The sequence below is a fragment of the Hesperophylax consimilis genome, chromosome 17, assembly GCF_061612785.1.
Source record: "Hesperophylax consimilis isolate HC1 chromosome 17, BYU_Hcon_1.0, whole genome shotgun sequence".
NCBI lineage: Eukaryota > Metazoa > Arthropoda > Insecta > Trichoptera > Limnephilidae > Hesperophylax > Hesperophylax consimilis.
Window position 1 is genome coordinate 22515904 of NC_142852.1, and position 72089 is coordinate 22587992.

The following is a 72089-nucleotide window of genomic DNA, read 5'->3' on the forward strand; positions in this document are numbered from 1 at the left end:
AGGCGTGGCCATGCTTGACGGAGAGGCTTGATGCGGGCTGTCAAGCCGCTAAGCATAGACAATAATAGACAACAATAGACAACAATAGACAAAAAAACTACGTGCTTGCGATCAAGCCGCTTGACCGTGTCCCAGTCCCTTAAGACGAGAGATTTTTTACAATCAAACTTAATGTTAATAACTTTTGTAAAACCTATGTAAAATAAAATTTAAAAAAAAACAAGTGAAAAAAATATTTGAAAAATTTAAAAAAAATGTTTATTCAAATACCTACCTATTTTGTACCTACTATGTCAACGCACTGCATTTGTATTTATTTATGTTTACGCACTCCGACGTATAATTTACAAATATGTATGTAACTACTTATTAGGAAGAAAGCTACAACCGAAAATTCAAACACAATAATTGTTATTTCATTGGAACCATGCTGTAGGTTTCGACCGCCTCGCGGAGTGTACTGCTGGCAGTGGAATGAATATGGTATTTCTGTCTCGTTCTAAAAAACGTCCGATTGCGAGACCGTCTTTTGACCAAATTCGAATTCTCGGTAGCTGGTTAATACGCCTCAAGAGAGTGTTTTTCAGCTTCCTTCTGATAAAACGCTGTCCTGGGAAAATGAGCTGTAAAGGAAGGTTAAACTTTAAAAGTCATTTCTGTCTTAGGACAGGGCTTTGTCAGATGGGACCTTGTCGTCTTGGGTGACATTTTACTTATGTTTTAGGCTAATTCGCTTCGGTAGGTTCCGAAGCAGAATTATATTGTCTATGGTTGCGCCTTTTTTAAAAATTTCTATCCTTTGTCGATGGTGTGGTGCGACGTCAGCGATGCGTGGTGTCTACAAATTTGCCAGATCTAAGGTTAAAACTTGACCAAACCAAACGTATGGAAAGAGGGCGGAGTTATCAATCTATTGATAGTTGATTTATGTGTCAAAATACAGGGAGCGTCGGCAGACGTCGATCTAAACCGAAACGTCGAGCTGTCAGTTCAAGTTTTCGATTAAGTTCGGGTTTACGACTTGCTAAAGAGTACCAAAATCAGTGAAACGGACGCTTGTGAGAGATACAGAGTCAGCCCCCAGGACCGATGATGAAGACTCTGGATGCAGGCGGTGAAGTGCTGGTCACGCGCGGGTCAGTGAGTCGACGTCGCTGCTGGTGACCGGACTCGTTGATGTATCAGGTACTGGTGAAGGCCGTGGGTCTTCCGGGGTCCGTCGTCGAATGATAGGTTATATGTTCTGGTATAGTGGGAGATTTTATTTGCATCTTAACATAATTCCATCTTTTTTTAACATTATTTTGTATATCTGATTCCAATCGAGCAATGTAGAAGTTATGAGTATGACTAGAAATTTTCTTTTGTATTTTGCTAAGTATTGAAAAAGATAGGTAATCTAGAGGATTCTTGTACCGTTTCCAGACACTAAAAACTTTAATTTTTCTTTAGTTATGTTAATTAAAGCCGCCGATTACAATGTTGGGAATTTGGTTGATTTGGTCGCTTTCTTTGGAACCAGATCATCTATCAGGGCATCAATAATACCATAAAAATGATGTACCGCAGCATCTACGTCCTGTTCATTAACGACAGAGGACCAATCACAGTTTCTGAGAGCATAATTAACTACCTCGTAGTTTACTTTATTGAACAGTTTTAGGATGGTAGCAGGGAGAGGAATATTTACTTCAACTATAATATATTTATGATGTGCATCTTCGATTACTAGTGGCGAGTCAGCCGCGGAGACAATGACTGTAGTACGAGCACGAGATCTAAAATTCGTCCTTGAGTATTATAAATTTCGTTATACTGTGTTAAATTGGAAAACGAAAGGCAGCTAGGGAGGGTAGAGGCACAGAGGTCAATACTACGTGGCTGTTACGTAGAGTTCCAGCTCACATTTGGCATATTATAATCGCCTATTACTAGAAAAATGTTATTTGGAAAGTCAGTAGTTAAGTCAGATATGGTAGTTGTATGACTATTGATAATAGAGAAACGCTGTGCATTAGACAACTTAGAATTAACTCCTGGTAAGTAAGAGCAACAAATATTAATATTTGAAACGCGATTTTTTTATGTCTTAGTAATAGTGAGATCCATATATCCTCGGCTTCTGATGTACATGACTTTTGAGATCGAACTTTAAAGTCTTTTTTATACCTATAACAACTCCACCTCCTTTAGTTTTACCCGTTCGATGAGTATCTCTGTCATTTCTATATACGTTATACCGGCAATCAAACAGCTCGTCATCGGATATGCTGTCAACTAACCACGTCTCGCTAGTTAATATTATGTCGAATTCGTTGATCAGGACGTTTTGATAGAATTCTTTCGTCTTGGATCGGAGGCCACGTGCGTTTTGATAAAAAAATTATAATGGTGTTATGCATCATGTAAAAGAGAAACTACTATCCAATTTTGATTCCAAGTAAATAGAATAATATGTATAAAAAAATACATATTGTTATGTTAACTCAGCACCCAAAAGTCCACTGAGGTGAGCATGGTTTTCGATTTGCGCAGATGTGAGTGTATTATGTTGTAGTGTTTTGAGTAAGTTGAGTAGTGTGTATATAGAATAGAGTTGAATACAAAAGTGGTATAAGTTGAAAGCAAAAATTATATAAAATCAAATTTAAATTAAGTTTAGAAGAAATCACTGAGTTAAGTTGTTCAATACGGTTTGACTAGTGACGAGGATAGTAGGAGAGGTAATATTCTTTCTTATATAAATTTTTGAGTTTCGTACCCATAAAAAATCATATTTGTTTATATTTTAAAATTCTTTAGCTGATCTCAGTATCAATTTGTTTTTTCTGGTGAGGTGATCATTTATAAAAATTTTACCTCCTGCAACACCTACGCTCTTGCAGTCGACCCCCTTCTTCTTTTTAATGGCCGCAAGCAGTTCGTCCTTCTTCCTTGTAATGTCACTAAATCCACTCAACTTCGTTAATTTTAAATTTGTTAAATTTCTTCCAAGCAAACAGAAAGCCACGTTGTGTGCAAAATGTTTACTATAACATAATATATTTAATTAACTTAGGGAGCAGAGTAAAACACAACTGTCACTTCATTGTGGAATTGTTATATGATATTAAATTTATTTACTTTACAAAAAATATAATTTTCAATATTGCACCCCAATGATGATAATATTATAAAGTATTTGAATGACAATATATAATCGATTTCGATTTTGAAGTAAATAGTCATCACAGTGATAATATTGCTGCCATCAATTTACCTATGAGTACCTACTACCTGCAACCAATGTAACAAGGCACTACAAACGTCTGACTGTATGAGGTGTATAAGTTGTAAAAACCAAATACATCTCAGCTGAACCTATATTAAACATTTATAAGTAAACCATAGACAAAATGCAAGAAATAATTAACTAAAAAATCTGCCTCAACACAGGTTCGCCTAGTGAGGCAGGTTATGCACAACTTCAAATACCTACAGTATATTATGCCATATCTATATAACACTCTTAAATACTTATTTACTTTTTTTATATTGGAAACTATTATTGTAACATTAGTTTTTCAACAATGTCATCGTTGAAAACTTAAATATAGGTATTTTACTTATCAATAATATATTCTGTAATTTTTTTTGTTGAAATAAATAAATTTAATTTAATTAAATATAATTTAATAATTTTAAAAAATTGTCCACGACTCTATTGTCTATGTATAACTTTTTTTAATTGTATTATGTAATTCACCTTAAAAAGAGTGCTTTGTCTATGTATAACTCACATATATTGTTCACACATGTGTTCTTTACCGTCCATTGTATCATCAGTCACTCGCGCAGTTAAATGTATAATTCCATACTTGTGATAGTTATTAAGTATAGTTACGATAGTTTATATTAGTTAGTTAGTGATAATTCTTATTTTTATTGCTATTCATTTTGGAAGCGACCACTGTTCTTATGACATGCTCAAATGTCTAAAACTTCCTAGTTTAACTTACGCCAATCGGTATCAAAAGCAGAACGGTAATACCGATTTATTTATAAATATAGAGTTATCTGACTATTGACGACGACTTTTTCAACCTTTTCAAATGTTTTAACTTCAAGGTTAAGGTACAAACATAATTATATCGTAATTTCCAATAATGGGTTATGTATACTATTTCACTGTTTTTACAGAATATTACAAGCGAAACCAAATGTTAAAAGCACATACAAAGTAGGGTTCCGTCACAACTATGTTCTGTTTCAGGTATATTTATTTGGCTAGAACCAATTACCAAACGCTACCACAGCAGTGCCATGGATCTACCAAATCAAGAGACTGTTTCCATTAAGACGGAACCAGGGCCCCAGGAAGAAGGCATAGATGAAATACCGTATACGGATATAGATTTCGACTTTCCTGATATAAAGAAGGAATGTTTGGAATATGCGGAGAGTACTCAGACAGACGGTTAGTTGCATTGCATACGTATAAAATGTAGAATGTTAAATTCAGATGTTCGGAATCCATGTCCGTTTCGAAATGTCGTGCAGGACAGGACGCATTTACTTTAAAATATATCTTTGTTAAATTTAAGCACTTTTTAAACTTTTGACAACAAAACCGTGTTCTGAAGGTAGTCAAGAGTAAATGGCTTTCCTTCTTGAAAGATCGGTCCTTGAAGTGACATCTGACATCTTTATATCTTAAATTAAGCTTAATGATAGAACGTCCAAACCCTTGTCCTGCCGGAAGGAGCTTCCGGAAGGACAATTCGACGAGTGTGCGTCCTGCCAGCAGTACGCAATTTTTTGCGGTTTTTGTATGAATATAAGAGGCTGTCCTTCTAGCAGTACTCGACTTTTATGCATGTTAAAAATAGGCAGAGGTGACAAACTTTCTGTATTTTATTTAATAAAATTAGATATGGGCGCTTATTAACATAACAGGGTAGAAAATAAACAAGAAAATGAATAAAAAAACGAAAGTGAAAATTGTATTTATTTTGAGAAAATTAAAAAAAGGTATAATAAAATAAGACATGGGCGCTTATTAATATAACAGGGTAGAAAATAAACAAGAAAATGAAGAAAAAAAAACGTAAGTGAAAATTGTATTTACTTTGAGAAAATTAAAAAAAGGATTATGCTGGAATTCCATTCGCGATATGGTAGGTGAAGCAGTTTCTTCCTGTCTGTGGAGAGCATAAAACACATCGCGGACCACATGTCTTGCAAAAAAAGCTCGCCTTCTGCTGTTTTTTGTTGACTCTGGAGCAAACTATACATTTGCGTTGAACTCTCTTTCTGTCATCTGATTTTGACAGGGCCTCAAGAATGTGTTCTCCGCTGTGAGCGATGTTCTCGTGTGGTGGCGGCTCATTCTCTTGTAGGTTATCATCGTCATTAATAGTTAGAGCTAATACCAGGTTGGTAGTAAACCACCTGTGAGACACCTGATCATGTTCGGAGCGAAAGAAATTATTAAAAACCAAATACGCATTCGTTTCTATAATGCCCAGAACTGAGGCATATATTCTATGTTCCCATTTTTGTGTGCCCCAAGCTTTCTCCAATGCCAATCCATCCTGCCTAATGTGATTGTGAATATCGATAGCCGCAGCCCCGTCAAAATATTGCTGGACTAATTTAGGCCGATCGACTTCTCGGTAAAATAAATTTCCTTCATCGTCCCACCTTCTTTTGCGTGATGGCAGGCCAGGCAGTGTCGTTTCGCAAGTGGCTACAAATGTATGAATCTTTTTGTCTCTCCAGGCACAGGCAGTGAGCTGCACAGAGTCTTTTTCTGCTGTACTCACAACAGATGCCCCCTTATGCGTAGGACACTGAGCTGCCATCTCAGACACAGGATAGAAACTATGTGCTGTCTTTACCAGTCCAATAAAATACAATCCAACTTTGAATAACTCCACAGCTGTTTTGACTGAAGCAAACCAAGAGTCACCAACTATAACTCTGCCAGAACCATACCATGGCTCTGTCAATCTCAAAGTAGTTGCAGTTCCTGCGCCAAATTCTCTTTGCCATTTCTTCGTACTCATTGCTTCTTTGCCCTCATTAATTTCCATTCTGATCATAATGTTTGTGTCACTATCACACGCTGTTTTTACTTCACAACCGACTCCTTTTGGTTTTCTTTTAATCTTCATAACTGCTGGCATTCCGTTTTTGAAGTACGCACCCCTTCCATACCAGGCGAACATGGATTCATCTACAGTTATTTTTGACCCAGGATGGATGGTATCTTTTAGTTTATCATTCACCATCGTTACTAATGTTCTAGTGTTACGCCATTTATCAGAAAAATCAAGGTCTGAGGATTGTGTGAAGCGCAATGCCATGAGAATGATCTCAAATCTTTGGCGGCTCATACCAAATCTTTGTCCAAAATTTGCAGGGGGATATATTCCATCAGAGGTGGTATTCCAATAGGATCGTCGATCTGGAAGTTCTTGAAGAGTCATAGCATATAATATGCCAAAAACAGTTAATAATTCCTTCTCGTTCAACAGTTTTTGTCTTGCTGGAAACGAATAGTTGGTGCAATGGACTATGTAACTAAGCTTCTCTCTCGGAAATATCATGAAAAATGCATCCTTGATACTTCGTGCGGGCCCCAATGGTACTAGCAAGGTAGCTTTGAAATAGCCTTGTTGTCGTTGATCGACACGTATTGCTTCATGAAAAGTCCAGGTAACACCCTTTGCAACTGTTGTATTTCGAGCAGAATTTACGTTGCTTGTACTTGAATTCGGATGTACTGAAATACTTGTCTCGTCATCTTCGCTCGAAGAAGAAGAACCCGATTCAGACGATGCTGAAAAAAAATCCATTATTAGTGATCAACAGACGCAAAGGGGTGTAGGTACTCAATATATTTAAACTTAAAATTATTTTCCAAATAAATATAAGCAATAATTATTAGCCAGAAACACCCATACAAATTGAAAAAATCTTCCGAGAAGAAATAATAACCGCCGACGCGTCGCGACGGTACTCACACCCTCCTGATTTCCGGTCAGGTGATCGATCCATTGAGCTACGCCGGCCTATCTCCTGTCCCGTCAAATTATTCAATATGTATTAGAAATATTTCGTTCAACAACTATTGCTTATTTTATTATTTCACCTAAGAACAACATACTTTATTATAGTAGGGAAGGCAATTTTACTTGCTAAATTCCCCACTAGATAGCGTCGCGACAAATTATGTCTACATTTTATTGGTGAATACTTAGAATTGTCAAATATTATTATTTTTCGTCGTCGGCAGTTATTATATCTTCTCGGAAGATTTTTTCAATTTGTATGGGTGTTTCTGGCTAATAATTATTGCTTATAATAATTTGTAATCCTTTGTGATATGCATAAAAACCTTGTCTTATAAACATTAATAAAGTTTATCAGTTAAAAAATAATAAAAATATTTTTAATACACACACACCCAGGCACAGACACACAGGCAAGCACGCGCCCACACACACAGACACGCAAATACATACGCATACATACCCATACAAGTCAAACTTAGCAAAGTTAATTTATGTTGTGCCTGTCAAAAAAAAATTGTCAATCACGTAAATAATGGAAACGAACAAGCAACCTCCAAGTACTATTTTTTCTATGGGAATATACTAGGCTTACTATAAACGTAAGCCTATGAATAAAATAAGAAAGTTTGTACTTACAATGTTCTTCATTTGTATTTGCTTCCACTAAATTGTCATTTTCGGTTTCAGCAATTAGAACTCCAACGGGCACGGTTGATATTTTTTTGTCAATTTCCCAATATACCCTTGCATAATTGTTTTCTAACTTTTTTACAGTGCCCCAACAATAACTAATGTCGTAATTATCACCAAAATGTTTGCGACTCCATGTGTTTAGGCCATCATTTTCGTCGAAATACGTGGCTTTGACGCGAACGCGGACCCCACGTCTTATACTCGCCGCCATTTTGGCCAGACTGATCGCAGAAATACGATTCAAAAACTCGCTGAATCAGAAAGAGACGCACTATGCAATGCAGTTAACGGCATCCTGCTAGCAGGCCTACAAAGCCGCATATAAACAAAAAACTTACGTCCTACCGGTAGTACGTAAAGTCCTGCTGGCAGGACGCTGGACGTTCTATCATTAAAGTCTGTTCACCTTTTTCTTGCTCCTGTGTGGTCAATCAATGTTATTTTTTGTCGAAAATATTTTATTTTAATTTGAAAATTTTAATTTTAATTAAAAACAAGTCTTTTTGTAAATTTACGGTTAATATACTTTCTTGTATTGTTTTTCAGGTTGCCTTAATATAGAGTCTGTTACCATTAAGGCGGAGCTTGGACCCCGAGAAAAAGATGAAGGGGGATTTAAATACACGAAAATTGACTTAGACCTGCCGGATGTTAAAAAGGAGTGCTTAGAACGCGTTGAAAGAACTGCCAAGACAGCAGGTAAAATGTTTTTCCTTCTTAGTAGTCCAGATAATCAAAACAAAAAAAACAGAATGCTGATTATTTTAAGGTCAACGAAAAAATACTTCAAAAATAATATATGCTGTTATTTTTATTACATTTCTAAGGCAGTAAGAAAATCTAAATGATCAAGTGTTTTGATTTGGTTGCTGCAGAAGCTCGCTAGTTCTGTAAAAAGAAAACCAACTCAGCATGTAGGGAGCAAGATGACGATTCAGCTACCTAATATTTTGTTTAAAACCTGTAATTTCGTAGTAAATTCTGACAGCTTACAATACAGAAATAAAGGGAAATAATAATAAACACTTGTCGCAATGATTTTCCGTATTTACATAAATTCAAAAAAAAAACAACCGTGCAGTATTGGAGTGTTCTATTATATGCCTCTGAAGTGGTATATTCTGCTGCAACACGTCTGAAAATACTGATGAGATATTTAAAGATGAATTTGAATGAATATTTTCTGTAACTATACTATAATCTATGAATCGTTTTTGTTAGAATTATAATTTTTATTTCTTTACATTACATTGAAAACACTATTTCTTAAATAATTGTTTTTACAAAGTAAATCCATATACAACTCGGCGTTTCAATTCAAAAATATAAATAAGTGCAAAGCACAAATTGGTCACCTGTTCCTTTGGGAACTTATTTTTTTTTACTTTTATGTGAATTTGGAATGCTTTTCTGCACTTAGTAACACACGAAAGTAATAAGTCACATGAAGCCAACTATCAATCCTTTTTTTTAATTATCGTCAGATCTGAAGATACAACCAGTGGAAACCACGGAGTGCTACTATTCATATTCTCAAAAGGGAAATTTGACGAGCCACGTGCTGACTCACAGTGGCGAAAAACCTTTTTCGTGTTCTGAGTGCAACAATTCATTTTCTCGAAAGAGCGATCTGACGCGCCACATGCTGACTCACACTGGAAAAAAACCTTTTTCATGTTTTTTGTGCAACAAATCATTTACTCAAAAAGGTCATCTGACGAGCCACATGCTGACTCACACTGGAGAAAAACCTTTTAAATGCTCTGAGTGCAACTATTCGTGTACTCTAAAGGGCAATTTTACGGTACACATGCGAACCCACAATGGAGAAAAACCTTTTTCATGTTCTTTGTGCAACAAATTATTTACTCATAAGAGCAGTCTGACGAGCCACATGCTGACTCACACTGGAGAAAAACCTTTTTCATGTTCTATGTGCAACAATTCATTTTCTCATAAGAGCAACCTGACGCAACACATGCTCACTCACACTGGAGAAAAACCTTTTTCTTGTTCTTTGTGCAACAAATTATTTTCTCATAAGATCAGTCTGACAATCCACATGCTGAATCACACTGGAGAAAAACCTTTTTCACGTTCTATGTGCAACAATTCATTTTCTCAAAAGAGCAACCTGACGAAACACATCCTCACTCACACTGGAGAAAAACCTTTTTCATGTTCTTTGTGCAACAATTCATTTTCTCAAAAAAGTATTCTGACGAATCACATTCTGAATCACTCTGGAGAGTAACCTTTGAGATATTCTGAGTGCAACTATCCATGGTCTCCAAAAGGAAGTTTGAAGAAATAAACGCTGAAGTATAGTGGAGAAAACTTTTTTCATATTCCGAGTGCAACTGTTCAAAAAAGCCAGCTGACGAACCATATGAAGACTCATATGAAACATAACCTTTCCAAACATCCATAGGGGATTGGACGGATGACTAAACTCCCGTATTACTTGAATTCTAATGAATCAATCGTACGAGGACGTACGTTATCAAGTTTTAGCATGCCTCTGTCCTACTATAACACACTAAATATATACATGGAATATCTTGGAATTGGAGCCAATGAAAGTCTACGGACCAATGAATAGAGACCTGCCTTGATCACTCACTTAGAGCTGCTCAACATAGCCCAAAAATAAGTTTACGCTTAAGACAATTCTAAACGTTCTGTTTAGAACTCCTACATATGAAATATATTTAAATTTTCAATCCATAAAAGCTTTATTTTAAAATATCTAAATATCCCCTACACATCCCCTAGACATTTAGATAATCATTTCAAAAACTACAACATGCCGCCTCAGAACAGCAAACCATAGTGAGGATGATCATAAATATACCACTCTCTAGATCGATATCTTCGGGCTTTTGTATGTAACGGAATTATACAGTACTTAACCACAGATATACAAGCATCATACAAGCAGTACCTACCGTGCGGAGCAGAGCAGTAGACAAGGTAGAGGAAACTCAAGGCGATTTTAAAAAAGATGCGACCATAGACAACATAATTGCTCTCAGCCTACTCTATTCATTCACTAGCCCAAAAAAACTATTATAAAAATAAAAATGTCCTTGAAGCAGAAAAATGTCGAAATGTTTTCCAAGGGCAAGGTTCATCTGACTAAGAAAATAAACTTTTACAGTGCATTTCCTTGAGATGAAACTTGTTAATCTGAGAAGAATAAACCCAAAATGACAAGAAATTTGCAAAAACACTGAAGAAAATTTCCAAAACATGATTGTCCGACAGTATGACGAAGAATTCCGACATTTTTCAGCCTCATGAACTCTTGGTTACATATGTTTAAAAATCTTTAATTTCACCAAAACAATAAGATAATACAGGATAACACTAATCAATAACATGAATAAGTTTATCGATATAATAAATAACATTTATACGTTGTGGAGGAAGACATATGCCAAGTATGAAGCATTGTTCAAAAAACCGAACGAATAACTGTCAATTCACTTTAAACTTGAACTTACGTAAGTAGGTTGAATATATGTTTGTAACTCGCTAACACTATACTGGCTTATATTGTATTTTTATCACGAACAACTTTAACACGCAATATTTTCGACGGAAATGTTAGTATTTCGGCAGCAAATGACAACCCGCGTGTATAAATAAACCACACTCATTTTGTTTGAATGATTTGAAACTGTCAAACGGCAAAATTCCGTCATCTCTTTCTGTTACACGAGTCATTATGGTAGAGAGCGAGAGATCAAACCAATCCTTCTGCTCTCACCAATGAGATCTGAGCTTATAGCCATATTATTCGTTTTCTACAAGAATTTTGAGGTGGGCGTGGCGGTTTCAAATGAGTTTCAAGGCCAAAGCTTAGTTAAATGCCCCTGAGGATGATTGTGGAAATCGCGATATTATTCTTATACATTTAATAATAATATATGTTTATTTTTTTATTTTTAAAAATGCTTAATGATGATACAATTGGTAAGGTGTATTAAATTATACTTGATATGAGAACCTATTATGTATCGATATTCAATGTCTTAGTAATTTCACCTAGAGTAAATTTTACTCATTTCACCTATATGAGTAAAACTATTTAAAAAGAGGAAAGTTTGTGGAGAGATGAGCAGAATTTTTTGATTCAGGGTTTATGTGTGCACGAATCATAATTGACTGCTTATAATTTTTTTTTTAAATTAAGTTTAAGTGCTTATAAAATAATATAATCACGCTAAAAAAATATGACTAGTAATTTTTCGTATTAGATATACGCGAGTGATTTGAAAGTTATTTGCTGAATTAGTGTTGTTGGCTTCTATTTAAAGAAGCGTCGTGCGCCTAGTCCAACTCGTTGGAAAATTTAAACCAATGACGGGTAGCAATTTCGAACCATCCATTTTATTATTTAGCATTGTAGAAACAATAACTACTTTGTTACTTTTTGTGTAAAGTTATTATGTTATTTTTAGTTTTGTTGTATTTCTTACGTAAAATTTTCAATTTTTTAATTTTATTAGATAATAATAAACTTTGCCTCCGTTTTTTTGTTTAGCGCCGTTTTTGTGCAAAATCACCTGAAGGGCGCTTTACTAATAAATCATACATTTCTACAATAATCTATGTTATTACGAACTATATATGGAGATAATATACAGAACAATCCTTACCTGGTAGGTCATTTGAGATTAAATCTACGTATATCTTATATTCTAAATCTACGTATATATTTTATTGTGAAAGCATTCTCCAGTTGACTTCTGACCAATATAGATAACATTTCTGTAGTCTTGGCACTTTTTGAATTATTACTTATTCTTAACAGGAAACCTAGCTTCTTGTAGGATTTTGAAATAATTTGCTGGATGTGCTTAGCAAAACTAATTTTCAGTCTAGATTGTGTTTACTCTTTACATGAAAATTTTCTTCGTTCCTACCGCAATGACATTTATTTAGTTCCCACCTCTCCGTTCACATTACCTTACTGGAAAACCCTTCGAATTATGAATTGAATTGAATGAATTGTGAATGATATATTATTGCTTTAATATTCTTTATTTATAATTTTCACAATATTTTTTTAATAGTTTAATAGTTTAATAATTTAATTTTTTACATAGTTTATATTATAAACTATGTAAAATGGCTGACCGATCGCTCTAGATTTAGCAGGCCACTACAACCAGTCAAACGCAGTATATTTGTTAACAATACTGACAATAATAATTATTTCGTTAGCTTTCTTACTCAAAGGCCTCATACACTATGTGTCGTATTGTATCATGTTACTGCTGCCACTACCTAGCATTTACATATAAACTTTACATTTCTTATTAACTAATTTAAGTCTGTATAACTAAGGAGTAGAAATATTCTTATTTTTGTACTATTTACTTGCTGTTATAATATGTCAAATGGATATGGCTAAATGTATTTTTACTATTACTTTTGTGAACTTGCAATCTTCAGAATATTATTTTTTTTATTAACTATGTATGTAAAAGCCCAATGGGCGTATAAATAAATAAATAAAAATCTCTTTTGAGATCACGAAAAACTGTAGTCGGAACACGAAAAAGGTTTTTTTCGACTGTGAGTTACTGTGGTACTGTGGTTTGTCAAATTTCCCTTTTGAGTACATGACTTGTTGCACTCGGAAAATTTAAAAGGTTTTTCGGTAACGTGAGAGAGCATGTAACTCGTCAAATGTCCCTTTCGAGTACACGAGTAGTTGCACTTCAAATATGAAAAGGCTTTTCTCCAGTGTGAGTCAGCATGTGGCTGGTCAGATGGCCTTTTTGAGAAAATTAACTGTTGCACAAAGAACATAAAAAAAGTTTTTCTCCAGTGTGAGTCAGCATGTGCCTAGTCAGATGACCTTTTTGAGTAAATGAATTGTGGCACAAAGAACATGCATAAAGTTTTTCTTTAGTGTGAGTCAACATGTGTCTCATCAGAGCGCACTTCCAATGAGATGAAAAGTTGCACTCAGAACATGAAAAAGGTTTTTCTCCCGAGTGAGTAAGCATGTGCCTGGTCAGATGACCTTTTTGAGTAAATGAATTGTGGCACAAAAAACATGCATAGGGTTTTTCTTTAGTGTGAGTTAACATGTGGCTCATCAGAGCGCCCTTCCAATGAGATGAATAGTTGAACTCAGAACATGAAATTTTTTTTTCTCCAGTGTGAGTCAGCATGTGGCTCCTCAGATGACCTTTTTGAGTATATGAATTGTTGCACAAAGAACATGAAAAAGGTTTTTCTCCAGTGTGAGTGAGCATGTGGCTCGTCAGATGAACTTTTTGAGTAAATGAATTGTTGCACTCAGAACACGAAAAAGGTTTTTCTCCAGTGTGAGTCAGCATGTGGCTCGTCAGATGAAGTTTTCGAGTAAATGATTTGTTGCACAAAGAACATGAAAAAGGTTTTTCTCCAGAGTGAGTCAGCATGTGGCTGGTCAGATGGCCTTTTTGAGAAAATTAACTGTTGCACAAAGAACATAAAAAAAGTTTTTCTCCAGTGTGAGTCAGCATGTGCCTAGTCAGATGACCTTTTTGAGTAAATGAATTGTGGCACAAAGAACATGCATAAAGTTTTTCTTAAGTGTGAGTCAACATGTGTCTCATCAGAGCGCACTTCCAATGAGATGAATAGTTGCACTCCGAACATGAAAAAGGTTTTTCTCCCGAGTGAGTAAGCATGTGCCTGGTCAGATGACCTTTTTGAGTAAATGAATTGTGGCACAAAAAACATGCAAAGGGTTTTTCTTTAGTGTGAGTTAACATGTGGCTCATCAGAGCGCCCTTCCAATGAGATGAATAGTTGAACTCAGAACATGACATTTTTTTTTCTCCAGTGTGAGTCAGCATGTGGCTCCTCAGATGACCTTTTTGAGTATATGAATTGTTGCACAAAGAACATGAAAAAGGTTTTTCTCCAGTGTGAGTGAGCATGTGGCTCGTCAGATGAACTTTTTGAGTAAATGAATTGTTGCACTCAGAACACGAAAAAGGTTTTTCTCCAGTGTGAGTCAGCATGTGGCTCGTCAGATGAAGTTTTCGAGTAAATGATTTGTTGCACAAAGAACATGAAAAAGGTTTTTCTCCAGAGTGAGTCAGCATGTGGCTGGTCAGATGGCCTTTTTGAGAAAATTAACTGTAGCACAAAGACCATAAAAAAAGTTTTTCTCCAGTGTGAGTCAGCATGTGCCTAGTCAGATGACCTTTTTGAGTAAATGAATTGTGGCACAAAGAACATGCATAAAGTTTTTCTTTAGTGTGAGTCAACATGTGTCTCATCAGAGCGCAGTTCCAATGAGATGAATAGTTGCACTCAGAACATGAAAAAGGTTTTTCTCGCGAGTGAGTAAGCATGTGCCTGGTCAGATGACCTTTTTGAGTAAATGAATTGTGGCACAAAAAACATGCATAGGGTTTTTCTTTAGTGTGAGTTAACATGTGGCTCATCAGAGCGCCCTTCCAATGAGATGAATAGTTGCACTCAGAACATGAATTTTTTTTTCTCCAGTGTGAGTCAGCATGTGGCTCGTCAGATGAACTTTTTGAGTAAATGAATTGTTGCACTCAGAACACGAAAAAGGTTTTTCTCCAGTGTGAGTCAGCATGCGGCTCGTCAGATGAAGTTTTCGAGTAAATGATTTGTTGCACAAAGAACATGAAAAAGGTTTTTCTCCAGAGTGAGTCAGCCTGTGGCTCGTCAAATAACCTTTCAAAGTAAATGATTTGTTGCACAAAGAACATGCATAAGGTTTTTCTTTAGTGTGAGTCAATATGTGACTCATCAGAGCGCCCTTCCAATGAGATGAATAGTTGCACTCAGAACATGAAAAAGATTTTTCTCCATTGTGAGTCAGCATGTGACTGGTCACACTGCTCTTTTGAATAAATGAATTGTTGCACAAAGAACATGGAAAAGGTTTTTCTCCAGTGTGAGTCAGCATGTGCCTGGTCAGACTGCCTTTTTGAGTAAATGAATTGTTGCACAAAGAACATGAATAAGGTTTTTCTCCAGTGTGAGTCAACATGTGGCTCATCAGAACGCCCTTCTGATAACATGAATAGTTGCACTCGGAACAAGAAAAAGGTTTTTTTCCATTGTGAGTCAGCATGTGACTGGTCAGACTGCTCTTTTGAGTAAATGATTTGTTGCACAAAGAACATGCATAAGGTTTTTCTTTAGTGTGAGTAAACATGTGGCTCATTAGAGCGCCCTTCAAATGAGATGAATAGTTGCACTCAGAACATGAAAACGGTTTTTCACCAGTATGAGTGCGAAATTGGGGTTCAAAATTTGACATAGGATGGCTGGAGATTTCCCCAGGATGCGTCTTAAGGTCTTGCGACAAATCTGAAAAAGAATACGAACTAAAAGGATTAAGTGTAACTTATTATCTCCACTTACATAAGTAAATTCATAAAAAAAGTAGAAAAACAGTAGAGCAGAAATATCTAAATTTATAAACATCGGTTGTACCTGGTGTCTGGGTAATTCTTTCAAAAACTTCTAAGCATTCCTTTTTAACACCCGGTAGGTCTTTGTTAAATTCCATGTAAGGATTTTTATTCCATGTAAGTGCAACTTTTGTAAAAATACTTCCCGTATTAGATACTATTCACTTGCGAAAATTCAGCATTTGCCTAATTTCCAGTTTGGGCCGTTTTTGTATAGATTCACTGAACTATTAAAAAAAAGATTTTACCTGCTCTCTGGTTTATTCTTTCAAAACGTTCTAGGCATTCCTTTTTAATATTCGGCAGGTCTATGTCAATTTCCGTTTAAATAAATCCCCCTCTTTTTTCTTCTCGGGGTCGAAGATCCGCCTTGCTGGTAACAGACTCCACTTTAAAGCAACCTGAAAAAATTAAATAAAGTTAATTAATCATCGATGTACAAAAAATGTTGAACAGAACTTGAAAGTGAACTTCGAAATTTGTTGAATTGTTCAATTTCTGTAACACAAACCATCCAAATAGACTAGGTTAATTTAAGAAATAGTAATGCTCCCAGATGTCAGCTTCAGTGATTTGAGTAACTAAAGTGCGGAGTTTTGTTCGGGAGTCAAAGGAGTGATAAGGTAAATACCAAATATACTTATACACAACAAGAGAGGAAGTAGTGAACACGCAGTTGCCCTGTTTGAACGACATTTCATAAAGTATATGGATTCTGAAAAATCCGACTTAAACATTTTGTAAATATACATTGCAACTAACTGGCTGTCTGCGTACTTTCCGCATATTGCAAACATTCCTTCTTTACATCTGGGAGGTCGACATCTATATCCGTATTTGAAATTTCACCTCCGCCTCCTTCCTGGGGTCCTAGTTCCGTCTTGATCGTAACAGTCTCTGGATTTAGTAGATCCATGGCACTGCTGTGGTAGCGTTTGGTAATTGGTTCAAGCCCAAACAAACATACCTGAAACAGAACATAGTTGTAATGTAACGGAACTTTATGAAAAAGCTTTGAACATTTGGTTTCACTTGGAATAATCTGTCAAACCAATGAAGTCGTATAGTCGTCAAAACACCTAATTCGAAATGAGGATATAATTGCGACTGTATCTTAGACTGAAGTTAAGAAGTTTGAAAACGGTTAAAAAAATGGTCTTCGATTGTCAGATAACTAGATAACTCAATAACTAAAGATAAAACCGTATTGTGGTTCTGGCTTTAACAAATATCGGTAATCTGCGATTATTTTTAGCCAATGCCCTTCGAATACTAGACTAAAAATAGAAAGTTTGACGTCTTGACGTTTTAGTTTAAACGTTCCTTACAAAACACACAAATAGATTACTTAAGTTAGGTGTACCGATTGGGTAAAGTAAAGCTAGGTCGCGTTAGATACAGCGCAATTATGTATTTAAGTATGCCATAGCACTAATTTAAAAACCGTGGTCGCTCAGTTTGATTGGTAATAACGACTGCTTTCAAATAGCGATGAATATTTGTTATTAGCACTAACGAAAATCTATCACAAGTATAAGATGATAAAATTAACAACGTGGGTTAAACAGAGTATGGAAAAAGGATAAACGAAAGCATGTGTTGACAAAATACTTTAGTTAAGTTATTCATAGACAGTAATGAAGTCAAAGTCAATTATAATAATTATCAGGAAACTGACCTTCTAGGTTAATGATGATTTCATTGCAATTGCGTCTTGTATAATATTATTAGGCAATTGGAAGGGACCCACTCTTTCAAAACGACTGTGTGAAGAAACTGATTTATTAACCTCCTTAGCCGCACACGTCAGGACTAGGAGATTCTTTGTCCCGATGACTGTGCGGCTGCAGCGACCTTGAGAAAAATGACAAAGAAATTTCACAGATAATTTATTTAATAGCTGTCAGAGAAGTTACACTAGTGATGGGCGGGATCGAAACATGTACAAGATCGAAATTTTTTAATCAAAACACCAAAACTATCGAATGATTATTCGATTTAATTGCTCCCAGTTCAGCAGGAGAGTGGGGGCGGACAAGGGAAGCGGTTTTGTCTCGTTGGAGGAGTGGGTTACGGCACATAGACAATTATTATACTCTTTTTTTTCCTCTTCTATAGAAGCTGGCGCTTGTGTCTAGAAGAGTTGTGAGTATCAAGATGAAGAATTTTTTTGTTTGTAATAATTATGAATATTAAAAATTATAATTAATTGCAAAGATACTTTCATCATTTTAGAATTTATGCTATAAGTAGTTTATTTTATTTTTTATCAGATATATCGGTAGTTTCTGTCTCGGAAAAAATTACTCGGTATTTGGTTTGACATGAAACTCAATTTTATAAAGCATATAGAAATTATATCCAACTAACCTTTGAAAATGTTGGGCTTTATATTAAGATTATTTAATGATTTTCACAAAATATACACTATCAAAACATTGTATATGTTACTAGTTAGTAGTCATATCGAGTATAATTCCACAGTTTAGTCTCCAAATTATGAAGTTCATTCACGTACCTTTGAAAGATTCCAAAATAAATTATTATGATATCTAAATTTTAGAAAAGTAAATCTTAAAGAATGCCAAAATAACGGCTACCTTCTTAATTGATTACATTTATTAAAATTATCCCAACGAATAATTATTTGCGATTTAATGTGTTTGTTTGAAATTATTAATTCGTCATTGAATACCCCTGAGTTTACTTTACATAATTTCATTCCATGTTCCTGGCGGGACAGTAACAAGACAGTTAAGTACCAACCATAAAATTGTAGCAATTCTTTTACAACTTCGCAGTATTACGCGCCTATGATACGAATCTAAAATTTGCGAAACATAAACTCCGATGTTGTAAATTTATTTTGCTCAACAATATTCCGATAGACGTTCGCTTAAATACATTTTATGACTTCAAATGGAACTGTTTCATTTGGTGAAATGTAAAACATTATAAATAAAAAAATAACATCGCATTTATATAGCGCAGTTTAGTGTAATTTCACTTCAAGTGCGCACTTAGACCAGCAGAGCTTAAACCCTGGTGGTGCAAAATGTAGTTGATCGATTAATTGTATCTAATTATCAAATAATGATGTTTATTTAATTTACTTAGGTATTACATTTCTGGGTTATATTAATTGTATTATGTCTGTAAAAGTCCTACGGCCGTTTAATAAATAAATAAGTTCGCTTAAGATTTTTAGTTTCTTGCATTACTTCGCTGCCCTAGTGCTTTTATGTTTAACAGACCATTTAGCGAATTTTACAGAAAACGTTTTTTTTTGTTTTTACATGCAAATTCTAAAAAATTCTCGATTTTTGTCAATTCGTTTTATACAAATGTGTAACAGAAAATGTTTAAAGATCATATTTCGAAGATTGAAGCTATAATATGCCCATATTATGACTTTAAAGGTGGACGTTGAACATGGCTTGAAAATGATTTAAATTTTATTAAAAAAAAATTTTTTTTTTTTTTTTAAAGAAAGACAAACATTCCCAGGTTACGAATAACCTGAAAATATTTGAAAATCTCCTACTACCACCTCAGTAAGCTGAAAATGTTGCTTGTGTTATGATGGAGGACTTAGCCAGCCGAGGAATTGAACACACTACGCCTGAGTGGGACCCAAGCGCGATGTCAACTCGGCCACCGACCGGTCAATGAATGATGAATGATTATTTTGGATATTGAACATATCGTCTGGAGTTTGAACAATTCGGCTCCCATAAGTTTTAGGTATTTTTTGTTCAATTAGCCAATTAGTGGTAAATTGATTAAACAGGGTGATTTTCAGATTTCGAACCTTTGATTTTATCTTAGGTAGTCGTTGACTCAAAGTACCTATTACTTTAAAATATACAAACAGCGTTTTTTATGTGATTTTTCACAAAAATTGCTACACATAAATCATCCAAATATTATTAAGTTTGAAAACAACGTACACGTACAAAGGTACCTACCGCAAATATACTACTATCAGCTGTCGGTGTATGCGTGATGTGAAATATTCTTACATCTTACGAAGTACGGCCTCCGTGGTCTAGGGGTGCTCTTGACTAGAGATTCGGAGGTCGCGGGTTCAATCCCCGGCTTGCGTAAGTAAATTTTATTTGATTAATTTATGTTATTTCACAAATTATTCATTTTAAATAGAGCAGTTGAGACTGTGTGCGGTATTCCATTAATCAAATCCCGAGTGATGCGTAAAACTATTGAAGTTCAATTTTCAGTTGAAGATGTCACTTAAAATCCAAAAATATGTGTTTTTGAGCTTCATAACCCATATTTCGCTGACGTTGCGAAAACGCAACAGTTTGGTTGCTGGGTCATATTTTGAGAACTTGATAAGGATTCACCATTATTCTTTCAGTTACTTATAGAAAAACTTTGACTTGACCGTAAGAACTTAACAGATAGAAACATATTTGCTTCAGCGACTAAGTAGACGCCCCCAAAGGCGGACAAAATACGACACTCAGATAAGCAATTTTTAAATAATTATTATCGTTGACATATGACCAAAATTCTTAATATATTTTAGCCTTTTTTAATAAATAATCGATTCCTATTTAATAATATGTACCTACACTTAAAAAAACAAAAAAATTTCCAGAGGTACTCATTTCACATAGATTATTTAAGTGATGCGTTAACGCAACGTCAGCGAAATACGGGGGTAAAGAATTTATAATTATTTTATTCATAATAACCAGCAACAATCGCTATAATTGTGTTTTTTCTTTTGAATAAGATGAATCCAAAAGACCCTTTTACCACACAAGAGGCTGCCGACTTTATCGCAGAGAATTGGAATATAGACGATGAAGATGACGAAGAAGATATTCCAGATGTGGTGGTTTTACCCCCTAAAGTCGCCGAAGTTACCGATAAAGAGGATTTTGATGACAATGACTTACACGAAGACGCTGCATTTAGCCATACGCTCGGGGATACGCAGTAGCGGCGTTAGGGTAGGGCGCGGTTGGGCGACCGCCCAGGGCGCCGGATTTAAAGGGGCGCCACAGGCGCCCGGCGCGCCCCTTTATATCCCTCGTTCTTTGAACGAGGCCTACTTAACTACTTACTCGTAAATTCCCTAAATATAAGGAAAAAATGTTATGGTTGCAACGCTAGAATCTAGAATGGAACCTTCGATTGCACCGCATGCAAATATATCACAACAAAAAATCAAGACCTGAATGTGGCATCTACATCTGGAATACAAACGAATTCATCGGTAGTGGAGCCTCTGTCTGACAAGTCAGATCAGATAGCTGCTGAAGAGATTGTGAACGAAGTTTCCCGAAGTGAGGGAACAAGTTGTGCTACAATTACAGATGCTGCTCAGGATGACTCCATTGGTGATGTACAACAAATACAAATGCTAGATGACGTTAGTACTGTTACCGAATATAGCGGATCCAGCCACTTGGCCACTCATTCGAAATAGCAAATTAATTGATCATATAATAACAAGTGGCCCAGTGCAAACTCACATTGATAATTATCCGAAGAACGATACAGGGCGACATTTCTCTAATTCTCATTTCATAAAACTAGCGAACAATGAAACAATTCAGCGTCGTTGGTTAAATTACTCCGTTTCTAAGGATCGAATTTATTGTTTTTGTTGCAAGCTATTGATAGTAGCTCAACGTCGAGTTTAGTATCTGAAGGATATAACAACTGGAAACACTTGTCTGAAATGTTAAAAAATCATGAGAATAGCACTTCACACAAGAAGTTTTACCTTTCATGGGTTGATACTGAACTACGATTAAAAACAGGAAAAACAATAGATTGCCAAGAGCAACATTTGATTAGAAAGGAAACTACCAGATGGAATAATGTTTTGTCTAGATTGATGCATATTACACTTTACTTAGCTGAAAACAATATGGCGTTCAGAGGTACTTCTGACAAACTATATACGCCAAATAACGGAAAGTTCTTGGGCTTAGTACAACTACTAGCCAAATTTGATCCAGTTATGCAGGAGCACTTGCGATTAGCTATGAAGGGTGATGTTTCAGACCACTACTGCGGAAAAGACATTCAAAATGAATTAATAGAGTTGATCGGTGAAAAAATAAAGTCAGAAATCATATCTCGCGCAAAGAAATCAAAATATTATTCTATTATAGCTGACTGTACTCCGGACATTGATCATGTAGAACAACTTTCACTGACAATACGATTTGTTGATTTATCATCAGATGACGATAAAGTATCAGTAAAAGAGCATTTCATAGAATTTATACCTGTAAATGAGTCGACTGGTGAAAAACTGACTGAAGTTATTATTGATGTTTTAAATAAACACGGACTGGAATTGAACGACTGTAGGGGTCAGGGTTATGACAACGGAGCGAATATGAAAGGGAAAAATATTGGGGTTCAAAGGAGGATTCTGGACATAAATCCCTTAGCTGTTTATGTACCTTGTGGTTGTCATAGCTACAATCTCGTACTATGCGATGCCGCTAAGTCATCCGTAAAATCAGTCACTTTGTTTGGGGTACTTCAGAGGTTGTTCACATTGTTTTCAGCTTCTGTTCATCGATGGAAAATTCTAACCGATAATTTGGGATTATATACTATAAAAAAGCTCAGTGACACACGTTGGGAAGCAAGAATAAACAGTGTTAAAGCAGTCCGTTATCAAATTAGTGCCATCCATGACGCTTTAATTACTTTGGCTATTGAAACTCAGAAAACTGATGTTCAAGTCTCTCATGAGGCTACTACTCTAGCCGAACAGTTAAAAGATTTCAGCTTCATAGTTTCGTTGGTTGTTTGGTATGACATACTTTTTCAAATTAATGTCGTTAGTAAATCTCTACAATCAACAAATATGGATATCAGTAAATGTACAGAAATGTTGAAAATTTGCTGCACTTTCTTGGAAGAATATAGAAATACTGGCTTTAAAAGCGCCATTTTAACTGCGAAGGGATTGGCTGAACAACTAGAAATTGAACCTGTGTTTAGAGCCACAACAAGAATTCGGTTTGTTAAGCGTCAAGCTGGTGAAACTGCCCACGACGAGCCTATAACAGATTCCGGAAAAAACCGACCTTGTCAAACTCTGTGGTAATATCCAATTGAAATTAACTGTAGACTCTAAATCTGATATAGATGGTTGTATGTTGTGTGATGAACTCGTAAGCCTGAAATCTTTTTTGCCTAATCAGAATGTGGTTACCCCTGCTTATGTTTTAAATTTTATCAAAGATCGCAACCTACAAGAACTGTATCCAAATGTGTGGATAGTATTGCGTATATTATTGACTATACCTGTAACGGTTGCTAGTGGGGAGAGGAGTTTTTCTAAGCTTAAGCTGATTAAAACCTATCTGCGATCGACAATATCACAATCTAGATTGACAAACTTGGCAACTTTGTCAATCGAAAATGAAATTGCTGAAAATATCGATTTTGATAACCTTATAAAAGAGTTCGCCAATAGAAAGGCTAGAAAAGTGAAGTTTTTTAAAATAAATAGTTTTTTTTTTTAATAAACGGTTATTCCATTATACCCATTGCCTTTTTTCGTATGGAATTGAATTGCAGTTAGGGGGCGCCGTAAAAATCTCACCCAGGGCGCTGATAGTACTAAAACCGGCCCTGGGGATACGGCAGGAACTTTGGAAGTCCACTCCAAGAGGCTGATGAGTGAACCTTCAACAACTCCATCCCAACCCCAACCATCAACATCTTCATCGTCAGTACCAAGGGAAATGCGTTGGAAGTAATCGAAACCTAGTTATTCGCGAGTGCCAAATAACGTTGAGAACAGAATAGTTGAATATGTGAAAAAAAAATTGTGGATAAATCTTATTCCGAGTTCTTTGAACTATTTTTTAATAGTGATCTCATTAACTTGATTGTACAACAATCAGCCATCGTTCTCTCCGTACTCGGATGATCGGCATCCTGGTGATGATGGCTCACCAGGAGTCGTGTATAGGCGTGATCACCGTCCACTATAATGGATGTCCACACTTCTTGGGACACTTCACTGAGGGCTCGTAAAAGTGAGTCCATCCTCAGTAGACCGTCGGGTCCAAGGAAGGGGTTCAAAGCTTTGAGCCGACTGTCACTTGGTAATGTAGCTCCTTTCTGGAGCTTATTTATCTCGATGGCAAATATTTCATTTTGATATATATTCACCCATCGGGCCTCTTCTTCTTATCTCATCGTTTCTTATGTGTTTATCAGGTTGTTCATGGGTTTGGCCACGACACCTTTTGATAAAACGATTAACCCAGCTGGTAGTCCGGGTTGGGCGACGCCATGACGAAAATGGTTTGATTTCGGGCCGTGTCTCTGCCATAGTTGTAGTGAGACCAACGTGTTGGGGCCTTATTTCTGATGTGCTGTCATCAGGATTTATTCATTAAAAAACAAAATAAACACACCATTGACTTTCAATAACATAAATAAAATTTACAGAATTTTTATTGTACACTGGATATCATAGGTTACCTCGTAAGGAAATGTAATGGTCTTTAGATGAGGACATTGCAAATCTTTTTGTGAGGTCATGCATGACCGGACAAACCTATCGTGATGTCAAGAGCAATTTACATTTGGATTACAATTAAAATATCGATTCTACCGACAAACTTTATAAAGTTAGACCGTGACCACCTTGTTAAACAACATTTTTAAACAGCTCTGAACTATACGGCATGCGCTGTCAATATACGAACCAATGATCCCTTATAGAGGAAAGCATTCGTGTAAAATGTATATTCATGGCAAGCCTATCAAATTTGGATATAAGTCTTGGATTAGTCATAGATTTGCGACAGCATTGTCAAGTAAAACAGGGAGTAGTTATTTTCAAAATAAAGGAGAAAATAGAAATAGATGTCGTATATATATTATTCACAAACATATTATATGTGTTCAGAGTGTAATGTGGCATTGCACCATAAATGTAGCAAAATTTACCATACCGGAAAATAATGTTTATTGTAATATTTGTGTATGCTAATTTCTAATTATGTCTTTTGGAAAGGTGCACTTTCTTATTTATTCCTACAATATCTTAAATTTTAGTTACTGTAAGTAATATGATTTATAAATGATTACAAAGAAATCCACTTTAAAAATAAAAACTTATTTTGTTTCATACATTTACTTTTAACCCCCCTATTTCACTGACGTTGCGAAAACGCAACATCTCATATTTTTGTAAGTTTATGTATTTACATTTTTTAATTTTTTTTATTTTCTTAATTAGGTGTTTATATGCAACATATCCAAATTTCATCAAAATCTGACTACGGGAAGTGATAGCGGCGAAATATGGGTTAACACAAACATAACTGAACTTCTAAAATTTTGTCCAATACAAGCTACACATATAAACATAAATGTTAACTTTAATAACAATCATATCGAACCTTCCCAAACTTGTTCACTGCTGGGAATACAGCTAGATGCAAATATAAACTAGAAAGAGCGTGTATCTAAAGTTATAGCAAAAATCAGCTTTTCCTTAACAAGGAAAAGCTGATTTTTGCTATAATCGTGTAGAGTCGTGTAATTTCTATACCCGCTATATCAACTTTCATTGATTTGGAGAAAACCGCAAAAAAACTGTCACATCTCTAGCGTACATAACTAATTGCATTACAATTTTTTATATAATGAATTGGAGTAATAAAATTTCGAAAATCATTTATTTTTCTATATATGTCTAGCAATAATTAAGTAATTTCGATAAATAAAATGGATAAAGCGGATTTTGATACTCACTTCGTGATATAGAGGCTTTTGAAAGTCAACTGAGACGACATGGTGGGTTTAGAAACGAGTCAGAGCGGCGGCTATATTGTATTTTGGCAAAAAAACTGCTTGTGATTGGTTGAATCCGATATAGCGCGTTTTGATAGTAACTTTCTGTATGATATAGCGGATTTGGTTTATAACTCACAGTTTTAACATGGTGTTTGGTCGTGATATGGAGGGTTTTGAAACTCAATTTTAGGCTCCTCTTGTTGCTCGCAAAAATGTGAACAAGATGTCATACTCAGATCATTTTGTCAAAAAATCGGATATAGCGGGTATAGAAATTATAGGATTCCTTTGTTCTAGGCATCCTTAAAAATATCTTAAACATCGAGTCAGTAATCACCGCATTCTATGCATACGTATAGGTACTCAATTATAAAATAAGGAATAGGCCAACGATGTTTTTATCATCTAAAAGAGGTGCATACGAAAAATTACAAACTCTGATCACCTGGATTCATGTAAAAGATTTTTTTTTAAAATCTCAAACTTCTGACAGTGACGGACATATATATAATGGAGTTATGCCTGTTAGTTCGATCATCTACAGAAAATATCCCACAAAAAAAACTCAACACATAAACAAGGTTAAAAAAAAACACGCTACTAGGTTAACAGAAAACTTATTAATCCCAAAATCAAATAAAACTATATTTCAAAAAGGACCACACTACATGGCCAGTACAGTATAACAACCTTCCAAGTAGGAACAAACAAATAACCGACATACTCAAATTTAAATCATCACTGAACACCTTTATTTTAAACAAATGTCACGACACTTTAAATATACCTTACATAAATTATTATTATATTTTTTTTTAAGCGGAGACAGTTAACACGTAGTTACCGTGAAAACTTAGGCCATAGGCCCGTTGTGCTATCTCCCATTTTACGTCAATCCTTTAACAACAACCCAGTCCCTTTAATAAAAATCACCAGGGTTGTCATTAGGTATGTGCGTCAAGTTCCCACCAGGGCATGACATACGTACCATAGGTGAATTGGAGTCTCTTCATCCTCTTCACATTTCCTGCATCTATTGGTGTTTTATACTACCAATATCTGCATGTCTCTCCTGAGATGGCAGTGTCCCGTTAGTTGTCCTAGCAGTTCCCTCAGCGAGTTTCTTTCCATATCGAGTAGTTTCATGGATCGTCAAGGGTCTGGTCCTTTTATGAGTACTTTGGATTGTCTCATTCCAGGTGCCCTCTCCCATTCTATGCAGTGCTGGGGGTTGACCCACCTATCAATACGTAATTTTGTGTAACAAGCTGCTACTCCTACGGCCGGCTCGGATCCTACAAGTGGTGCTTTCGCCCCTTTCCTTGCTAGTTCGTCAGCCCGCTCATTGACCTCAATACCTTACATAAATTAAATACGTATGTTTTTATTTTTTGTTTACATATATTTGTTAACATGTAATTATTATTTTACAAGCAATAATTATTCGCCTGAAACACTCATCTACATTGAAAAATCTCCTGATAAAAGATACATGACGCCAACGGGACACGAACCCGTGTCCCTTCGATTTCCGGTCGACAGCTCTGACCACTGAGCTATGGCGGCTTATCTCTTATCCGCGAAATAATTCAATATATACTAGTGTTTCATTCAACAATTACTGCTTGTTACATTTTTTTTTGTTTTTGTACTGCTTGTTTCGTTGGCGTCATGTATCTTTTATCAGGAGATTTTTCAATGTGGATGAGTGTTTCAGGCGAATAATCATTGCTTGTAAAATAATTGTTACCCTTTGTGCTATGCATAAAAAATCTTGTCTTAAACATTAGTTTACCAAAAAAAATAATAACATGTAATTGTTGGGTTTTGTAATATAATGTGTATTTGTTGGGATAGCTGGAAGAAAAATAATCTAACCTAACGTATAAGCTATACCCTTTGTACTCTGTATTTTTGTGCAATAAATGTTCTATTAATTTTGAATCACTCGCGCAATAACAACATCCAATACGAAAAGATAATACTCATATATTTTTTAGCATGATTAAATTATTTTATAAGCACTTAAACTTAATTTTCAATACAATTTTTATAAACGGTCAATTACAATTCGTGAACACATAAACCCAGAAACAAAAATTCTTCTCATCTCTCCACACACTTTCCTACTTTTAATTATAATTTAATTACTCATATTGTTTTCTAGGTGAAATTACTAAGACATTGAATATAGATACATAATAGGTACTCTTACCAAGTATAATTGAATACACCTTATCACTTGTATCATAATGAACTTTGCATTAATATAAAATAAAACATTTTATTAAATAAATGAGAAAAATGTTGCGTTTTCCACAACCCTCCTCACAATGGTTTACTGTTCTGAGGCGGCATGTTGTAGTTTTTAAAATGATTATCTAAATATCTTTACATTGTATTCATCATGTTTGCAAGTTATTGTAGTAAGTTAATGTTTGCAAGCTATTATTGATTATCACTTAGCTCTCTCAGCCATGTTTGATTTTAGTTTGTATACTACATAGTTGATTTGTTAGGGAATTATATTGTTTCGCACCTTGAAATATTTCTCTTTCCAAAAGATGTGTTAAAATAAGTAGTTACCAGGAATTTTCGATTTTCCCCCTGGTTTTGTATTTATTTTGAGCAGCGGAATATTCAGATATGTTGAAATAAAGGTTTTGTAGATTGAAAACTTAAAGATATTTCGTCTGTGGGAGTTCCAACCAGAATGTTTAGAATTTTCTTAAGCGTAAACTTATTTTTGGGCTATGTTGAGCAGCTTTAAGTGAGTGATCAAGGCAGGTCTCTATTCATTGGTCCGTAGACTTTTATTGGCTCCAATTCCAAGATATTCCATGTTTTGGAAGCGTGTTGTAGTAGGACTGAGGCATGATAAAACTTGATAACGTTCCTCGTACGAGTGATTCATTAGAATTCAAGTAATTTGGGAGTTAAGTCATCCGTTTAATCTCCTCTGGATTTTTGGAAAGGTTTTGTTTCATATGAGTCTTCATATGGTTCGTCAGCTGGCTCTTTTGAATAGTTGCACTCGGAACATGAAAAAGGTTTTTTCCAGTGTTAGTAAGCATGTGTCGTTCATGTTCAAGAACATGAATAGTTTCACTCAGAACATGAAAAAGGTTTTTTTCCAGTGTTAGTTAGCATGTGTCTCTTCAGATCATTCCTTCGAGAACATGAATAGTTGCACACGAAATATGAAAAAGGTTTTTATCCACTGTAAATCAGCGTGTGTTTCTTTAAACATCCTTTTGTAGAACATGGATAGTTAGACTCGGAACATCTAAAAGGTTACTGTCCAGAGTGAGTCAGAATGTGATTCGTCAGACTACTTTTTTGAGAAAATGAATTGTTGCACTAAGAACATGAATATGGTTTTTCTCCAGTGTGAGTCAGAATGTGTCTCATCATTTGGATTTTTCGATAACATGAATAGTTGCACTCAGAACATGAAAAAGGTTTTTCTCCAGTGTGAGACAGCATGTGGCTCGTCAGACTGCTCTTATGAGAAAACGAATTGTTGCACAAAGAACATGAAAAAGGTTTTTCTCCAGTGTGAGTTCGCATGTGCACCGTCAAACTTTCCTTTACAGTACACGAATAGTTGCACTCTGAGCATTTAAAAGGTTTCTCTCCAGTGTGAGTCAGCAAGTGTCTTGTCAGTCTGCTCTTTCGAGAACATGAATAGCTGCACACAGAACATGTAAAAGGTTTTTCTCCACTGTGAGTTCGCATGTGGCTTGTCAGATTGCTTTTATAAGAACATGAATAGTTGCACTCAGAACATGAAAAAGGATTTTCTCCAGTGTGAGACAGCATGTGGCTCGTCAGACTGCTCTTATGAGAAAATGAATTGTTGCACAAAGAACATGAAAAAGGTTTTTCTCCACTGTGAGTTCGCATGTGGCTAGTCAATTGTGTTTTTCGAGAACATGAATAGTTGCACTCGCAACAAGAAAAGATTTTTTCTCCACTGTGAGTCTGCGGTTTTACATCGGTTTTACCTGGTGTCTGGGTAATTCTTTTAAAGTCTTCTAAGCATTCCTTTTTAACATCTGGCAGGTCTATGTCAATTTCCATGTAAGGAAACCCCCCTTCATCTTCATCTCGGGGTCCTAATTCTGCCTTGATTGGTAACAGTCTCCACATTAATGCCACCTATAAAAACAAGAAGAATGTTGAACATCGAAAAACAACAAAGGGTTTTTTTGAACGATTGAAGATAGCATTGTTTAACAATGTAGAAGCATTTATTTGGATAAGAGACTTTAAGATTAATTTAAGTAATAGGAATGACCTAAAAGGTCTGCTTCATGAACCGATGCTTCAAGAACGGAAAACTATTTGCTCTTGAGCACCTTCCGCCTAATAAATCGAACGTTTAACTTTTTACGATACGCTCAGTATTGCACGGGTTAACACACATAAAAAAACAGATATAATATAACTACAAATATACACAAAATATTCATAGTTATATTCCTATGAACACAATTCTTAAATGAAACGTGGCTAAAATGGCTTTGGCCGTGTTTAGTGACCACATCTAAAGCCGGGGGCTTCTCATAGTCCACTTCGCTACCTCCTTCAATCCCTTTTACCATCAGCCTTACAAATACTCAAATTGCTGATGTAGTTTGGCTGTTTCCGGCAAGGACACATTTTATGTGAAAATGCCCATAGACATATGAATATTAGTAGACCTGCCCTAAGTGATAAAAGCGTATTATTCCCCACTTCCCATACCGGTTCCATTGGAGTCGGCTGGGCTCGCATATGGCCTCCCGTGAATCTAGAAAATGTGACGTCATCATTCTCGTGCGAACTAGCGTCGAGCTATGATCGAGGCATCATCAGTTCATTTTACGAAATAACACGGCAAAATGGTGGCTTGTGCTATGAAAACTTGTAAAAATAGATGTGAAAAAGAGAATAAACCCAATTGTCGTATTAAATTCCATATGAAAGCATTATTTTACTTTATTTTAAGCTTATTCGCATCATATAATATGGATCAGTTGTAGAAACATATACTATCACATCGAGATACATCTGGAAGCGTACACAAAGCCGTTTGCATAAGAATCTGGGATGTGACTTCGCCTTTTGCGCTTTGATAAAATACATAATCGTATCATTTGAAACGTATATTTTTCATCTCAAAACTCTACTTTCCCAACAAAATTGCTTTTTAAATTGTTTCCAGTACCAAATATTGATGATATATTTAAGCAAACTTCTATTATAAAAATGTGTAAATAAAAAAATAACACAGAATATCAAGAATTTTACAAACTCATGAGAAATGGAAATCAATTTATTACGCCAATCTTCAAAACAACTCAAATGCAAAACCATTATATTTACCAAGCCATAAAAAACTACAATAATCTCCCTTCCGAATTGCGCTGTATTACGAACCAACAAGAACAAATAAATAAAATCAAACTTTTTTTCCAAAAAAACTTATATTAAAAAAAAATATATATCAAACTTTTAAAATCAAACGTTTTTTCCAAAAAAACTTATATTAAAAAAAAATATATATATATATATATATGTATTATATATTTTACACATAACATAATATTATAACATTGAATCTAAGTAAGAATCGTGGCTCCCTTATCAGGCACAAGAGCTCCTCATTTCTGATAAGGTATACATGACCAATTATGAACCTTAATATTATTTTCTGCAAAATATGTATTAATGTAACTTATATGATATATATTAAAATAATAAAAAAAATAAATAATAAAATCTGTTATGTCTTGCTGGAACTCCGTCGTATTAATTAAGGATAATAAACCAATCATTTTTTAATTCATTCCACTTTAATGGCGTTATTACGCATGTACGGTACTGCTGGGAAGAGAAGGAGTGCATATCACGTAATGCGCTAGGTTCTATCGAGTGGCGATGTGTGAGAGAAAAACATGTTTTTTGTTTTTAATTGAAAAAGTGATGTGCAAATTTTTACTCCAAATACTCTTAGGAATCGCTGGTAAAAACTGTGTGTATATAATTGCATTTGTTTTTTAGTTGTTTTCCTTTTCTATTATCTCCTTAAAAGTGAAATGTTATATATTTTCTTAAAGATTTCATTATTTTATTATTAATAGGAACAGAGCGGTTGTAACAACCCCCCAACATTGCTCGAATGTAGCGATTCTCAAGTGTGCTCATCGTTGTTTACTGGGATGTAAATTATGAAACATTTATAAAAAGGTCTTAACTAAATACGGAAACAATATTCGACTATGAAAATAGAAAAAAATTACTTTGCCGAATTTGGACTTCGCAAATTTGTTCATAACGTGGCGAGTAATTTGCGCTCCCATGTAAAAATGTCTATTCATTCAAAAGCAGATGTTACTTTAAAGAACTAAATGGTGGTATTATAATGAGAGATGCATATATACTGTCAGATTGATTTATTGACGAATCACACTCAGCTTTCCCCTCTGCGTCCCCCAACTGTTGGTTTGACCCCTCGCCTTTAAGTTCTCGTCTGTTAATATATATATATATATATATATATATATATATATATATATATATATATATATATATTTATATATAAATATATAAATATACAGACAGAGGCGCTTTTGTGAGATGTCACATAAAAAAACGAAGAGTTTAAAAAACAGTTTTTTGTGCCTCCTGTAAAATTTGATAAATGGAAGAGTTATGCATTATGCCGTGTTATATTATACCGGATTTTTGACAAATTTTACCAGTGTGCGTTTATGGGCGTAATTGGGTAAATATAAGTCTGGTGTTCGGCTTTCTCTTATTGGTTCTTAAGTTTTTTATAACCCATGGCAATAGGCCGCGCCCCTTCCGAATTTGAAGGACATCTGGAATATGAGATCGTCTTAATACTAACATGTACATAATTGAGTTCCCTCAACAAACACAAGAGCATTGTCTCTTTATGGTTAGGAAAGGCTACTTTAATTTCTATTGTTTTATATCTTGTTTATATCCTGTATACTTATCTATGTAAAAAAATATTTTTTCAAATATTAAATAAAAATAAATAAAAAATATTAAGTGTGTTAGTAAGACAGAGGCATGATAAAACTTGATAACGTTCCTCGTACGATTGATACATTAGAATTCAAGTAATATGGGAGTCATCCGTCCAATCTCCTATGGATGTTTGGAAAGGTTATGTTTCATATGAGTCTTCATATGGTTTGTCAACCGGGTTTTTTTGAACAGTTGCACTCGGAATATGAAAAAGGTTTTTCTCCACTGTACATCAGCGTTTATTTCTTCGAACTTCCTTTTAGAGACCATGGATAGTTGCACTCAAAACATCTAAAAGATTACTCTCCAGAGTGAGTCAGAATGTGATTCGTCAGAATACTTTTTAGAGAAAATGAATTTTTGCACAAAGAACATGAAAAAGGTTTTTCTCGAGAGTGAGTGAGCATGTGTCTCGTCAGGGTGCTCTTTCGAGAAAATGAATTATTGCACAAAGAACATGAAAAAGGTTTTTCTCCAGTGTGAGTAAGCATGTGTTTCGTCAGGGTGCTCTTTTGAGAAAATGAATTGTTGCACAAAGAACATGAAAAAGGTTTTTCTCCAGTGTGAGTCAGCATGTGGCTCGTCAGATTGCTCTTATGAGAAAATAATTTGTTGCACAAAGAACATGAAAATGGTTTTTCTCCAGTGTGAGCCAGCATATGGCTCGTCAGACTTCTCTTTTGATAAAATGAATTGTTGCACAAAGAACATGAAAAAGGTTTTTCTCCAGTGTGAGTCAGCATGTGGCACGTCAGATTGCTCTTTTGAGAAAATGAATTGTTGCACAAAGAACATGAAAAAGGTTTTTCTCCAGTGTGAGTCAGCATGTGTTTCGTCAGGGTGCTCTTTTGAGAAAATGAGTTGTTGCACAAAGAACATGAAAAAGGTTTTTCTCCAGTATGAGTCAGCATATGGCTCATCAAATTTCCCTTTTGAGTATATGAATTATTACAAAAAGAACATGGAAAAGGTTTTTCACCACTGTGAGTCAGCATGTGGTTCATCAAATTTCGTTTTCGATAAGATGAATAGTTGCACTCGGAACATGTAAAAAGTTTTTCTCCACTGTGAATCAGCATGTGGCTCGTCAAATATTTCTTTTGGAAAGATGAATAGTTGCACTCGGAAAATTTTAAAGACTTTTCTCCGCTGTGAGTTAGCATGTGACTGGTCAAATAATTCTTTTGAGAGCATGAATAGTTGCACACAGAACATAAAAAAAGTTTTTCACCGGTGTGGGTCAACATGTGCCTCTTCAGAAGGCCCTTAAGAGAAGCCGTATAATTGCACTCAGAACATGAAAAAGGTTTTTCGCCACTGTGAGTCAGTGTGTGGCTCGTCAAATTTCCCTTTTGAGAATGTGAATAGTAGCACTCCGTGGTTTCCACTGGTTGTGTCTTCAGATCTGACGATAATTCAAAAAAAAGGATTAATAGTTGGCTTCATGTGACTTACTTTCGTGTGTTACTGAGTGCAGAAAAGCATTCCAAATTCACATAAAAGTAAAACAAATAGTTTCCCACAGGAACAGGTGACGAATTTGTGCTTTGCACTTATTTACACCTTTGAATTGAAACGCCGAGTTGTATATGGAATTACTTTATAAAAACAATTTTTTAAGAATTAATGTTTTCAATGTAATGTTAAGAAATAAAAATTATAATTCTAACAAAAACTCTTCATATATTATAGTTTTTAGCTACAGAAAATATTCATTCAAATTCATCTATAAATATCTCATCAGTATTTTCAGACGTGTTGCAGCAGAATATACCATTTCAGAGGCCGCATATAATAGAACACTCCAATACTGCACGCTTGTTTTTTTCAGGAATTTAAGTAAATACGGAAAATCATTCCGACAAGTTTTTATTATTATTTCCCTTTATTTTTGTATTGTAAGCTGTCAGAATTTACTACGAAATTACAGGTTTTAAAAAAAATATTAGGTAGCTGAATCGTCATCTTGATCCCTACATGCTGAGTTGGTTTTCTTTTTACAGAACTAGCGAGCTTCTGCACCAACCAAATCAAAACACTTGACTATTTAGATTTCACTTTTGTGCTCCATTCGCGTATTTATGTTTTGCGATAACTATAAGCTTCGAATCAAAAACATCCTTTGTGAAAGAAAATTCTAATTTATTTTCTTACTGCCTTAGAAATGTAATAAAAATAATGGCATATATTATTTTTGAAGTATTTTTTCGTTGATCTTAAAATAATCAGCATTCTGGTTTTTTGTCTTCATTAACTGGACTACTAAGAAGGAAAAAACATTTTACCTGCTATCTTGACAGTTCTTTCAACGCGTTCTAAGCACTCCTTTTTAACATCCGGCAGGTCTAAGTCAATTTTTGTATATTTAAATCCACCTTCATCTTCTTCTCGGGGTCCAAGCTCCGCCTTAATGGTAATAGACTCTATATTAAAGCAATCTGAAAAACAATACAACAAAGTATATTAACCGTAAATCTACAAAAAAAAACTTGTTTTTAATTAAAATTAAAATCAAATATTTTCTACAAAAGATAACACACAGGAGCAAGAAAAGGGTGAACAGACTTTAAGCTTAATTTAAGATATAAAGATGTCAGATGTCACTTCAAGGACCGATCTTTCAAGAAGGAAAGCCATTTACTCTTGACTACCTTCAGAACACGGTTTTGTTGTTAAAAGTCAATGGAATGATATTTTCTTTTATAAATATTTATGTATATTTAGTTAATATACACGAATATATGTCGAAAACAGATGAGGTGAAAATTAAAAAAAAAGGGAATTTATTGTGAGCAATACGTAAGTTAAAAAAGTGCTTTAGTTTAGCAAAGATATATTTTAAAGTAAATGCGTCCTGTCCTGCACGACATTTCGAAACGGACATGGATTCCGAACATCTGAATTTAACATTCTACATTTTATACGTATGCAATGCAACTAACTGTCTGTCTGAGAACTCTCCGCATATTCCAAACATTCCTTCTTTATATCGGGAAGGTCGAAATCTATATCCGTATACGGTATTTCATCTCCGCCTTCTTCCTGGGGCCCTGTTTCCGTCTTTATGGAAACAGTCTCTCGATATGGAAGATCCATGGCACTGCTGTAGTAGCGTTTGGCAATTGGTTCCGGCCCAAACAAATATACCTAAAACAGAACATAGTTGTGACGGAACCCTACTTTGTTTGTGCTTTGAACATTTGGTTTCGCTTGTAATATTCTGTAAAAACAGTAAAATAGTTTACATAACCCATTATTGGAAATTACGATATAATTACGTTTGTACCTTAACCTCGAAGTTAAAACATTTGAAAAAGTCGTTGTCAATAGTCAGATAACTCTATATTTATAAATAAATCGGTATTACCGTTCTGCTTTTGGTACCGATTGGCGTAAGTTAAACTAGGAAGTTTTAGACATTTGAGCATGACATAAGAACAGTGGTCGTTTCCAAAATGAATAGCAATAAAAATAAGAATTATCAATAACTAATTAATATAAACTATTGTAACTATACTTAATAACTATCACAAGTATGGAATTATACATTTAACTGCGCGGGTGACTGATAAAACAACGGACGGTAAAAAAAACACGTGTCAACAAAATATATGAGTTATACATAGACAAAGCACTATTTTAAGAGTGAGTTACCTAATACAATTAAAAAAGTTATACATAGACAATAGAGTCGTAGACAATTTGGCTCCCATAAGTTTGAGGTATTTTTTGTTCAAATAGCCAATTAGTGGGAAATTGTATAATACAGGGTGATTTTCAGATTTCAAATACTTTACTATTATCTTAGTTTGTAGTTGACTTAAATTATTACTTTAAAATATACAGAGTCCTTGAGTTGATTTTTCACAAAAACTGCTCTATATAAATCATCCATTATTTTGGAAGTTGGAAAACAATGCACAACTCCAAAGGTACCTACCGCTAATATACTACTATCGGCTGTCGGTGCATGCGTGATGTGAAATATTCTTACATTGTACGTATTACGGCCTCCGTGGTCAAGGGGTACTCTTGACTAGAAATCCGGAGGTCGCGGATTCAAATCCCGGCGTGCGCAAGTAAATTTTATATGATTCATTTATGTTATTTCACAAATTATTTATTTAAAATAACATATAGTCTATTTGCGGCATGTTCCTGAGAGGAAGATATGGTGTAAAGACCACCATAAGAATTGAAATGGCTTTAGCCGTGTTTGGTGATCAGATCTGAATAAATACTCACCTACTATCTCTCTTCTCCTTCATCCTCCTTCCTCTCTTTCTCGTCTCCATCTCCTTCCCCTCCACACTACCTTCAGCCTCACAATATACTAATATACCCCAATTGGGGATTCCATAGTCTCATTGGCTCCAGATGGTTGGGAGCAGTTGAGACTGAGTGCGGTATTCCTTAAAAAAAAATCCCGAGTGATGAGTAAATTTATTGAAGTTCAATTTTCAATTGAAAATTTGTTTTTTTATTGTTTCGTTACCTACATTTGATAAATGTAACTTTTAAAGCTTACATACTTTTGAAAGATTTTTTTTCTTTCGGAAGGTCTTATTTGCGGTGAGCTTATTATTGATGTTGATTATCGTGGGTAAAATATTATTTTTTTAAATACTTTCAGCTCTTAAAATCCTAAAATTATAATATCCAGCGATTTGGGTTATGGGTGTGCGCTATTTAACATTACATTTATTGTTGTTAGTCGTTTGCCTAGTTGGTTTTATTGTAGTTCCTACATAAGAATATGTTTACTGTTTTTTATGTGTCTAAAAAAAACAAAAAATCAGAAACTTTTAATTGGATGAATTCAAAATTGAAATATTTGGACTTCGTTTTCATCAGCGATCTCAGCAGTGATAACGGACTAAATATGTGTCGTAGATGTCTTTCAATCAGACTATGAGGCCAGTCGACTTTTTGCACATTTCCATGTCCTGGCTCTTTTGTTGTATTTCTTGAATAAAAACAAGTTTTAATGCACTTTTATAATTTATTCATACTCATTTTATGTAAAAGTACTAAGTTTGTAAATAAATAATTGAATAAATAAATAATAAATGAAGCATTCTGTATATTTGCCTAGCAAATTCAAGAAGTACATGTAAAATATGTTAAAAAGGCTATAAATGACATAATTTTAAGACTAACCTTTCTCTTTTAGCTACTGTTCTTAGGTTTATTGATTCTGGAGTCGGTGAAGTCATTTTTTAGTTCAATAACAGTATATGTTCGCAATTAAACGTATATTTAGTGGAACAATTTCGGGGTTAGAAAACAACTAAAAATCAACATGGCCGCACATTTTAATTAGCTGGCTCCTGATTGGTTGACAGTGGAAATTGAACATTCAAGACCTCAACCTTCTGCGGGATGTTGAACAAATATCTATGAACTTTTTAAAAATATTATATTCATAACTTTGAGTGTTTGAATGTTTAATATCCAGGAGATTGAACAATTAAAAACTGAAACATTATTCCGTGAGTGGATATTGGCACTCGAAAATGCTTATAGTGTCACTTAAAAACCAAAAAATATGTTTTTTTTGAGCTTCATTAATGCGCAATAGGCTAATGAACATTATTGACATTCATAACTCAGTTTTGCAAAAAAAGGTCTATTGAACATACAAGAACTAGGACAGCGATATATTATGTTTTAGTGAACATTTTGCCCACAACGTGGCTTTCTGTTTGCTTGGAAGAAGTTTAACAAATTTAAAAGTAACGAATTTGAGTGGATTTAGTGACATTACATTGCAGAAATCGATTTTGAAGTAAATAGTCATCACAGTGATAGTATTGTTGCCATCAATTTATCTATGAGTACTACCTGCAACCAATGTAACAAGGCACTACAAACGTCTTACTGTATGAGGTGTATAATTTGTAAAAACCAAATGCATCTCAGCTGTGCCAAAATTACGTCTGCAAATTTTAAGAAGATACCGGAGGAGAACAGGGAGTCATGGACGTGCGCTAAATGCAAAACAGGACAATCACCGCTCTCCAGCATTCTCAACTCTGTCGACTCTTCAATTCTTCTTTGCGAAATCAAGAAACTCTCCTCCCAGCCAAAACCGTCTTTACCATTAGGGCACACGGGACCCGTGCCCAGGGCCCCCATTCTCAGGGGCAGGGGGGTATAACTCCGAGAAAAAAGTGGGTCAGAAAAAAAGACACGGTAATCTCTATGGCTGACGTGTGACGTATATTTTCCACAAACCAGTGGAAATTCACACTTCATGAATGTTTATAGGCCGCTGTCATTGGCCGATTTTAGGATAGGGAATGGGATTGGCTCCGAATGAGAATTATATTGTCTATGGTTACGCCTTTTTATAGTTTCTATCCTAGTCGATGGTGAGTATGTCTTGTAGTGACGTATATTTTTCAGGAACAGACTTTTATCTATGGCAAACTTTAGGACCCATGGGCTCAGTACGAAAAACCCGAAGATATTGATCTAGTGAGTGGTTCATTTATGCTCAGGGGGCCCCGAAGGACTGACAATTTCTCTCGCGCAATGCGATAATGCGGGCGGTGTGTGCGCATGCGGGCGGAAAAAATTTTGAATGCGATTTTGACCCTTCTGTGTACAGAATTTGTATAAAGAACAAGGTCAGAATCGCTTGCGCCAACATCATTGATGATAAAGCCACTAGTTTCTTTCACCTGGCAACACCAGAATATTTTTAAATAATTTATCTTTGGAATGGAAATGTCAAATTTGCCGCGATGCAAATCTGATGCGTGATACTTGACGAAAACATCGTAAAACCTATCAATTTATCAAATTAACGCAATTAATGTTGTTTTGGTACACATTTTATTGTTGTAGGAATGTGTTTCGGTCAATAAAATATATGATAGCTCAAAATTAATCCACAAAACATTCAATTTTCCATCAGGCCCGACCCATGACAGGTTAAACTTTCAGTCTGATAGGAGTGAGTGGCGTTATTTTGTTTCGTTTGTTATTTAAAATTGAGTAAGATAAACAGAAGTTTTGATTTGTTCGTACCTTATTTCATTATTTATTGATTTAAAATAATTAAAAAGGAAAACACTTTGTTTAAAGTCACTTTATTGAAATTTTTAAAAAGTCTACCAGATTCGGTACCTCCGTACCATCATCAGAACTGTTATAAAAATACTAACGAATACAGAATAACACACATATATAAACAAATAGTTGAGAGAGAAAGAGATAAAAAAAACAGAGAGAGACAGTATCAGTTGCGGGAGGGAAGTGGGGTGGGGAGTTAGGGAAAACAGGAAACATATTTATTATAGGGCTGAATGTTAAATTTAATTGATTATTGATGATTTCAGCCTTTGAATTGACTGATTTTTTTTTATTTCCAACGCTTCCAAATTGTTAAGTCGTAAACCTATCTCATTTTTGTATAGGACTATAACCGTGACACGGGTATTAAAGTCCTACACAAAAATGAGATAGGTTTACGACTTAATAATTTGGAAGCGTTGGAAATAAAAAAAATCAGTCCATTCAAAGGCTGAAATCATCAATAATCAATTAAATTTAACATTCAGCCCTATAATAAATATGTTTCCTGTTATCCCTAACTCCCCACCCCACTTCCCTCCCGCAACTGATACTGTCACTCTCTATTTTTCTATCTCTTTCTCTCTCAACTATTTGTTTATATATATGTGTATTATTCTGTATTTGTTAGTATTTTTATAACAGTCCTGATGATGGTATAGGTCTCGCAAGTTAAGTTGGCTTCATCACAGTACTCACACAGATGCAAAACTTACATACAGCGTGTTTCGATTTAAGATTGAAAAAAAAACAATTGATGATTATTTCACAATTGAGAACTCTAAGCGAAAGCGTGTTGAAGTCGGTCACATAAAACTTATTTTGTTTTACGACATCGTTATTGAAATATTGAAGTTTATAATTTTTTTTCTAAACTAATGTGATAATTTTCAGGATTGAATTCAAATGGGTAGGTATTCTTAAAAAAGACAATGGTATTGCTAACAATTCTTAGTCATTTATGTAAGAATGCTGTACATAACAAACTTCCATCGATAATGACCCTAATTCACGGAAATTACGGCAATTGGAATTTATACCTAATTGTTTTTCGGGGAATAATTATTATTCTGACCAGAAATATTTATTTTACAAAGCATGTTTAATGTTAATTTGATATATTTCCTAGAAGTAGAATTAACCCACATTTCCAAAATTTTATCGTTTCTATTTTAACGAACGATTGAACGGATGGTTTCTTTATGTCTTTGAAAGAATCGCAAAGATGTGATTTTTTTTACAGGGTCATTTCGGAAAACATCAATAATTGCATTCAGAGTGAATGAGTGGTTTCTTCAGTGAGATCATAAGTAGGAGATTCTTTCCATACCATTTTTTAGAGAACATTTATAATTGTATAATTAGAATGTACACATTTATAAACCAATATATTTATGACATATGAGTTCCCAATGTTTATATGACTAGATATTTAATTTTAAATAAAGTACTATAATTTTTAAAATTTCTTAAGTAGTAGATTTTATATGAACCAAGTATATGACAAATGATTTTTTTTTCAAGCTCGTTTTGGAGAAAATTAATTTGTTAGTTGTTTCTTTATTTATTTTGTTTTGCGCCCAGAGGGCTTTTACATAAATAATAAAGGCAGTACATATTAACATGATAAAATACTTTAACATGAGAAAAAAACAGTATAAATAAAGTTATGATGGAGATAAAAAGTATATAAATGAAATGAAAATATAAGCAACAAAATTTTTAAGAACAGTGAGATAATATCAATAATTTACGATAAAAACTATCCCACTGGACCTTTAGCACATTAGTCAGAATCATCTAAAAGTTCACCTATACCACTTATTTCCCCACTGATTGAAGATCCCAAAGATGATCCAACGGAGGTATCTTCATCTGATTCCCCAAGATGTATTGTGAATTCATCAGTGTAAGTATCGATCTTGGGTTCTAATTTTTCGTATTTATCCTCTTGTTCCTTGACCTTTCTAAAAATGTCTTTGAATGTCTGGGCATTAATTGCGACAACTTCTTCTCCAAGTAAAGTCTGGACGGAATCCATCGTAAAAGTAACATTCCTGACAGCTACGCGTCCTTTTATTATTCCCCAACAGAGTTCGATTGGGTTCAGCTCCGGGTGTTATGGTGGCAGACGCAATACTGAGTGACCATGCTTTTCCAGCAATTGGTCCAGAATGTATTTCTTGACTCGTATCTTGTGGAGCTTAATAATATCATACAATATTGGTATTGTGTTTTTAATCGGATACGGTATTCCATGCTTTTCCAACCAGGTCAGCATAACTCCTTTTCTTGAACTTGATGTCGGGATCCTTTCGCATTCTTCATTGTGGTATGACGCATTGTCTATAATAAGCACAGATTTTGGTTCCAGATTTGGCAAAACCTTTTCCGTGATCCATTTTCTGTAATTGGCAGAATTCATAGCACCATGGTAGTCGCCAGTCCTCTGATCAGATCTAAATGTTAACAGTGCGTTGGGTACAAAACCATTTTCACTGCATGCATGAAGTATTATTAGACGTTTGCTTTTAGACACAGGAACTTTAGCTCCTTTATTGGAGTTGTCAGTCCACGCACGCGGTGTTGTATGTGTACTATGAATGTATGTTTCATCAGAATACACAATTGGACGTCCGTCATTCCTATATTCTTCTAATTTAGTGAGATATGTGGTACGTTTAAGTCGGATATCATTTTTTTCAATAAGCAACTTTCGGTTTGTTTCTGTTTTTCTCCATCGAAAACCCAAATTGTGAACAACTTTCCTTAACGTAGTTATACACCCTGCGTAGTCGATGTCCCTTTTCAGAACTCTATGAATCTTTTTCATCCTTGGCAAAGACTTATGAACTAAATGAAAATCATACACACATCTTCTAATAACTTCCTTATCGAAATCATCTACATCTGATTTGGTTGATAGTCTGCGTCGTTTCTTCCCTGGTGTGCTGAAGGTTGGTCGTTGAGTTGACGATGATGACGGTTGTGTTTCTGCTTCCTTTGCCACTCCAGTTACGATACGTCGAATACTAGTCTGCGATACTCCAGTTGCCTTAGACGTCAAATCATATAAGTCAGTCATGCTTAAAAATTGACCAACGTTTTTTTATATTATGCATAAAATAATTAAACACGCGGAATAAAATTTTACGACTTTGTCCATTCAGTGATTTGCCACGTCCCGTTTTGTAACAGGACTCCATGATGTCGTAATAAATATTCACTTGCACACTTTAAAAACACTCTGTAAATCTACTAATTCGAATTAAAAATGATGAAAACTATTTATTATTTCAAATTTAAAAAATTGGTAATTATTTCACTTGCGATATGTAGGTGCACGTATGTTTAAATCAAATTACGAACTGAATGAATAGGACACCCCGTAAGTATACCCCGTAACGGTATTGTTAAAACTTGCCTCTCTTCTAACTAGTTACAATAAGTGAGCGTAAGCAAGACAGAGAGCCTTATCGCATTAGTGGGCGTCGCTTGACGTTCACACAGTAGACCAATACATCAATTCTAAGCATTTTTATTGCTTCCTTCTTTCGTTGCGTTACCTTTACGGAGGTACCGAAACCGGTAGACTTTTAAAAATTTCAATAAAGTTACTTTAAACAAAGTGTTTTCCTTTTTTATTATTTAAAATTTCAAGTCACAATGTGTTTGCTTCTTTTGAAAAATTTATTTATTTTATTTTAGGGAAATCAACAGTTTATAATTATGTCGAAAAGAACATATTTAAGTGGTTCACAAAAAAGAAAAAAGTTATAGCTCAAAAAGAAATAACGGAAAAACTTCCAAAGCTCACTTCGTTTTTTATGGTTGAAGAAACAAATAAGCAGAGGTAAAACGTCTGAGTAATTTGTCAATTATGTGCATAGAAAGTGATATCCTTCAAAAAATTGACTTTGAGGATATAATAGAAGATTTTGCTCAACAGAAATCCTGAAAGAAACCGTTATCGTAATCGTAACCAAAAAACCAGGAGCATTCTAATTTCATTAATGACATATTATATCATACTGTATTTGATTACCTATAATAAATGGTCATACTTAGTAAAAGAATGGTATTTTAATTTGATTTTTTACTTTACAAAAGGGCCCCAAATTCTTGTGTGCCCAAGGGCCCCAGCCTAGTTTAAGACGGCACTGCTCCCAGCTCCACTCAATGAATTCGAAATTATCTTCCTGTGAACAGACAATCGTTCAAAATAATAGCACAATCGAAGACTACACGAACAAAATTTTGGTTTTAGAAGAAAAGCTAAAAGAATGGATAAGCTTGAAGTCGAAGTAATCGAATTAAAAAAAATCGTAACTTATCTGGACAATACAAACAACGAAAGTGAACAGCAACTGCTCCTCAATAATATTGAAATCTTTGGTTTCCCCGAAAATAAGGATGAAAACCTAGCAGACAGTCTAATAAAAATCGCATCTAACGTTGGACAAATCATCAAAGAAGAGGACATTGAATTCATTAGTCGAGCCAAACCTCGCCAACATTCTCAAGACGGAATAGCAGCAGCTCCCCATGACGCCCGCCCTCGAAACGTGGTGGCTAAATTTATTTCCAAAAGGAAGAAGGACGAACTACTTGCGGCCATTAAAAAGAAGAAGGGGGTCGACTGCAAGAGCGTAGGTGTTGCAGGAGGTAAAATTTTTATAAATGATCACCTCACCAGAAAAAACAAATTGATACTATGATCAGCTAAAGAATTTAAAAATATAAACAAATATGATTTTTTATGGGAACGAAACTCAAAAATTTATATAAGAAAGAATGTTACCTCTCCTGCTATCCTCGTCTCTGGTCAAACCGTATTTAACAACTTAACTCAATGATTTCTTCTAAACTTAATTTTAATTTGATTTAAAATAATTTTTGCTTTCAACTTATACCACTTTTGTACTCAACTCTAATTCTATATACACACTACTCAACTTACTCAAAACACTACAATATAATACACTCACATTTGCGCAAATCAAAAACCATGCTCACCCCAGTGGACTTTTGGGTGCTGAGTAAACATAATAATATGTATTTTTTTACATATTAAACTTGGAATCAAAATTGGATAGTAGTTTCTCTTTTACATGATACATCACACCATTATATTTTTTTTATCAAAACCCACGTGGCCTCCGATCCAAGACAAAAGAATTCTATCAAAACGTCCTGATCAACGAATTCGACATAATATTAATTAGCGAGACGTGGTTAGTTGACAGCATATCCGATGATGAGCTGTTTGATTGCCGGTATAACGTATAAAGAAATGACAGAGATACTAATCGAACGGGTAAAACTAAAGGAGGTGGATTTGTTATAGGTATAAAAAAAGACTATAAAGTTCGATCTCAAAAGTCATGGACATCAGAAGCCGAGGATATATGGATCTCACTATAAATAAGACATTCAAAACATTGCATTTCAAATATTCATATTTGTTGCTCTTACTTACCAGGAGTTAGTCCTAAGTTGTCTAGTGGACAGCGTTTCTCTATTATCAATAGTCATACAACTACCATATCTGACTTAACTACTGAATTTCCAAATGACATTTTTCTAGTAAAAGGCGATTATAATATGCCAAATGTGAGCTGGAACTCTACGTATCAGCCACGTAGTATTGACCTCTGTGCCTCTACCCTCCTTAGCTGACTTTCGTTTTCCAATTTAACACAGTATAACGAAATTTATAATACTCACGGACGAATTTTAGATCTCGTACTTTTTAACACTGCAGTCATTGTCTCCGCGGCTGACTCGCCACTAGTAATCGAAGATGCACATCATAAATCTATTATAGTTGAACTAAATATTCCTCTCCCTGCTACCATCCTAAAACCCCAGATAGTAAAAATGTTCAATAAAGTAAACTACGAGGTAGTTAATGATGCTCTCAGAAACACTGATTGGTCCTCTGTCGTTAATGCACAGGACGTAGATGCTGCAGTACATTATTTTTATGGTATTATTGATGCCCTGATAGATGATCTGATTCCAAAGAAAGTAATCAAACCAACCAAATTCCCAACATGGTATTCGGCGGCTTTAATTAACATAACTAAAGAAAAATTAAAGTTTTTTCGTGCCTGGAAATGGTACAAGAATCCTCTAGATTACCTATCTTTCTCTATACTTCGCAAAAGACAAAAGAAAATTTCTAGTCATACTCATAACGCCTACATTGCTCGATTGGAATCAGATATACAAAATAATGTTAAAAAAATATGGAATTATGTTAAGACGGAAAGAAAATCTCCCACTATACCAGAACATATGACCTATCATTCGACAACGGCACACGATAGCAAAGAAGTTACAGACTTGTTCGCTGATTACTTCTCAACGGTCTTTAGAAATGAATTTCCAACACTCAATGTTAATAATAAGGAAGATCCTCTGAACAACACATTAATATCCTCAATTAAAATAAATGAAGAAATCACCTTGAAATACCTTTCAAACATAGATATTAAAAAAGGACCAGGAATTGATAGGCTACCCGGAGTTTTTATACGCAACTGTAGTAAGTATATCTGTCTTCCGGTTTGCGCCATCTATAAAAAATCATTGACAGAAGGAACGTTTCCCCTCAAGTGGAAATCAGCTGTTATCACACCCATCTATAAAACCGGTGATAAGCATGACGTTAATAACTACCGTCCAATTTCCCAACTTCCTATTTTAAGCAAAGTTCTAGAAAAAATTGTCTTTGATCAATTATACTCGGTTATTTCCACAATAATTACACCGAATCAGTACAGATTCATGAGAGGTCGGTCAACGACATCCAACCTGGCCATTTTCATTAACTTCTTGCATAGCAAGATGGATGTCAAAGAGCAGGTTGATACTATGTATACAGACTTCTCTAAGGCTTTCGATTGCGTAATACACTCAATTCTTTTGAAAAAGCTTGTCTTATTTAGTATACACGGTGACCTATTTAGATGGATCAAATCTTACATTAGTAACCGTAATCAAGTAATCTTAATCAACGGTGTCTTCTCAAAATCTATCGAGGTAAAATCTGGTGTCCCCCAAGGGTCCCACCTAGGTCCGCTAATGTTCAACATTTATATAAATGACATTGGATCATGTTTTCAAAATTCCAAATATGAATTTTATGCCGATGACATGAAAATATTCGTTCTCTTTCTGACTGAGAAGCATTACAGAGTGACCTAGATAGGCTTTGCAAGTATTGTAAAGTTAACTGTCTAGATATAAACGTTTCTAAATGTCAGACTATGACATTCACCAGAAATAAACTCGTAATTAAGTACTTATATTCACTCAACAATGAACCTGTCATCTCTAAAACGGAATGTAGAGACCTCGGCGTTTACCTTGATAGCAAACTTTTATTTAATAAGCACATTGACTCAATCGTTAATAGGTCATATAAAAGGCTTGGTTTCGTGCTACGTGTAAGTAAAATATTCAGTAATCAGCGTACAATTGTAATGTTATATTTCGCATTAGTCAGAAGTACACTGGAATATGCATCGCCTATTTGGAATCCGCAATATAAACTTTACATAGATAGTATAGAACGAATCAAAAACAAATTTATAAAATACATTGCCCACAGATTCAACAATAATTTTGAGTGTACATTTGAAACTTTGCAGCGAAGACGAGCAGTAGCTGACTCAATATTTATACACAGAATTTTAAACAATGAGATTGACTGTACTGAACTTCTGTCCCTTATTAACTTTAACATACTTTTGAGACGTACACGACATACATTGCTATTCCACACGCTAAATTATAAAACAAATGCAGCATCTAATTCGACAATTAACCGAGCTCTTCATACTCTAAATAATATTTGTCTTAACTCTAACATTGACATTTTTTCGGATTCACTGCCCAAATTCAAACGTGGCATCATGTCAATAATTTAAAGAATTCAATGCGCATACATACAGACACACACACACACAAACACTCACACATCACACACACACCTATAAACTACACAAGTCACCTGGTAATTAAGGAATAAACATACCACTTAGCAGACATTACAAGGAAACATATCATAGGTACACAACATGAAGTATCTTATTCCTGTATATTGTTTCAGCTCTGTAAATCATGTACTGTTTGTTTCTAGAATATAAAAAAATAATAATAAATAAAAAATAAATAACTCAAACGAGTCGAGACAAACATAGCGCGATTAAAATTTTGGTGCCCCTTGTCAAAACCAGTATACACCCAGGCCCTAGGTAGGTGAACACTAATCAATAATGTACGGATGATTTATCTTTTAATAATAATTTCAAGAGCCATGTGTCAGGCAATTGGGCGCCCGGAGCAGACTGCTCCAATTGCGTCCGCATAGGCCGGCCCAGCTCTCGACCAATTCGCTATAATTATCTGCATATTTCGTCTGAATTCTGAAAACATGAACCAGATTGATATATAATCTCAGTATTGCCGCCATAAAAAAGTTCATAATTTAACATCTAGGCATATTTTGAAATTGGGTGGCATTAACCTTGTAAAGTGAAAAGGGTCTAAATATATTAATGTGCTCCTACCTTTCCTCTTTTTATCTACTAACCCTCTTCACGTCCTTCAAACCTTCCTTCAGATTGGGGATGCATTAGTCTGATTAGTACTCCTGTACTGTATACTAACGAATTAATTAATATGTGTATTTTCTGTTATTAATTTCTGGTTACCCTCAAACCGAAGTGACGAAAACTTACCCGTCCGGAAGGATAAGCTGATGTCGTATAACGCGTTATATACTTAATTAAACCTTTTTCTTCACTAGTGTCGTGGAAGACATGCTAATTGGCTGCATAAACCCTGTCGTCATCAAACAAGAGACTCTTCTTGGTGAGGTAGATGTCCAAAATGAAGATGACCATGAAGACAAAGACGACGACGACGATGCAGAAGGAGACGCCAGACGCCACGCATATTTCTGCGGTCAATGCCTCAGAACCTTTTCGCTTGTAATCTCTGCGATTACACATACTCCAGTCTTGGAAACTTAAGGCGTACGTAAACGCTGTAATTCTGGAGTTAAACCAAACTTATGTACGGAGTGTGGTGAAACATTCGCTAGAAATAGACTTCTATAAAGACACAAGAACGCACAGCGGGTAACGGCCGTTTTCGTGCGACCAAAACACCCATACCCACAGACATATGAATATTAATAGACGAGAAGTTAAAGGCGAGGGGTTAAACCAAGAAATGCGGGACGCAGAGAGGAAAGCTGACTGTGATTCGTCAATAAATCAATCTGACAGTAAATAGGCATCTCGCACTACAATATCACCATTTAGTTCTTAAAAGTAAAATCTGCTTTTGAATGAATAGACACGTTATGAACAATTTTGCGAAGTCCAAATTCGGCAAAATAAATTTCTTCTATTTTCAGAGACGAATATTTTGTTTACGTATTTAGTTAAGACACTTTTATAAATGTTCATAATTTACTTCCCAGCAATCAAACATGAGCACACTTGAGAATCGCTACATTCGGCAAATGTTGGAGGGTTGTCACAACCGCTCTGTTCCTATTAATAATAAAATAATGAAATCTTTAAGAAAATATATAACATTTCACTTTTAAGAAGATAATAGAAATGTAAAACAATTAAAAAAACAAATGAAATTATATACACACAGCTTTTACCAGCGATTCCTAAGAGTATTTGGAGTAAAAATTTGGACATCATTTTGCCGTCCGATGATACTTTTTCAATTAAAAACAAAAACATGTTTTTCTATCACACATCGTCACTCGGTATAACCTAGCGCATTACGTGATATGCACTCCTTCTCGTTCCAACAGTACAGTACATGCGAAATAACGCGCGTACCTAACACGTGGTCCGTTGCGACGTGTGCTAGAATGATCCAAAGATAATATATGATCGGTGGCGACGTGCGATAGAAAAATATAATATATTTAATTTGAATAGATAAAAAATATCATCGGACAGCATTAATGACACATACATTTTTCATTCTAAACATGCTCACTGTATCCAAATTTTACTTCCAAACATACCAATTTTTCACAATTGATAACCAACCATTTATCCTATATTAAGTGTTGTTTATGAGTTGTGTAAAATTCAAAACTCGTTTAGTAATAACGCCATTAAAGTGGAATAAATTAAAAAATGATTGGTTTATTATCCTTTATTAATACGACAGAGTTCCAGCAAGATATAATTTCAGCAATTAAATTAAAATTATTATCACTTTTGTTCATATTTTTCCGATATTAAATCGCTTGTTTTGAGATATGTATTGCTACACAGAACCGGAACGCGTGGATTTTTTTAGTACAGTAAGGGAAAGGTTAAATTAAGTTAAAATATCACTTTCTTCGAATATGCATTGATATAGTAATTAAAATATATATGGTATATTTGTGGCACGTTCCAAAGTGAAAAATACTCTCATTATCGCTTGGCTTGAAGGACACAATTTAAACGTTAATTTAAATGATTTTTGCCGTGTTCGGTGACCATATTGTATTGGACAGGTACCTCACAGTCAGGAAACTGACCTTCTAGGTTAATGATAATTTCATTGCAATTGCGTCTTGTTTAATATTATTAGGCAATTGGAGGGGACCCACCCTTTCAAAACGACTGTGTGAAGAAACTGATTTATTAACCTCCTTAGCCGCACACGTAAGGACTAGGAGATTCTTTGTCCCAATGACTGTGCGGCTGCAGCGACCTTGAGAAAAATGAGAAAGAAATTTCATAGATAATTTATTTAATAGCTGTCAGAGAAGTTACAATAGTGATGGGCGGGATCGAATATGTACAAGATCGAAATATTTTAATCAAAACATCAAAATTATCGAATGATTATTCGATTTAATTGCTCGCAGTTCAGCAGAAGAGTGGGGGCAGACAAGGGCAGCGGTTTTGTATCATTGGAGGAGTGGGTTGCGGCACAAAGACAATTATTATACTTTTTTTCCCTCTTCTATAGAAGCTGGCGCTTGTATCTAAAATAATGGTGAGTATCAAGATAAAGAAAATTAAGTGTTTGTAATTATGAATATTAAAATTTATAATTAACCACTCGGAACATTAGAACGTCAAAGATACTTTCATCATTTTAGAATTTATGCTATTAGTGATATTTCGGTAGTTTCTGTCTCGGACATAAATGACTTGAGTATATGGTTTGACATGAACATTAAATCTAGAAAAAATATATTTCATTCTAATAGGAATCGTAATTGACAATAACCTTAGATGGATACCTCACATCAAACAAATCACAAATAAACTTCTCAAAACAATACACATTTTCCTTAACATAAGAAACATATATAAAATAAAACAATTGAAAACAATATATTTTGCACTCTGCCAATCAATAATAGAATATGGAATTATTGCTTGGGGAGGAGCAACAAACTCGGCTATCAATTACATAGAAACTGCACAGAAAACGATCTTAAAGGTAATACTAAAAAAACATAGACTGACCGATACAGACCAAATATTCAACAGCTGTGACGTACTAGATATACGCCAATTATACGTTAAAACACTACTTGTAACGTATAAAAATTAATATGAATTTATATGCAATAATAAGGAGATGGTAATCTTAAATAAAAGATTCATATTACGGAATATAATTTATTGTAACACAAAACATAGCAAGAGACTCAAAGAATAATTTAAATATAAATAATCTCAGGGTGCGACTAACCTCGAAGAAACGTTAGTAGGTCGGTATATTATTACGTAAAAATAATTAACATGGTGATTGAAAGTTATGCTACATTGTAGGTAGTAAAATGAATTATAATTTTAAATATCATTACTATAAATATTAAGGGCGCCAGTTCCATATAACGATAGAACAAAATTTATTAATTTATAGTAAACCAATATTGCAAACAGAAAGAAACTAAATATTGAATATTTGAAATGAATATTGAAATGAATATTGAATGTTGAAATGCATAATGATAAACTAAAAACTTCCCGATTTCGTGTTGACCGCCATCCGCGAAGAGTCCTTTCTTCCCCGTACGTGTGATTGCTGGATCCGCCACCCGAATACTGAAGACGAAGCTCCTTTTGTTCTGTCAGCCAAACACCGAACCTTCTCTCATGGTGTCGCCAGTTGTCGGACATCCACACCAAATAATGTAAATCAACGGGTACTTAATTTATCCCGTTACATTACCCCTTTCCGTTGAGAAAAAAAATTATGTTTATGTTGTATTATAATTTTTTTTTTTTTGTAGTGCCTCCTGGCACTTCCTTAAAGTCCATTTTGGGTATAGTGCAGCACTCCGGTTATAAGAAGTTTGTAGAGAAGATCCAACTCCGCATGAAGCCTTTAGAGCCAGGCTATTCCATAATTTCTTCTGAGATGAATGCCAAAGGGTATATAGTTCCTTATGAAGAAGAAGGCTGATTGTCGTTGAATGGGGGGTTGAGAAGAATCCAAGGAGTTTACTTCCTGATGATGAGATTGCCCGTAGGAGATGCGAAGTAAGCCATGCGATGTTCATAGCCTCTGTAGTAGTCAATTGCTTCTATGTTGAGATCCTTGGTTCCGCTTCTTTTTTCAAGTCTTCTTAAAGTCCCCTATTTTCTAACCCCTAATTTATTGGTTTACTTTACAAAGAAAGGCAAGAAGAAATTATAATTAATCATATTAATAATATAATCATAAAAATATAAGTGATGATAAACACTACCAAAAGTTATAATTTTGATTGAAACATACTGGCCCCAATAATCATGATATAATGAAATTGTCATAACCAATTATATGGAATTTCCTAAATTTCCAAAAAAAATAGAAAATTTATGAGCATCTGAAGCGATCAAACTGCAATGCCAGTTATTATAGAAAAACTAAATGTGTCAATTAGTTCTACTTATGTACGAACATTTAAAAAAATTAGGTAAACAGTGTAAAATAGAATTAAACACCTATTTAAAATTCAATGGTATTTTCTAAAAAAAATATATAACCAATATTAATATCAATTAATGTCAACATCCTATCCAAGATGCGAACCTTTTAGTTAAAAGTGAGCTCGAAGTTTAGAACAATTTCCAAAAGATGGCAGTTAATATTATTAAATTTCAAAATAATAATTATGAAAATCACAAATCTAAAGTGTGAAAATGTGTAAAGATTACATCATAAGTTCCTATATTATGTATCTATAAGTTGAAATAAAGACCAAAATAACTTTACTGTTAAGTCAAGCGATAAATGTTGTCATATTTGAGCTACCCTGTAAAATTCGAATACGAGATCATTTATGTATGAATTTAAAATTACTATTTAAATCATCATTAATTATTATCGATGAATGAAAATGTAAGTTGAATATTAAATTTAATTTTATTTTAAATAAACTGCACGAGCTCAAGAACTCAAAATTACTGATAGATTGTATAAAATTGTACTTCGATTGCCATCAAATTGAACTTATTTTAAAATAACAAATTCGATTGTATTTGTTTCTACCTGATATGAATATCTCAGGAATATTATTATGTAAATAATAATAACCATATTACGTTATTAATTACTTTTGAAATCCAAAAACAAAGTTTCCGATAAATCCTCTATAATAGAGAAGGAAAATGACCAAAATAGTCCAAATTTATAAAAAAAAAATCAATGGACAACTAAACATAAAAACACTGTTTATGAGTTTCCAACAAATCCTCTATATCAGAGATGGAAATAGTATGAATTACTGAATTTACAGCAATTAAAAAAGAAATTGACATAATATCTTATATATCCTCTGTAATAGAGATGGAAAATAGCAAGAATTGTCTAAGATTTACTGAATTTACAGCAATAAAAAAAAATAAAATTGTCAAATAATAACCAACATATCCTCTGCAATAGAGATGGAAATTAGCATTTGAACAATTTAATCCTTTAATTTAAAAAAAAAAAAAACAAAAAGAAAACACAAAACAAAAACACGCTCTCACAAGGAAATTAACGTTATGATTTTCCATTTTTAAAAATTATCACCTTCCAAAAAAAAAGTGCCCAAAACACTATCTACTATTTCATCAGGTGCACACTCAGAGGCTTATAAAAGCATGGCGGCATTAAAGAAAATGTACTCTCAGAGGCTAAAAAGCATGTAGTACTTTTCTCCCGAGAAAAATTGCAACAAAAGCCAATTGCTTTCACTATATCACATAGCACATAGTTCCCCTGTCTCATGTAGGCAAAAACATCCACACGCTACAGGCCCTCTATGCCCTATGGACATAAGATGTAAATACATACATCATTCCCACCCTTACAGTCAACCCTTACGAGCTGTACAAAGCCTCAGCGGTTTTATATTAAAAAACATGTGCAATGTAAAAGAAAAATTCACTTTCAGAGGCTACCCAAGCATGAAGTGACATTCCCACTGTAAGATACAGGTAACATTTTTTTTTTTAAGTTGAAAATCATACGTTAAGACCTACCCAAACAAAACTTGACATTATGACAAGACACTGAACAAGACTAAAACAAAACATACATTTAATGTGTAAACATACGCGTTACGTTTACGCATCAAATGTAAGCGATCAAATTGTCATTTCTCGTTTGTGGCGTTCAAACGATTACGAGAATTTGTTAAGAACGAATAATATAAATATTTATAGTTAGATAGACAACATTATTTTACCGTGTTGTAGTAAAATATTCAAGTGTATTTTAGTAAATTTTACTTGAAAAATCATCAACATCAAATATGTGTTGAGAAAAGAAAAAAAAATATGCATGAAAATAATAATTGTGTGTGTGTGTGACGTTACTTTTTTTTTATAGATAATATTGACATTATAAATCTTTCCTCGAATAAATATGAAACATTGTTCTGTGTGTAAACTGATAAAAGAACCATTCTAATTAAAAAAGTGATTTTATTTTAATCATTTAATAATCTCCTTTAGAAATAAAATAACGCAAAATTAAATGTCTGACTTCAAGAAAAAATTCTTCAGAAAATTCAAAATAACAAACTAGGCAAACTATGTGTTACATCCACAATATAGCAATAAGTTAATTATATCGAAATTCTAATGGACTTCCATGTCATGATCTAAATTAAGCATGTAACATTGACTATCAATTAATCCCAGATGATGCTATACCAATTATAAATTTAAAGTAACCACAATAAAAATTAAAGGTTTCACAGTTAAAAAAATAATTATTGAGAAAAAATTTTGTTTTTGTTTTTACTTGAGTCAACTCCAACGAAACCAATTGAACCGATAAAATGACTTTAAATCCTTCCTAGAAGATATCATTATATCACCTCGCATAGCCCCAAAGAAAATGAACAAAATAAACAAACAATATAACCTCTTTATGCAATGCTTATACAGGCAAACCGCAATATACAGGAGTCGTCTGCCGCAGTGATGAAAGACGTCTCCTCCAAAACTACCAGCAAGCGATCTCGTGATACTTGACTGCATTGATGTAGAAATCTGAAATTCACATTTATATATTTCATTATATTATTTAAAAATAAATAAAAATAACTCCCTTTTGTCATTGATGGAAAGCTTAATTATTTCCTATAACAGGACAATTTATTTAAAAAAGATTATTAATTTAAAAATAATTTATATGTATGCCTTATAACAGGAAGATTTAAAAGTCTAAGTCAATTGAAATGAAAATGACTAAGATGTATCATATTATAATGTTATTATTAAAATTATACAGGATTTGAATTGGTATGCAAATGTAATTCAACATAACCTGAAAGAGGAATATTAATATATCTTGAGGAAATTTTGCACAAAAATGGCGTTATGTGAATCAAATAATAGTAATCATTATTATTATTATTTTATGAGAAAAAATCCATGATAACAATAAGAATTTAACTTACTCCGTTTGATCAATTAATTTTGTTGCAATAAATAGTTACCAAAATTGCGACGCATGTTGTTCACGAATATTGTGAAAAAATAAACTACCGGTGCACTGAGGAAATAAAATAATAATTAGTTTACCCACACACCATCATTATACATATTTAAATAATAATATTTGCCAGTGAATCAAGTATTCTGATTCAGAATGTTTTAAATAATGCGATGACGCCTTACTAAATACGTCACGGATTCAAAACGGTAACAATTAAAATAAAATATATGACGATTTAGAATTTTACGTCACAAAGAAATAAAATGAACGCTTGGCGTTCTGAGTATTTGTGGCGGACTGCAAAAAAATGTTCAAATTAAAATTAAACCCCCGATTGCAATTATAACGACGGAAGAACAAAAAACTCTCGCGAATCAACACGAACTCGTGAAGCTTCATTTATGCATTTCATTACTCAAAAATTTAAAAAAATACATGAAATTAACATGAAACTATTCAAACTACCCACAACAGCACATTAAATCACCATAAAACAACAAAAAAAAACCGGTTTAACCACGTTGGGTCGCCAAATGTAACGTATAAAAATTAATATGAATTTATATGCAATAATAAGGAGATGGTAATCTTAAATAAAAGATTCATATTACGGAATATAATTTATTGTAACACAAAACATAGCAAGAGACTCAAAGAATAATTTAAATATAAATAATCTCAGGGTGCGACTAACCTCGAAGAAACGTTAGTAGGTCGGTATATTATTACGTAAAAATAATTAACATGGTGATTGAAAGTTATGCTACATTGTAGGTAGTAAAATGAATTATAATTTTAAATATCATTACTATAAATATTAAGGGCGCCAGTTCCATATAACGATAGAACAAAATTTATTAATTTATAGTAAACCAATATTGCAAACAGAAAGAAACTAAATATTGAATATTTGAAATGAATATTGAAATGAATATTGAATGTTGAAATGCATAATGATAAACTAAAAACTTCCCGATTTCGTGTTGACCGCCATCCGCGAAGAGTCCTTTCTTCCCCGTACGTGTGATTGCTGGATCCGCCACCCGAATACTGAAGACGAAGCTCCTTTTGTTCTGTCAGCCAAACACCGAACCTTCTCTCATGGTGTCGCCAGTTGTCGGACATCCACACCAAATAATGTAAATCAACGGGTACTTAATTTATCCCGTTACATACTAAACTACATTTTTAACAAAAAAAATAAATTTCAACATACACAAAATAACACTAACAGACCAGTTAGACAAGCGTACAAAGAAAACATTAAAACTCCAACAGTAAATTCAACCTTTGGACAAAGACACTACCAATACCATGCTATAAAAGCTTTCAACAGTCTAAAAATTGAAATTAAAATTGAGGAAAATAAAAATAAATTCACACACAAAATGACAAAATGGATTAAACAACAAAAAAGACAATATTACCAAAATGTCATAGCATAAAATAAAAATAAAACCTACACGTAACACACAAAACCAACATCAACACACATCACTCACAAACACACAAGATTATTTTCATTGTATTATTTTTTAATTTTAAATGTATTATTATGTATTTTTATTTTTAATTTTAAATTTATTATTTTCTTTTCAAATTTACTATCTTCTCTTTAAATGTAATATGTAGATTAGATTTTCATATTATAAAATGAAGGCCTCAGCACGGGCAAGCCACCCAGTGAGGCTTACATTACTGGAAAACATAAATTGTAACAAAATAATGTACCAAATAAAAAAAAAATAATAATCACCACATTCCTCCACACTTAAGCTAACATGATTATCTTATTACTAATTATAATACGCTTTTTTATTTACATACATAAATTGACCAGGCAGAAAACTAACCAGAGTTTATTATAATTGCAATGTTTTGTTGGAAACAGCCTTAAAAAATAAAATAAGAAGTACCCATAAAAAATTACAAACTGAAAAAAAGTGTTGAAAGTACTGAACGGTACACCGTAATAATTTACCTACACGCTCGTCATATGAAAACATTACAGTTTGCAATTCTCTCTATCGCTTTTGCAATGTATGTTTTTTAAAGTTCTTGCAAAATAAATACTTGAAACGCAATGTTTGAAAGGGTCAATAAATAAATAATAATTGTTAGGTACCAGTTAAGGTTAAATAAAAGTAACTTTTTTATCATTTCTTGCTTAAATGGGTTGTTTCAACTTCGTTTAAATAAAAGTTAACTAAATTGATACAAAATAGTTACTTTTATTTAACCCAGCGATGTTGAGAGTTTAAAGTTAGATTTTGGTCAATTTTAGTTCAGCTGTCATCCGTCACCATCTTTCAAGGAACGAAATATTGTTTGAAGAGAAAATAGTTGAAAAAATGTCCGACAATCCGGGTTTTGATAATCGATTGATTTTAGAATATGTGGGAAATAGAAAAAAGAAACAATTTAAACCACGAACCGATCATTTTCTGTGGGAAGAGTTGGATTTTATCGCCAGATTTCGGATGTCGAAAAGTATGGTTAGGCAATTAACATCACTCATTGCTAATGACATCACAACGTCTACAAACAAGTAGGTTTATTTAAACTAATGTATCTACTAACGTTCTATTGATAATATACTAGCATAGTTATATTGTATGTAACTGACAAAATAATTTTTTTGTCATTTCAGAAATCATGCTGTTTGTGCTGTGGACCAGGTTCTAATAACATTGCATTTTAATGCAACAGGAACGATGCAAAGATGCACAGGAGACATCTCTGGGGTGCATAAAAGTACTGTCTCGCGTGTAGTAGACAGGGTTAGCAGAGCAATAGCCCGCCTTCGGTCACAATATATAGTATTTCCTCAAACAGAGAATGAAATTCAGCAGTGTGCCAACGAGTTCTACAGCATTGCTCGATTTCCCAACACAATTGGTGCCATCGACTGCACCCATATAGGAATTCTCTCTCCTGGAGGGAACAATGCTGAGTATTACCGTAATCGAAAAGATTACTTTTCATACAACGTGCAAGCAATAGTGGATGCCAACTGCAAAATAACCAAAATTGTGGCAAGATGGCCAGGTTCTACGCATGACAGCACCATTTTTAACAATTCCAGAATTAAAGGAAAACTGGAAGATGGGCTCTATGGAGCCAGACACCTAGTTGGCGATCGTGGTTATGCGGTAAAACCGTATTTATTAACCCCACTGGCAAATCCTGTTTCTGACGCTGAACTTTTGTACAATGAAAGCCAAATCAGGACAAGAAATGTTGTAGAAAGGACTTTCGGGATATGGAAAAGGCGTTTTCCTGCAGTAGGAATGAAATTGAGAATCGATGCCACAAGAGTGGAAGCCGTGATTGTTGCCACAGCGGTGTTGCACAACATATGCACTAACAACAATGTCACAGAGCCACCAGACTTTGTCACCATTCTCCAAGAAATTGACGGAGGACATTTTCCTGAAAATGTTGGACAGGGTAATAATGACATACGACAAAATCTTGTCAACAGTTATTTTGCTCATTTATTGTAATTTTTTGTATAAAATAATGTACTAACTTAAAAATAAAAAAGATTTACAAATAATAATAGAAAGAAAGAAAATAAATGTTTTAATCTATTGTAACGGGGAAATCATTCTCCTTTCGGTTTTCCTCTTTGAATTTTTTTACTTCTAACTCGTGTATATGTTTCATGTGTTTAATTTTCAATTCAAAAATAGCTTCACGATGCCTGTATTCCTGTTCGTGAAGAATTTTTTTGTGCTCGAGGTCTAAATCTGTAGACAAATCTACAGATTTTTTTTGTGCATCCGCCAACTCCATGAAATTTCTGCGGACATCGTTTGGCGTGGATAATTTTCTTTTTCTTGACAGGCCTAAAAAATATTACATTACATTAAAAACGTTTGATAGTAAGTACCTACTACCTTTCTAAATTATTTCTCTAAACTACCTAGTTTAGACAAATTTACTGAAACATTTTGTGAGATTCTGTTAAGATAATAAGATTCTATAATACTTAAGGCACAACTAAACTCACTTTTCAGGGATGGTGTTATTGGTAAGCGTTTAGTCGCTACACCTTGATACTCCGATGCACAAGGGAGTGGGGGATCTTCCACTGTCACCTATAAAGACATCATTATTCCATGTTATTGTGGGAAGAATAATTGGCTAACAGTTGGGGGACAAGTTCCATACTCATAGCGGGTAAATGAGTTCTCCCTTTTCAACACGTATTGTGCTTATGGAAAAGTTTTACCAGACGAGAGATCTGGGTTCGAGTCCCAGTTGCAACCGCTATATTTTATTTTTTCTGTGTCATGTACATTTTCATATTTTAATTTAGATTATTATTATTATCTTCTTCAAGGATTTATTACATTGATGGGAATAACATTCAAAAGTTAAAAATAGAGTTTTCTTATAAAAAAAGTAGAATCAATTTTATTTGTACTATAGAATTTTATATGTAATTGTGGTGTCATTTCTCAATCAAATGCCACAATTAACTTTTATACTCTATTTTTTTTCTTATTATTTCTTAATTAACAATGATTTTATGATATTTAATCGGTGTTTAGGGTATATTTATACCGTTGATATTAAAAAATAAATAAATTGTAAAAAATATTAACGTCTTTCTTACAAATTCCATCAAAAATGGTGTCTGAACATCCGCTTCTTCCACAGTTGGGTCTTCCGGTGTCTTGGGTCTTATGTGCAGGATCGGGGCGCACGGCAGAATTTCAGCAGCTTAAAACAGAATGTTGGATTTGGTTTTATAACATATTTTGTCATAAATAAATGATTATTCGCAATCCATAACTGTGAACGAAAGTAACGATGTTTGGAATGCTAATCATACAGTGGATAGTATATAGAACTTACTTATAGAAGCATCGTCATCAAATTCAGAGTTGATCCCTTCCATGGATAATTGCATGGCACCTTGCATCCATGTTGCATTATCGCTGAGCTTGGATGGTGGTGGACCACCCCCAGTCTTTCGGCGTTCTTTCGCGAATTGTGAAGATTCCTGGAAAAAACATTTACTCATCATTTCAATTTTGAAACAATCCATGACTTCAGAAAACAATGTGTGACAATCTACAAACCTTTCTGGCAGACTTTTTCAAGTTTTCAAACTTGTTTCTAAGCTGTTTAGTTGATCTATAACGGTTTGCGGGACAGGAGGCGTTATATTTGGTTGTCAATAATTCCCATGTCTGGTCCTTCTCTTTGACATGCACAGCATCGCTTTTTTTGTTCAATAGAATATTCTTGTGGGCCTCCACGAGCTCTCTCAGCAAAATGACATCTTCGGCGCTAAAGTTTGAAGATCTCTCTCTGAAAGTAAAGTTCGTCGTATTGAGAAGAAAATAATATAACAAGTCGAATAAAATACACATACGACAATAATAAAACCTACTTACTTTGTGATTGTTTCCATTTTTATTGTGTTTAACTGAGCTGCGAAATAACCTCAAAACTTCGTAAACGTCAAAGATGCGTCAAAGACAATGATAACAGATAAACCGCGTTGAACTGAAGTGTTGACATGCGTAAAAATAATTATGTGTTTATTTTTATTAACAAACATCAAATACAAGGAACATTCGAAGCCATTTCGATGGCAACACTGGTAACTTTAAACTAACTATTTTAATGTTGGTGCAACTCAATTTTGTTGAATTTTAGCTTAACTTTAGTTAGGGCTTAAACTCAGTTTAAATATTTAACTTTAAACTTTACTTTAATTATTTTCGATGCAATTGGCCCTATGTTCCTCCATTGCCTCTGTAAACTCTAGCAAAACTCTCTGCTTGTCTGAATCCAAATTCAGGCATTTGCAATAACTAGAACTTCTGATAAACAAAGAACAACACCCTTTTCATAATTCATTAACGTATTTGTAGGAATTGTAGAAGCAAAATCACTACTTAATGTTGTGTACATACCAAAATAATCTATTTGTGTAGAGTATGTGACACTATTTTTTATTATTGTTTGATTTTATGAATTATGAGTATTTGCAATTTATTTTTTATTTTTTTACCATTGCAATTAATTATTAATTTTAATATTCATAATTACAAACCCTTAATATTCTTTATCTTGATACTCACCATTCTTTTAGACACAAGCGCCAGCTTCTATAGAAGAGAAAAAAAAGTATAATAATTGTCTATGTGCCGCAACCCACTCCTCCAATGAGACAAAACCGCTGCCCTTGTCTGCCCCACTCTCCTGCTGAACTGCGAGCAATTAAATCGAATAATCATTCGATAATTTTGATGTTTTGATTAAAATATTTCGATCTTGTACATGTTTCGATCCCGCCCATCACTAGTGTAACTTCTCTGACAGCTATTAAATAAATTATCTATGAAATTTCTTTCTCATTTTCTCAAGGTCGCTGCAGCCGCACAGTCATCGGGACAAAGAATCGCCTAGTCCTGACGTGTGCGGCTAAGGAGGTTAATAAATCAGTTTCTTCACACAGTCGTTTTGAAAGGGTGGGTCCACTCCAATTGCCTAATAATAGTATACAAGACGCAATTGCAATGAAATTATCATTAACCTAGAAGGTCAGTTTCCTGATAATTATTATAATTGACTATGACTTCATTACTGTCTTTGAATAACTTAACTAAAGTATTTTATCAACACATTCTTTCGTTTATCCTTTTTCCAAACTCTGTTTAACCTACGTTGTTAATTTTATCAACTCATATTTGTGATAGATTTTCGTTAGTGCTAATACCAAATATTCATCGCTATTTGATAGCAGTCGTTATAACCAATCAAACTGACCGACCACGGTTCTTAAATTAGTGCTATGGCATACTCAAATACATAATTGCGCTGTTTCTAACGCAACCTAGCTTAAATTTAGCCATCGGTACACCTAACTTAAGGATTCTATTTGGTGTTTTGTAAGGAACGTTTAAACTAATACGTCAAGACGTCAAAATTTCCATTTTAAGTCTAGCATTCGAAGGGCATTTGTTAAAAACAGATTATTTAAAAAAAATATGGATTACCGATATTTGTTAAATGCAGAACGACAATACGGTTTTATCTCTAGTTATTGAGTTATCTGAAAATCGAAGACCATTTTTAAACCGTCTTCAAACGTCTTAACATCAGTCTAAGATACAATCGCAATTATATCCTCATTTCGAATTACGTGTTTCGACGACTATACGACTTCATTGTTTTGACAGATTATTCCAAGCAAAACCAAATGTTCAAAGCTTATTCATTGAGTTTCGTTAATTTATTTTTACTATTTTCTGTTTCAGGTATGTTTGTTTGGGCTTGAAACAATTACCAAACGCTACCACAGCAGTGCCATGGATCTACTAAATCCAGAGACTGTTACGATCAAGACGGAACTAGGACCCCAGGAAGGAGGCGGATGTGAAATTTCAAATACGGATATAGATGTCGACCTCCAAGATGTAAAGAAGGAATGTTTGCAATATGTGGAAAGTACGCAGATAGCAAATGTTAAACTCAGATGTTCAGAATCCATTACCTTTATCAAATGTCCTTCCCCTCTTGTTGCGTATAAGTATATTTGGTATTTACCTTATCACTCCTTTGACGCCGGAACAAAACTTCGCACTTAAGTTACTCAAATCACTGAAGCTGACATCTGGGAGCATTACTATTTCTTAGAATAACCTAGTCTCTTAGGATGGTTTGTGTCACAGAATTTGAACAATTCAACAAATTTCAAAGTTTACTTTCAAGTTCTGTTCAACATTTTTTTACATCGATGATTAATTAACTTTATTTAATTTTTTCAGGTCGCTTTAAAGTGGAGTCTGTTACCAGCAAGGCGGATCTTCGACCCCGAGAAGAAAATACAGGGGGATTTACTTATACAGAAATTGACACAGACCTGCCGAATATTAAAAAGGAATGCCTAGAACGTTTTGAAAGAATTAACCAGAGAGCAGGTAAAATCTTTTTTTTAATAGTTCTGTGAATCTATACAAAAACGGCCCATACTGGAAATTAGGCAAATGCTGAATTTTCGCAGGTATCTAATACGGGAAGTATTTTTACAAAAGTTGCACTTAAGCCATTATGTCTCCTAAACTAAAACAAAACGACAGAAAATTATATTTACACATATTTGGTATTTGCCATAAAATATGACTTTGCCGGAAACTGCCAAACTACACCACACTTTAAACTTGCTGAGTTGTTTTTTGTAAATACCGCATTAAAGTCAAAACTGCTCCGTACCATCTTGGGGCAATTGGAGTATGTTGTGAGGCTGATGGTAGAGGGAAGGGGAAGGAGATAAAGATGTGGAAGTTGAATAAACAAGGCCAAAGCTATTACAGCCACGTTTCATTCGAAAATTATTTTCATTGGAATATATCTATAAATATTTTTTATCTGTTTATAGTTATATTCTATCTTTTTTTTATATTTTTAAACCTGGGCGATACTTGGAGTATCTTCAACTTAGGAAAGTCAAAAGTGAGATTTACCTGGCTATTCACCTCTTGTCACCAAACACGGCCAAAGCCATATTAATCAATTGTGACTTGTGTCTTTACTCCTGGACGATACACAGAGTATCTTCCACTCAACATCCACTGCAACGTGGCGCAAGAAGGTTGTTTATTATTTTGAAGGAAAAAAATTGTGAAATAACACAAACAAATCGAATAATATTTAGTTGAACCCCGACCACCGGATTACTAATCGAGAGCCTTACGGCTCGAATTCGGAAGTTGCCATTTCTACCAAAAGGTTCCCGTTTTCTTAAGTTTTCACCTCATCTTATTTGGAACATGAACATTTTTTTGTATTATAATACATTTATAATAAATAAATATTGTTGGAAGAAAACATCATTCTATTGACTTATAACTAGCCAACTACAACTAGAGGTGCTCAAGAGCAAATGGTTTTCCGTTTTTGATGGATAATTATGGGAATGCATGGGAAGCAGACATCTGGGGTCATTCCCATTTCCTAAATTTACCTTAAAGTCTCTTCACAAATTCACGCTTCTACATAGTTAATCAATTACATCTTCAATCGTAAAAACATGTTTTAATTTCAAGTTATTTTATCTAAAATAATACCTTTTATGTATATCAATGTCCAACGTATGTATCGTTTCTTTGTTATTCTACATAGGTAGCATTATTATGGAGACTGTTTCCAACAAGGCAGAACTTCGACGCCGAGCAGAAGATGAAGGGGGATTTCCTTACATGGAATTTAACAAAGACCCACCGGGTGTTAAAAAGGAATGCTTAGAAGTCTTCGAAAGAATTACCCAGACACCAGGTAAAACCGATGTTTATTAGATTTAGATATTGCTGCTCTACTGTTTTTCTACTTTTTTATGAATTTACTAATGTAAGTGGAGATAATAAGTTACACATAACCATTTTTGTCCGTATTCTTTTCCAGATTTGTCGCCAGATCTTAAGATGCATCCTGGGGAAAACTCCAGCCATCCTATGTCAAATTTTGAACCCCAATTTCGCACTCATACTGGAGAAAAACCATTTTCATGTGCTGAGTGCAACTATTCATCTTATCGGAAGGGCGTTTTGATGAGCCATATGTTGACTCACACTATTGAAAAATCTTATTCATGTTCTTTGTGCAAGAATTCATTTACTCAAAAGAGCAGTCTGACCAGTCACATTCTGACTCACAATGTAGAAAAACCTTTTTCATGTTCTGAGTGCAACTATTCATCTCATCGGAAAAGCATTCTGATAAGCCACATGTTGACTCACACTAAAGAAAAACCTTTTTCATGTTTGAAGTGCAACTACTCGTGTACTCAAAAGAGATTATTGACGAGCCACATGCTGACTCACAATGGAGAGAAACCTTTTTCATGTTCTTTGTGCAACAAATCATATACTCAAAAAGGTAATCTGAGTAGCCACGTGCTGACTCACACTGGAGAGAAACCTTTTCCATGTTCTCTGTGCAACAAATCATTTACCAAAAAAGGTTATCTGACGAGCCACATGCTGACTCACACTGGAGAAAAACCTTTTTCATGTTCTGAGTGCAATTATTCATCTCATTGGAAAAGCGCTCTGATGAGCCACATGTTGACTCACACTGGAAAAAAACCTTTTTTATGTTCTTTGTGCAACATATCATTTACTCAAAAAGGTTATCTCACGAGCCACATGCTGACTCACACTGGAGAGAAACCTTTTTCATGTACTTTGTGCAACAAATCATTCACTCAAAAAGGTTATCTGACGAGCCATATGCTGACTCACACTGGAGAACAACCTTTTTCATGTTCTTTGTGCAACAAATCATTTACTCAAAAAGGTCATCTGATCAGGCACATGCTGATTCACACTGGAAAAAAACCTTTTTCATGTTCTGAGTGCAATTATTCATCTCATATGAAAAGCGCTCTGATGAGCCACATGTTGACTCACACTGGAGAAAAACCTATTGCATGTTCTTGGTGCAACAAATCATTCACTCAAAAAGGTAATCTGACGAGCCATTTGCTGACTCACACTGGAGAAAAACCCTTTTCATGTTCTTTGTGCAACAAATCATTTACTCAAAAAGGTCATCTGAGTAGCCACATGCTGACTCACAATGGAGAGAAACCTTTTTCATGTTCTTTGTGCAACAAATCATATACTCAAAAAGGTAATCTGAGTAGCCACGTGCTGACTCACACTGGAGAGAAACCTTTTCCATGTTCTTTGTGCAACAAATCATTTACCAAAAAAGGTTATCTGACGAGCCACATGCTGACTCACACTGGAGAAAAACCTTTTTCATGTTCTGAGTGCAATTATTCATCTCATTGGAAAAGCGCTCTGATGAGCCACATGTTGACTCACACTGGAAAAAAACCTTTTTTATGTTCTTTGTGCAAGATATCATTTACTCAAAAAGGTTATCTCACGAGCCACATGCTGACTCACACTGGAGAGAAACCTTTTTCATGTACTTTGTGCAACAAATCATTTACTCAAAAAGGTTATCTGACGAGCCACATGCTGACTCACACTGGAGAAAAACCTTTTTCATGTTCTGAGTGCAATTATTCATCTCATTGGAAAAGCGCTCTGACGAGCCACATGTTGAGTCACACTGGAGGAAAACCTATTGCATGTTCTTGGTGCAACAAATCATTCACTCAAAAACGTTATCTGACGAGCCATATGCTGACTCACATTGGAGAAAAACCTTTTTCATGTTCTTTGTGCACTAAATCATTTACTCAAAAAGGTAATCTGACGAGCCATATGCTGACTCACACTGGAGAAAAACCTTTTTCATGTTCTTTGTGTAACAAATCATTTACTCAAAAAGGTCATCTCATCAGGCACATGCTGATTCACACTGGAGAAAAACCTTTTTCATGTTTTGTGTGCAATTATTCATCTCATTGGAAAAGCGCTCTGATGAGCCACATGTTGACTCATACTGAATAAACACCTTATGCATGTTCTTTGTGCAACAAATATTTTACTCAAAAAGGTTATCTGACGAGCAACATTCTGACTCACACTGGAGAAAAACCTTTTTCATGTTCTTTGTGCCACAATCCATTTACTTATAAATGCAATCTGACCAGGCACAAGCTGACTCACACTGGATAAAAACCTTATTCATGTTCTTTGTGCCACAATTCATTTACTCAAAAAGGCCTTCTGACGAGCCACATGCTGACTCACACAGGTAAAAAACCTTTTTCATGTATGAAGTGTAACTACTCATGTACTCAAAAGGGAAATTTGACGAACCACATGCTGACTCACAGTGGAAAAAAACCTTTTTCGTGTTCCGACTGCAGTTTTTCGTTTTCTCAAAAGAGATATTTGTATAAACACGTGCGTACTCATTATTTTGCCCGGATATCTCAGTCGGTAGAGCATGAGACTCTTAATCTCAGGATCGTTGGTTCGAGCCCCACGTTGGGTGCCAATGTAATAGAATAATATGGCTAAAATTAATAAAGACGCATTGGTGCGCTATTGTTACAAAGTAATAATGATCATTTATGTTAATTATGCCAATTATGCTATTGTAACAGAAAATATAAGTTTAGAACAACAAATACCATAGTTTGAGGTACGTGTGAGATAGATAGTATTGAAACAACTTAAGTATGTCACAAGAAATCATTTATTGTCAAAGAACGAAACAACGATTATATTATTTTTTATTTACGATTAGATTTAACCAGAACATGAGACTCATAATTTAGGATAGATAACAATATCTCAAGGTGTGTGCTTCGAACGAAGATCACTAGCACAGTTGGAATTAAATGGTAGCAATTTTATAAGTTAATTAGTGACAAAGGAATACAACGATTATAATCTGATCTGTTTCATAATAGGGTGCCTTGCGACTCATTGATTAGTTCTGCAAAATTTATAAAGGATAACGTGATGACCAGCGATTACAACAGATAGCTAAACAGGAACAATATGTCCGCATGATTCTTCCCATAATTTCGCCAGGAGTAATTGCTCCAATCCTTCCAGTTTTAAAGTGTTTCCTTGACCGCCGCCCGTTTGGTACTACAAGTGATTCGTTCGCGAACGAGTCGGCCCAGTGAACCGGATCTCTACACGGATCCGTAAGATCCGGTTCCCAATTCAGCCGCTCACTCGTTCTCGGATCAGTATGGACTCACCCGTTCGGGAACGGTGAGCCGGTGACCCGCTTCACTCGTTCGCGAACGGTGAGCCGGTGAGCAGGTGACCCGCCAGACCCGAAGAGCCGTCTCACCCGTTCGCGAACGAAGATTCGCATACATCGTTCAACAGATCTCACGGCTCGCGGGTCACTACTGATGTACTGATCGGATTTATCACAGATATGACATAATAATATTGGTATTCCCGCTTGCATGACATTTTAGTTGTTGTGTCGGCACTTATTTAGTTAATTAAAACAGGAACAAGGACGAGTTATATTATGTTCATGGTTTATTTTCAGTTAGTATCTAAATAATCGTAAAAAAAGTAATTTTATTATTGAGTACTTACATTAACGACGTTTTTAACTATTATTCTCACACCGAAGTATTTTGTTTCACAACACATGTTTTATATTATTATTATACTTATTTAGGAAAAATTAAATTAAAATAGATTTGAGTTTATTTTTATTGTTCTATATTTTAATACGATTCACCAATTGATTTTTTAAATTAATTTTAATAAACTTTTTCTATAGTTTTGATATAGATTGTAATTTAAAAATAACACATCTGACAATTTTGAAGATGTCATTCTGGACCTTTTTGGGGTGAGAGTTTGACCTGCTTTCGAAATATTCTTTGACATTGCACCGAGGTTGCTGCTATACATAGTCATTTTTTTAACTAAATCCGGGGGTAAATAGCTTTTCTTTGGTGCCACTATAAAAGAGGGTCCTCGTGGCGATAGATGAGTGGTTAAGATATGTAGGTATTTGTCCAATTCTATAATGCCTGCAGCGGTAGAATTATGTGAAACTTAGTACTAAAAATGATTTTAATCAATGAATAAACAATTGTAACTCTAATCTCACAATGTTGCAATAGTGTTGAAGCATTTTTTTCTATGTAAGTGAACTATATTATTAAGAAAATGTATTTTATATAAAGTCAACTAATTGTGAATTTTGATAGATTTAAATAATGTCTACTAGGTACCTAAAAATATTATTAACTAGTTACCGCTACTCATCAATAGGTGGCAATAAGTGCAAAATTCCAAAAGAGAATACTTTATTTAGCTAATAGTCAACAGATGGCAATATAAACAATTTTGAATGATAATCTGTAAACACGGAGAACGAAAATAAAACTACTTGAAAAAAATCCTGACGCATCTACAAAATCATGTATGACTTCAAGATCTCCAAACCAGCGCGAGGAGGGAATGTCTTATGATTCTTACAATGATAGCGAGGATGAAGAAAGGATAGCAACTCTAGAGGCATGTAAGGTAAATAATGCCCTGACAAACGCACGAATAAAAATAAATTCTATAAGGGCAACGATCATAGAAGGTAAAGGAAAAATAATAATAAGCCAAAAAAAAAAAAAAAATTAAGGCATGAACTCATAATTCAACATTATAGCCCATTTAGTAGCCGAAAACAATGAAATGAACGGTGAGCAAAAAATATGAACGAAGTTTAAAAAATTATACAGGAAATTAATACATTGTTTGTCAACATGAGACATAAAAAATACTCTTCCTGAAACTTATGCAGAATAAGTTTAAAAAAACCACGAGCCCGTTGTAATAACCAAACCAAAAAATAAAGATCAAGAGAATAAAGAAACTGAAAATGAAATATAAGTGTTGGTACCTAGCATTATTACCTACACCTTTCCTTTTGATCTCCTTTATGAATATTATTGCTGCCCACCGACCCAATTCCTACCTTTCCTATGCCGACTTCAGTTGAAAAAATCGTCTTGTCAACACATGTCATAATCTGTGTCTGATTACGGAGCCCCCTTTTTCGACCGTGTGGAAACATGAAAAGCCATTGCCAACCAGCGCAAAGGAGAGAAACCGTGGAAGAATAGAAAAAAAAGTAAGTCGGCATATCCGAAGTTTCAATTCCTATTGCATTCCGCGGTGCGACGTTGTTTTTCCGTCCCCAAAAATAAGTTAATATTGATCCAGTAAACCTTGGAATTAGGGGAAATGAGAAATTTTAAGGATGGAGGGATTATGGTGGAGTTTAAAAATGCCACCGATGGTAACAAAATGCATGATGAGGTTATTGCCAAGCTTGGAAAGATATTTCTGTTGATGTTAAAATTCCACTAGCATGAAAAATGTCGGACAAAGTTATCGGCTTAACTGAAAAATATAGTCGTGAAGACATTGAAAGAAAAAAAAAAAAAAAAAAACACAAAATGAATTGTTTACGATTACGATTAAAGGTATTGGATGCTTACAATACTTATAATCGAGTGATCGCTGTGTTTTGATCCGTTCCCTTTATAAATAGTTAATAATTTGATATAGCGTTAAAATTACCCGTCGATGTGTCGGATCCGTTGAGAATTGTTAGTTTAACTAAGTAAGTGTTTGATTGACCAGTGGTTGACCAGTGAATAAATATTTATCAGTATTTTAACAACGAAAAATTAACTGTGCATCTCAAGTCAACCGGAAGTTTAATAGAGACAGTGTTCAGTGACCCACAGAGTCTATCAAAATGGCAAATTCTGAAAAAAATCTGAGAAGCAAAGGGCAAACAGCAGAAACCAACCTAACACCTGAGCTCTACGCTTGAAACATTGACAATCTGTTGGAGAAAATGGAAATGAAGATAAAAAAAATGTAAGTATTCAAACAAGCAATAATGGAAAAAATGGACGAGGGAAATCAAGAAAGCAGAAGCACAAGAGACTTCATCAGCCGTCAGAACGATGACATCCAGCTAAAGGCAGAGACCATTATCAAACTGGTTTCTGAAGTTGAATATATGCCAAAGGAAATAACCAAAAAGACAGAATAATAAAAAACTAATTATCAAAGTAATTTTGAAAAAAAAACCAACTTTCTCTTCAGCATCATTGTTCAAAAATTTCGAAGTACCAAAAATTGAAGACCTCTATAAAAAAGATGCAATATTACAAATATATAAAGAAACTGTAGTAAAAAAACTTAAATTTAACTCATCCTTAAGGCATAATTTTAACATCCAAATTCCTCTATTTTCAACACAACAAATGCACAATAACTACATTTACAAAGGCATAAGATATTTTAATAGTCTTCCGAAGAAGTGAAAAAAATACCAGATTTTATTTTATTCAAAAAGAAGGTCAAATTTATCTTTAAAAAAAATTAATATCACCTATCAAATGTTATAACTTCAATTCATGTTACAACCAAAATTAACGTCACAATCCTCTTTTAAGTTTATATTTATTGTACTGTAATTATGTTAATTACTGATATAAACATGA

General features: G+C 34.3%; 2 protein-coding genes and 1 long non-coding RNA gene across 3 annotated transcripts; 1 reads left to right on the plus strand and 2 right to left on the minus strand.

Annotated features, from left to right (window-relative positions):
* Positions 1-12910: 12910 nt before the first annotated feature.
* LOC149416255 (uncharacterized) lies at positions 12911-36566 on the minus strand. The gene is made up of 11 exons (XM_089641927.1): positions 36366-36566; positions 36022-36226; positions 35365-35517; positions 33446-33971; positions 29735-29789; positions 29334-29395; positions 18022-18070; positions 15627-15975; positions 14586-14883; positions 13657-14222; positions 12911-12921 (listed from the first exon to the last, which is right to left on the minus strand). Exons 2-11 carry the CDS (start codon positions 36173-36175, stop codon positions 12911-12913), a joined length of 2223 nt encoding a protein of 740 aa, XP_089498053.1. The 5' UTR covers positions 36176-36226; positions 36366-36566.
* On the minus strand, positions 15984-17097 carry LOC149416256 (uncharacterized). The gene is made up of 3 exons (XR_016303525.1): positions 16979-17097; positions 16465-16617; positions 15984-16112 (listed from the first exon to the last, which is right to left on the minus strand). It is a non-coding gene; the product is annotated as an uncharacterized LOC149416256 (long non-coding RNA).
* A 25969-nt stretch (positions 36567-62535) lies between the features above and the next one.
* On the plus strand, positions 62536-67587 carry LOC149416257 (uncharacterized). Its single transcript, XM_089641928.1, has 5 exons — positions 62536-62703; positions 63421-63610; positions 63931-64083; positions 65285-65437; positions 65564-67587. Exons 2-5 carry the CDS (start codon positions 63472-63474, stop codon positions 67585-67587), a joined length of 2469 nt encoding a protein of 822 aa, XP_089498054.1. The 5' UTR covers positions 62536-62703; positions 63421-63471.
* The last annotated feature ends 4502 nt before the right edge of the window (positions 67588-72089 follow it).

Excerpts from the sequence above, each read along its gene's own strand:
- LOC149416255 (XM_089641927.1), bottom strand. The coding sequence starts at position 36,175 with ATGGATCTTCCATATCGAGAGACTGTTTCCATAAAGACGGAAACAGGG. Across the intron at positions 14,884-15,626 it reads TCAAAAGAGCAGTGTGACCA|GCCATCTGACCAGCCACATG; the intron begins GTCACATGCTGA and ends TTTCTCAAAAAG. Across the intron at positions 14,223-14,585 it reads CACACTGGAGAAAAAAAAAT|TTCTCAAAAAGGCCATCTGA; the intron begins GTCATGTTCTGA and ends CAACAGTTAATT.
- LOC149416257 (XM_089641928.1), top strand. The coding sequence starts at position 63,472 with ATGGATCTACTAAATCCAGAGACTGTTACGATCAAGACGGAACTAGGA. Across the intron at positions 63,611-63,930 it reads ATGTTTGCAATATGTGGAAA|GTCGCTTTAAAGTGGAGTCT; the intron begins GTACGCAGATAG and ends TAATTTTTTCAG. Across the intron at positions 65,438-65,563 it reads AAGAATTACCCAGACACCAG|ATTTGTCGCCAGATCTTAAG; the intron begins GTAAAACCGATG and ends ATTCTTTTCCAG.